Source organism: Carettochelys insculpta, chromosome 1 (genome assembly GCF_033958435.1).
Source record: "Carettochelys insculpta isolate YL-2023 chromosome 1, ASM3395843v1, whole genome shotgun sequence".
NCBI classification, from domain to species: domain Eukaryota; kingdom Metazoa; phylum Chordata; order Testudines; family Carettochelyidae; genus Carettochelys; species Carettochelys insculpta.
In genome coordinates, this window is record NC_134137.1 from 221,208,201 (window position 1) to 221,269,148 (window position 60,948).

At 44.8% G+C, this 60,948-nt stretch overlaps 1 protein-coding gene across 1 annotated transcript; it reads right to left on the minus strand.

The window, feature by feature from the left end:
• Positions 1 to 29,459: 29,459 nt before the first annotated feature.
• CD200R1 (CD200 receptor 1) lies at positions 29,460 to 59,939 on the minus strand. The gene is made up of 6 exons (XM_074983551.1): positions 59,752 to 59,939; positions 41,863 to 42,165; positions 39,308 to 39,541; positions 38,113 to 38,215; positions 35,999 to 36,050; positions 29,460 to 30,155 (listed from the first exon to the last, which is right to left on the minus strand). Exons 1-6 carry the CDS (start codon positions 59,840 to 59,842, stop codon positions 30,027 to 30,029), a joined length of 912 nt encoding a protein of 303 aa, XP_074839652.1. The 5' UTR covers positions 59,843 to 59,939; the 3' UTR covers positions 29,460 to 30,026.
• Between the last annotated feature and the right edge of the window lie 1,009 nt (positions 59,940 to 60,948).

The window sequence follows — 60,948 nt, forward strand, 5'->3', positions numbered from 1 at the left end:
CATAACTCTGCAAGCGTCTATACTAAAATGTAGCTCCCATTGAAGTAGATTGTTCAACACACAACTTCATCTCTGCAAGAGGTGGTGCTTAGGTCAATGTAGTTATGGTGACGTAGTGTCTGTGTAAATGCTGTATGGCCTACATTGACTGTGGCTGCCTTCCACAATGTCCCACGCTGACAGTGAGGCCATGCAAACACAGCTGGCGAAGATGCTTACTGCCAACACAAGGAAAGTAGTGTAGACATGCAAAAGCGCTTTAATTCGTGCATGTTGAATAGTAACAGAGAGAAAGCTGTGCTAGTCTATATACTATCAAAACAAAAAAGCACTTTAAAGACTAACAAAAGAATTTACTAGGTGATGAGCTTTCGTGGGACAGACCCACTTCTTCAGACCATAGCCAGACCAGAACAGACTCAATATTTGAGGCACAGAGAACCAAAAACGTAATCAAGGTTGACAAATCAGAAAAATATTAAGGTGAGCAGAGCAGAGGGGCGGGGGTGGGGGGGGGATTCAAGAATTAGATAAAGCCAAGTATGCAAAAGAGCCCCTATAATGAGCTAGAAAATTCCCATCCCAGTTCAAACCAGGGTTAGTGTGTTGAATTTGAATATAAAAGAGTTCAGCAGCCTGTCTTTCCAAACTACTGTGAAAATTCCCCTTCGGTAAAATGCAAACTTTCAGGCCATTTAACAGAATGGCCTACTCCATCAGAGTGCTGGCTGACAGGTTTGTGAATCAGTGTTTTTATGTCTGTTTTATGCCCATTAATTCTTTGTCTAAGAGTTTGAAGTCTGTCCAATATACAAAGCATCTGGGCATTGTTGGCACATGATGGCATATAGTCTCTCTTATCCTGGGGTCTTTCCTTCTGCCTCACTTCCTCCACGAACCTAATACGATTCTCTGGTGACCCTGAAGCCTTCTTTCGCTGCCTCTGTCTAAAGGAATTCTTCCAACAGACCTTTGAACAACAGTCTGACTTTCTCGACCCCCTTCCCCACCTCAACACCAAAAGAAGAAAAACTCTATATGGATTCCCACTGACAGTCGTAGTGAAAATCTGGATTTCTACGTACAATACTTCCACAACTGTGCTCAGACTGACATTATACAGAAACAATACCAAATGAGACACAATCTCAACTATGCTGAACGTTATGCTATCCAGAGTCTCAAAAATAACCCAGACGTTATAATCAAACCAGCTGACAAAGGGGGTGCTGTTGTCATGAATAAGACAGACTGAACAGGAGACAGCCAGACAACTCTCTCCAACACCACATTTTACAGACCTCTCTCCTCTGATCCCACTTTGGACTTCCAAAAGAAATTACAACTACTACTAAAGGAACTCCCTGTTGCTACATGGGACCTTAGTCACTCAGACACACCATCTGAATCCCAACCTGGATTATTCTATTTACTCTCCAAAATCCACAAACCTGGAAACCCCAGATGCCCTATCATTTCGGATATTGGCACCCTTACCACCAGACTATACAGTTATGTGGACTCCCTCCTCAAACCCTATGCCACCAACACTCCCAGCTATCTGAGATAACGCTGACTTCCTGAGGAAACTACAAAACATCGGAAAAGTTCCTGACAACACTGTCCTTGCCACCATGGATGTAGAGGCTCTGTACACCAATATTCCACATGAAGATGGATTACAAGCGATCAGGAATACCGTCCCCGATGTCACCACAGCCAATCTGGTGTCTGACCTCTAACTTCGTTCTCACCCACAATTATTTCCAATTTGGGGACAATTTATACCTACAGATTAGTGGAACTGCTATGGGCACCGCATGGCCCCATAATATGCTAATATATTTATGGCTGACCTGGAACAACAGTTCTTCAGCTCTCGTCCCCTATTACCCCTCCTCTACTTACAATACATCAATGATGTCTTTATGATTTGGATCCATAGTATAAAGACTCTAGAAGAATTCCACAGAGACCTTAACAATCTGTACCCCTCCATCAACTTATGTCTTGACTATTCCATGCAAGAGACACATTTCCTGGACACTACAGTACAAATCAAGGATGGCCTGATGGGTACCACACTCTACAAGAAACCCACTGATTGCTATACTTAGGCGCTTCTAGCTTCCATCCTGCACGTGCAACTAGATCCATTGTTTACAGTCAAGCCCTTAGGTACAGTCACATTTGCTCTGAGTCTACTGACAGAGACTGAAAACTACATGATCTCTACCAAATATTCATAAACCTGAATTACTCACCAGGAGAAACAAACAAATCGACAGGGCCAGACAAATACCCAGAGACCAGCTACTCCAAGATGGGCCCCAAAAAACCAATAACAAAACCCCACTGGTCATTACCTACAGACCCCAACTCAAACCACTGCAGTGCATTATTGAAGACCTACAACCTATCCTTAATTAGGATGCCACACTCCAGAAGGCCCTAGGTACCAGGCCTGTTATCTCCTACAGGCAACCTCCCAACCTTATGAGGATTCTCACCAACAACCACAGTCTATACCGCAGGAACACCGATCCTGGAACTTTTCCTTGCAGCAAGGCCCATTGCCAACTTTGTCCACATACCTATTCTGGAGATACCATCACTGGACCTAACCAGGTTATTCACAAAATCATGGGCACATTCTCATGTTCCTCAACTAACATCATATATGCCATTATGTGCCAACAATGCCCAGATGCTTTTATTATATTAGACAGACTTCAAACTCTTCTAGAGAAAATTATATTTATATTCAAATTTGACACATTTACACATGGTTTCAACTAGGTGGGAATTTTCTAGCTCATTATAGGGGCTCTTTTGGATACTTGGTTTTATCTAATTTCTGACCCCCCCCCCCCCCCCCGGCCTTCTGCCCCTCTGCTCTCTGATTTGCTCACCTTGATTATATTTTTCTGATTTGTCAACCTTGATTACAATGTTTGGTTCTCTGTGCCTTTAAATGTTGAGTCTTTTCTGGTATGGCTATGGTCTGAAGAAGTGGGTCTGTCCCATGAAAGCTCATCACCTAAAACTATTTTGTTGGTCTTTAAAGTGCTTCTGGATGGCTTTTTTTTGTTTTGTTTTTTATTTATTTATTTATTTATTACTGCAGTGGCTGTATGCTGATGTACCTTAGGACAAGTCTACACTACAAAATTAAGTCAACCTGAATCAATGGAATTGATTTCAGTGTAATGTTGCCTAAGAGGAGTTTGAAGTATTTGGCCTACAGTTAATAATGTGCAATGCTAGTAATCCAATGGTCCTTGGGTAAGCTTGACAGGAGACTTTCAAGCCTGCTGGGCTTGCTCCTACAGTTAGGCGCAGTTTATAGGACCGCTGGCTTGGCGGCTAAAACCTATTTCATGGGAAAGCTCCACCTGACTGAGCTGTGAGTTTTCTACTACTGTCGAGTTCCTAAACTCTGCAAAGCTAGAATTCTTGTCATGAAGCACACCCATCCTCCAGGTGCAGTTTATTCCTGTCACTTTTAAAACTCAACAGAATCAAGTGATACCTGAGAGTATATATCACCACCTGCATTTTGCTTCAAGGAATCTAGATAATCAAGGTTTGACTATTCAGAAGGGTGAATGTACTGATAGCTTTGGGAGATACTATATTTATTCTGCCACAGTTCTGATAAGGTCTCAGTGGGAATAATGTGCCTGTTCTGGGCACCACCACATTGCATATTCCTTGTCTGCTATTCTGTGTGGGGCCATATGCAAAATGACTGCCCGTGTCTTCAAGGGCAGAGCCCTGAGAGATTTAAAGGAGCAGTATACAAAAACAAAACACACAGGACTGCCGCTACATACACTGTGGTTTGCCTAGCTTGAATTCAGAATGATGAACTCGGAGCTCCCCTTTCCAAATAGCCCTGAATGTTGGGAAAAATTTGGAAACTTAGAAGCTCAGGCCAACCCCTGGAATTTAGCAGTAATACAAACAAATGTTTGTTTTTGTTACTGAATATTGCTTCTTTAATACCTGATGGTTCAAAAGCTGGCCGTAACACATTTTCCCTGCTCCTGCCAATTGAGTCTTGCTTAAAAGTAAAGCAGTTGATTTCTTGAAGGAGAGAAAGCAGTTGGCCCAGTGACAATTAGTAAATACCCCTGCGACTAAATCTTCTATCCTGGAACCTGGGCGGCCTGTGAAAATTAGGTCAGAAAACCTCCCACTTGCTGCTGACCTGATCAGACCCAGAAAACCAAAGGTAAATAAACCACAAACCTGTTTTAGCTTACAAGAAAATATTTTTAAATGGTGGTGCATGTGCTATAGGTTGGAAAATGCAAAATATATGAGGGCCATTCTGAAAAAAAGTGTACATTTAAAATGGCTTTGTTAGTGGTGGGGGCTGACCAAAAAGCCCAACTCATTGCATAAGTCTGCTCCACTCCCCAGAAAAGTTGTGGGGATGTTTATGTCTGGACTTTGCACACACTGGCTATCTCTGGTCCTGTGTATGTGTGAAATGCTCTCATACCATTGCAGTAGTCACTCTGCCTTCCTGACTATGGCAGGGTCAGAGCACAAGGGGATGCAGTTGCTGCTGACAGGTCATTGTAGAAGAGGGTAAATTATTGTTTTTACTTCTTAAAAAAAATAAGATATGCTAAAAAGTGTGACCATATTTTCTTATGCTGATTATAGGTCTGCTGGTAAAAGTATCATAGTCAAATGAGTTCAATGGTGGTCAGAACTCTGTAGTAGAAATATTCAAATTAACATCACGTTGACTGAAATCCTGTTAAAAAGAAATACTGCACCGCTGGAGTCTCTTTATTTACCTTCGGATGGCTAAGGTTTGCATGGGAAGAGGTCTCGCTCTCGCTCTCTCACACCCCGTGCACCTCGCTCACTTGTGGATGGGCTGGCGGCCTGACCTGACCCAACCCTCTCTGCCCAGTGCTCTCTATTCTCCATGTCTGGCTGGCCCCCCCAAGGACGGACCTGCCTGTCCTGGTACCTAGCACCACATCTTCTCAAGGCAACATGTAGGGGGCATGCAAGGTTACAGGCCCACCCTGCGTAGATCCCTGAGGGTTCACACCAGAACATGGCCAGCAGCAGCCTTTCAGCAATGTGTGGGAGGGAAGGCCTTCTGGCCCCAGGAGAGTGGAGGTGGGGGGTTGGGATAATGTGGCCCATGTCTTTGAATAGGTCATCTGTTCCCCTCCACTTCTACCCTCTGTACTCGCTCCTCTGTGGCTAGAACCAGTGTGTCTCTTCCTGCTCATAGAAAGGAAGATAAGGCCTACAAGTTGCTGCTGGCCACTGATGTAAACCAGCCACCTCTTGTCTCTAGGTGGCAGCGGGGGCAGGAATGGGTTAAGCCCTACGGATGCGGTGTGCACCAGGGCCGAGGGAACCTGACTTCAGGTTCTTCAGTGAACTCTGCCACAGAGATGGCTCACCAAGGAAGGGTGCCTAGGGGACAGAGCAGCCCCACCCTTCCCTTACAGGAGTGAGGGGGGCAGCGCCTATGATGTATGAGGAGGGAGCTAAGTTCTGCTGCTCAGGGGGCTGCTGTGGAGCCTGCAGGTTTGAGGTCTGAAAAGGCTGGAAATAGCTTCCTTCCCTCCACTCCAGAGCTTAGCTGAGGGGTGGAAACCCTCCTCTGTGTCAGCAGTGTATGGGGTTTGGGCACATAAGGGGCTTAGCTCATCCTCGCCAGCATCAAACCACGTGTTAATGTGTTGTTCAATTTTGACACATTAATACATGGTTTGAACCAAGATGCAAATTTTCTGGAACACTATAAGGGCTCTTCTGCTTACTTGGCTTAATCTTAATCTAATTCTCGACTCCTTTCCCCCCCTGCTCTCTGATTTGCTCACCTTGATAATTTTTTTTTCTGAGTTGTCAACCTGGATTACTATTTTTGGTTCTCTGTGCCTTAAATATTGAGCCTGTCCTGGTATGGCTATGATCTGAAGAAGTGGGTCTGTCCCCTGAAAGCTCATCACCCAATAAATTATTTTGTTAGTCTTTAAGTGCTACTTTACTGCTTTTTTGCTTTGACACACTTGTAAAGGGTGAGGAAAGAATATGTAAAAAGTTTGTGAACATCTTGCACTAAATGTGTGTCACATTACAAATCATTGTGTGTGCACTGCTCTTAAAATAGGGGTTACAAAAGTGTGGTTTGATGTGATGTATTAAGGACCGTCTTGTATTCAGGCGTATCATGGCTCTTGAATTATAGAGTTTTTACCAAATTCAAAAACAATGGCTGCTCTTGCTGTTTTGGTTGCCAACCAAGGGTCTTGAGCTTTCCCTGGGTATCAGCCAACCCAGAGGTGGTGGTGGAGGGACCCTGCCAGCCAGGGAATGAGCTGAGCAGGAGCTGGCTCTCTGTACAGTAGCAGGCGCAAGATGCACCTGCTGGGGGAGGGTAAAATTAAGGGGCCCAGCAGGAAGAGGACAGTGAAGGGGTGAGCATGTAAGGGGCTGACACATTACTGCCTGCCCACACTCACCAGCCACTGCAGCAAGCAGCCAGAGCTGGCTAGAAATGAGGTAGGGACGAGGGAGGCCTGCTGTCTAAGAGCTAGCACACAAGCAGGGACTGCACTCATAGACAAGCAGGGACAGTGGCCATCCCTGCACACTTCAGCTTTGCCCAACCCCAAGCTATGCCCACCCACCACCATCCTCAGCCCCTGGCACCTCCTGCTCAACGCTGGTGGGTGGCCGGTAAGCAAAGATCCAGCCAGGAACAGGCCCCACTGGTACTGATGGGAAGGAAAAGACAGAAAATATGTGACAATTTGTCTATATTTAAGGAAAAGTAGGGATGCCCGCAAGAGGATTTAAATACAGGATAATCCTTTTAAAAAGGGACATGTCATCACACTGATGCTAAATAATGTGGATTTTAAAAATTTGATGCTAAGAAATTTTTCTTCTTGCTTTGAAGATGCTCAGCTTCCTTATCCCAGTCTCTGCCAGATTTCACAGCACTTTCTGTAAATGCATCCATTAAGTTTTTGTTCAGGTTATACTCAGCTCATTACATCATCTGCCCATAGCAACAACAAACTGTCCATACTGGTGGTCCAATCTTGAGTTCTCTGCAGTCAACAGAAAGTCTTCCATTTAATTTCCATTTATTTTGGCTTAGACCCTGAGAGCTGACGGTAAACCAACAAATGTTACTTGGTTGAAAAGCAGCTGAAAACTCTCTCATTTGTACGCCTTGATTTGCTTTTTCTCAAAAGCAGAGAAAGACAAACGCATGCTTAAAATCAGCTCTAAACCAAATGTATTACTCTAAAAAGGTTAATACCAATAACACTGCAGTCTCTTTAACACACACATATTGATGCATTTTTATTATGCAAATCTCAGAGTCGGAAATACGATTCTCCTAGGAACTTGTGAAGTCACCATTTTAACTTTGTGGCGCATTAAAACATCCCATCAGTTAGGACAAGCCATCTACAGCTAGCTGGGCTGCTTTCATTCATTTCTCCCTAGGAAGGGAATGTATACCCTACCCTATACTATACTATACTATACTAGTTGTTTTTAAGGCAACTACTTGTGACATTTTATTATTCAGCTCCCTCAAATATTCACTGCATCATTTCTCAGAGATCCTTCTGCAAGGGAAGGTCTGAAACCAAATGTTTTTGGTGACCACTCTAAGGCATAATCAGAGAGCAAGGCATTAAGGGTAATTATATGTTTAGTCTGACAATGGCTGACAAGCTGACTTTAGCTAGACTGTATTTTCTTTTTAAGAACTTAACTTTTTGTGTGATACTGTCCCCCACAAAAATTATAACTTGGGTGTGGTTCTCTTTGACTGGAACTTCATGTGGTTTAACCCCCATCACTTCCAGACAAGGGACAACAACCTAATGAGTCGCACTCTGCCCTCTGAATGGAGTGATTAACAAATTGCCACCTGGTTAGAGGAGGTATTAGATCTTATAAGCAGATTGACCTCCCACAGTCTGGGTAGGAACTGCAGAGGAGACAGACCCCCACCCACTCCTTGGCAGAGAAGCCTTAGATTAGGGCAGGGGGCAGCAACCCCTGGCACTCATGCCAACCTGATTTTTTATCAGCACATGAGGCAGGATCTCAGACCCGCCTCTCTTTCCCCATGCAGCTGGGAGCTTGCTCAAGGCCTGCGGGTTAACAAAAGACCAGCTAATGCTACTAACCACCACCTAAATGGTAAAGCTCTGCGTCTTTATGTATTTATTTATTAATGAAGCTATTGTAAATAGGACTATTAGTGACTTTAAAAAGTATCACCGGATTGTACAGAGGTCAAAAGGCCACATTTCGACACTCTGCCTTGGAACATGCTGCTCACCCTGGGTTCCGATTTTAGAAAGAAGTAACAATAGAGGAAGAATTACTGCATGGAAGCCATGAGATAGGACTAATAGGAGACCTACACTGAAGATTGGGTGAAGAGCTATTCATTTGGGCTACATGTACACTAGCACTCCATTTTTGAAAGACATGCAAATGAAGGAAATAGAAAATGCAAATGAAGCACAGATTTACATATCTGGCATCTCATTTGCATATTATTTCAAAAGAGCTTCTTTCAAAAGAAGAAAAGCAGTGTAGCTGTGGGTCTTTTGAAGTAAACCCTGTCTTCGAAAGAACCTTTCTTCCTAAAACATTATATATATAATATGAGAGAGAGAGAGAAGGGTTCTTTTGAAAGTGGGGTTTACTTTCGAAAGAGCCACGGCTACACTTTTCTTCTTTTGAAAGAAATATGCAAATGCGGTGTCAGACATGTAAATCTATGCCCCATGTGCATTTTCAATTTCCTCCATTTGCATGCCTCTTTCAAAAGAGGAATGGTAGTGTAGATGTAGCCTTGAAGACTTGTTTGGGTTTTTATTATAACTTGTTTGTGCCACTCTGAAATGTCAATACTCAGACTTTTATGTGAACTTAGCAGAGAGCTAAGCCCTGAAATACCCCAAGTGGGAGATGAGAGAAGATGCAGGCTGAGAGAGGTCACTGAAGATCTGATGGAGAGATGAGGGCTCCCTGTGATGCACTGTCTACACCCAACAGGGTGCTCTAAAGAGCCCTTGAACTTCGCAAGAAGGTGTTAGTGACAGACACATGACAGTCTGGGCTTCATTATCTTAGCACAAGTTGAAAAACAGTTCACATGCCATTTACTCTCATGAGAGCATAAGACTGGGAATTTTTTAGTGCTGTATATTTTGTGGGATAGAGTGAATTAAAAATCTAAACAGTGACATGTTGTTAAGGGGTATTCTTTATAGACTGCTCAGTATAATGGTGGCATCTGCTAACATCTCAGCAAAGATTTAACAGCAGATGGCATTTTCCCTCGTCAGAAAAGCACTTGCACTAAGTGTGCTTTGAGCTAGGTACAAGCTTCCAGTGTACTCCTGATGAGCGATGCGCTTAAGGATATATGTAAGTTCATTGCTGAATCAAGGCAGAGTTTTGTAGTGAGGCCTCAGATTGCTGAGAGTTTTGACTTTTATGGACTTCAGAACATTTACTAGCATTTTCGGTTGTTTCTAAAGGATTTATATGGCTGCTATCTCTGAAGCATCTGAGCACCTTACAGGTTTTATCCTCAAAACTCCCCTACAAGGTAGGTTAATGCTATTGCCCCAGTTCACAGATGTGGAAGTAAGGCTCAAAGAAAGTAAACAACTTGCACAAGATTGCAAAGGAAGTCTGTTGCAGATCAGGGAATTGATCCTGGGTTATAGGCATATGCCTCAACCACTGGACCAAATTTCTGCTAATAAAGTAACTGCAATGGTGGAAGGACCAAAGTTTATTTTGTGAGGAATGATCCTTGCTTTTATTCTTTGTTCATTCATATATAGAATACTTTGAAAAATGTGGTCATTTACACTGAGTCAGCCATTCTGTATGAATTACTAAACTTCTACTGGTATTGCATTGGTTTTGTCATGGAATCTTTATTATAAATAGACAAGAAGTTAAATAACTTACATGGCACACTGGACTTCCACAGTCAGTTTCTGCCTCAAGGCCAAAGCTTTGCAGCAAATGGGTTATGCTCCAAAGATGCAGTTTCACATCCCTTACTGAAATGAAATTCATTCCCAATGTCTGTGGCTTTACTAGACCTGTCAGGTTCAGAATGAAAGCATGAGGGTGAAGTCATCTACACAGGGATTCTATCAATTCCATCCCACAGCAAGATCAGGCATTTTGGTTTTATTCAGTTTCTCAGGGGATTCTGGGTCCTTGCACAAATAGAGCACAATAGCATAAAGAGACAGATAAGGCATGCAGAACATTTGAATGATCTGCTGATTCTTTGGGCTCCACACATTGTATAAGAATGTGAACAAAAACATTTCTCATCTGTTAACATTGAAACAGCCAAATGATTATGCTCAAACTTTCCAAAGCAAAAAATTGCTTCTGAGATGAGGCCAAGAGTCAGAAGCTGCTGCCCAGAGTGGATTTCATTTCTCATAGGGAGAAAATTGTGGACTGTTGCTGTGAATGATTATTCCATCTCCCTTTATCTACAGCATCATGCTTCTGCAGCGCTGTCATGACCTCCATTCTTTTTCAAGTAGTAATACAGGAGGAACAAGAGGCAAAACTTTAACTCAGTGAGCTATTTAAACAAAAACATTTTGGACCCTATATTGAGAAAAACATAACCTAATAAAAAAGAGCTACTAAGCAGATGACCTTGGGGAAGGTTATGTGGTAAGCAAAAGTTCTCCAACCTACTCAATCCAAGGAATATGTATACTGGATTAAACTAGCAACTAGCTTGTTTTATTAGGTCTAAAAAACAGTGTGGCAGAACAAGATGTTCTGCCAGATGTGGCTGGTGGTTAACATCTATCAAATGAATATGAATATGTTGACTATCAACAGGTTTCTTTGGTTTTCTATTCATGGCCAAGTACGATGTAGTTTTCTGTGTTTCTATAGTTAAAGTTTCATCTTTTTAAATGTCATTTGTGGAAGCTGAGCTTGGACTTCCCTGGAGTTTTCATAATTTAAAAGAATGTGTACATAACTGAACTTTTTACAGAGATATGTCAGGAAAGAAGTTATATTCAAAACAGCTTAACACTGGAGTGAGAAGAGAGACTGCTTCTGAGTAAAGTTGTGGAGAGGTATAAATGGCAAGCATGGATGTCCCACTCTTGATCTTATTTTCTCTCTCTCTCTCTCTCTCTCACACACCCACCCACCCACCCAGCCGGCCGTCCCCCAGAATAACACTAGCAGCTAATTTAAAATGCACATCATGGCCTATCATGGGAGAAGGAATTCTTGGGGCAGACATGAGCTGCTAATACTTTGCACTTTCGTGATCCCTTTAATGTTTGTGTGGCTTGTGTTCCCTCTCTGACAGTGGGAGAACCTCTGGGAGAAAGTAGAGTTTGTTGGGAAAGGGTGGGAGTAGTGCTATCTAGATTGCAGACATCATTCTTCTCATGTTCTTTTAGGGTCTTTGTCTAAATACAGCTCTATGATCTTTCACTCTGTTTGATGGTGTAAGAACTGGTAAGAGCCCAGAGCCACTTTTCAAAACCCACCTGGAGTTTCCAGACCTGGCTATCAGAAAAGTCACATTTCGGGCTTATGGACTAAACAAATCTGATGTGGAATGACAGACACGGAATAAACATGGATCCTCCCAATGTCAAGTGTGCAAGTCTCTCTCCTTTCTGTAACTGCTGTTTAAATGCAAATAAACACTGTTCTCTCAGAAAGTGAATTCCTGTCCTGAGAACACTATTGGCGTCGGACTGGTATTACTCCATTGTGCATTCAGACATTATTAAAACAGATTACCCCATTGCAGCACAGCTAAATCCATTCATTCATTCATAATGGCGGAGGGCTCTGCAATGTCCCCGAGGGATGCTGAAAAGAATCAGTCTGTTGTAAGCTCCTGCGCTGTTGTTTAAAATTGATTTATTTTGCTAATATCACATAAATGCTCCCAGGAGGAGATAAAACTAAACAGATTGATGCCGATTTCGCCTTCAGGCTATTTCGTGAGATGACGCAGTAAATGTTGGGTGTAACACTGGCTGCTGTAGAAAGCAGTTCCAGTGTCCATGCAGCAGTCTCTCTTCTTCTGTACCTCCGAGAATTTGTGTGTCTAACAGCTTAAATGGTGTGATCTTGTGCTGCACAACTTGGCGCAGTTTTTCCAGCCTGACTGACCGGCTCGTAGCACAAGTTCTTAGGGGTGTGAGGGCGAAGCTTCAAGCTACTGTTGTAGTTCCTTGAGTAGCGCTGGCCTGGGGCTAGCCCACTGCATGCCTTAAGACAGAATCATCTGAAAACTCTGTCTTCCTTTGGCTGGCAACGATCCCCATGCCTGTAGCAACTGAGCCTCATCGCTGTGTAGAATAGCAGTGGGCAATCTAAGCTTGTGGGTGGACCGTGTGATTGGCCCTCCGTCATCTCAGCCCCGACTTGGCAAAGTCAGGACTGGGCTATACTAGATACTTTTGGGACTGGTCCTGTTTTGAGCCGGGAGTTGGACTTGACCTCGTGCGGCTTCTTCCAACCCTATAATTCTGTGATTCTAGTGGACCACCAGATTGCCGTAACCAAGATGGTTACCCCAAGAGGGTAGTTTTGTAAACTTCACTTTGTTTTGGTTGGATGCAGAGGGGTCACACAGCTCTCACTTTTGATAAGTAGTATTGATACTGGGTCATTACCACCTTGCTGAATAGACCTTGTCGGCTCTGGCCCTCCCTCTTACTGGGACCCCACTCTTTAAATACCCCTCTGAAACCACCCCCCCACTCATGCATCTGATGAAGTGGGTCTTTGCCCACAAAAGCTTATGCTCCAGAATATCTATAAGGTGCCACAAGACTTCTTGCTGTTCTCACAGCTCTCACTGTCAATGTTATGTGCAATCAGCACACACCTCACTTCATCTGCCCTTGCTTTATGTGCATGTGCCTTTAATAATATCAGTAGGAACAAAACTCTGGACAGACACCAGTGGATTCTAGCAAGCCTGTGCATGGGCAACTGTAAACAAAATGTCTTGTGGGCCATACATAGAACCCCAATGGGCAACAGGTTGCTCACTGCAAGTACAGAGGTAAATTGTGCCCTTTTTCCTCTGCCCAGTTCTCTACGCAGAGGACAAGAGCTCAAGCCCCCAACAGAAGGGTCTGGACTAGATTTTTGGTTAGACCCACTATAGAGATTAGTGCCAACTTTAACAGTCGAATTCATGTTCAGATTCTGAAACAGTGCCAGCTCTCCAAAGGTGTTTCAGATGCAAAGAGTTACCTTCTGGCTTGAGTCTGTTTTATGGTGCAAGGACTATACCGACAGCAGCGTATTTTAAGATTCTGTAGACTCTAAATTTCATCCCAGCTGCAATTGCATAGAAGAAATTTTACTTTCGAGAGAAGTGACATGTCATGTCAACATAGGAGTCTAGCTATATGGTTCAGAGAACTGGCAATCGAATGAAAGGCTCAGGAGCTCTTTTACCTTTTGGAAGGGCTTGGGAAGCTGGGAAGCACCGCACGCTAGAGCATTCTCACTGCTGCTCCAAAAGGGAAAGTCCTGCATCCTCCACAGTGCCTACTGTGAGTGCCCTCAAACCAGTCATGCTCCCATGCTATGCTCCGTTGGACATGTTTAACAGAGCAACCAGTCTAGCACTTTGGGGGCTGCTACACATATTAATATTGGCAATATTTGTACTGAAAGGGACCAAAGTGGAAGAATATTGTATGCACAGATCTAAGGGTGGAGGCGGAGTCCTCTTACGATGTTGTGACCCAGGGAGAGCAGCCTAGGTGCCCTATGCAATGCCTGATATGTAATTTAAGCAGTACATGAACAGGTAATGAAAATCCAGTGTAGTAACTGAATTTATAACATGACTCAACAAGTTAGGAAACCTGTAAAAACCACACTGCTGTGTAGCAAATTGGTCTTCTATGTTGGTCCATGTGCTGGTGCCACGTGACTTCCTTGGGACCATCTAAAGTCATTCTAGGGTCCCCAACTGCTGAAGGGATGTAAGATCAATGCTTCTTACCCTGTAGAACTGGGAAATTTACTTTTGGGGTGCTGATTGCCTCAAATGTTTTCTCAACTAGCCTTGATGTCAGGTGCCTTCTTGTCACTTGTGAACCTCGATCCTGTTTCCTGACCTACTTGGACAATACGTGCACTGTTGTAGTGCTTAACAGCCCCAGGTATGAACTGGAACCTCTTTGTGTTAGATACTGCTCCTTTCTTGCTTGAGTGTCAAGAAGAGGCTTTGGGCACACTCTTCTGTCTCCTTCCTACTGAATCAGTTGATGAGCAGTCTTAAGTTTGCTCTAAACCAAGGGCCAGCCACCTTTCTGAGAGGTAGTGCTGAAATTTGACATTTTGACCTCTGTGTATGAGCTGAGTGCCAGTGACACTTTTTTAAGGTCACTAGTAGTCCTGCTTACAACAGCTTCATCAATAAATTAAGATGCAGAGCTTCACCGTTTAGGTGGCGGTTGGTAGCACTAGCTCGTCTGTTGCTAATCTACAGGCAGCATGGCTTTGAGCAAGCTCCTAGCTCCATGGAGAAGGAGAGGTGGGGCTGAGCTCCTGCCTCATGTGCTGATGAAAATCAGTTTGTGTGCTGCTCTTAGCACCTATGCCGGGGTTGCTGACCCCCTGTTCTAAACAGTTAGTTCTCTGCCTGCCAGAGGCTCAGCTACTGATCCTAATACTGTCCCAGGGAATTAGATCCTTGAAATTCAGCTGCATGGCTCTGACTTATTCAAGACCTACATTCAGAGGGTTCAGGCAGCTGTTTGACTGGAGGCCAAGTGGGCAGACGGGTGAGAGCAGCTCAGAATTAAGTGATTCCCTAATAAATAAAATGAGTTGCCAGACTGTGTTTATATTCCTGGGACCTTGATGCTTTGTGAAAAAAGGAGTTTTTGTAAGCCCTACAGTGAAATGAGACATCCAGGGACTTTAACGCGCTGAAGCAGTTATTCTCTTGCTTCCCTCCCCCCACCCTAACATGCTAGAGGCTTTAGAGTTAGTTCTAACATAAGTTGCTAAGGGCTGTGCTTCATACGCACTGTTGTCACAGAGCTATGTTTTGTATAGGGTTGCCAGATTTTTGGAAAACTTACGCAGGACAGGCAGCCCCAGCCACAGGATCCCCATCTGGGGCTGCCTGTCCCACACAAGTTTTCCGAAAATGGAGAAGGAGGCCCTGCAGCTGTGAGCTGGCTGGGGAACTGAGCCCAGGCCAGCAGCCCCAGCTGCGGGAGCCCCAGCCAGGGGTGGGGGATTTGCCCAACAACTCCCGCATCCCCCATTTACGCAAAAATGTCCACTGGGACATTTTTGCGCAAATGCAATATGTGCAACTTCTCAGGGAAATTCAGGACTGTCCCACACACTGCGGAAAGTCTGGCAACCCTATGTCTTGATCATCTTGCACATTACTTTGAGCGGGTGCTCAGCCATCGGGACCGAGTTGGCTTGACTTTCACTCTGGAATGTAGTTGTCTAGACCTGGTGGCACCCTTGTTTTCTCTGCCATGCTGATGAAACTGGGTGCTTTGTGACTGCCAGGTGAGACTGAAATCATTGTTTTATTCACAGGCGAATAGCTGGGAAAGTTTTCCCTCAGGCTGTGTCCTGCCAATGTGTCTCAACTCTGACATAAAGGGATTGCCCACCTGGTAGGGTGAAAGTGGGGTGCTTTCTCAACTGTCTGCTTGTTTAGTCCATGACTCCTGAGACATGATTACCAACAAGGAGTCCAGTTAGCAGCAGTAATGACAGCGAGCCTGTGAGTTGGACCTCAGCCATCAGATGGTGACAGCTTTGGGGCTATGCTGGAAATCTGGTGATCCTGTTACTGGTCCAGAGAAGAACTGAATGCCAAAGAAGTTGCCAGTTTTTTGCAGGGAGAGCTACTTATTGTGACAGTCAACTTAGGGGCCCTGTTCTCCCACCAAGGCATAAGACAATTGACGTCAATGGAAGTTACTTGTATATCCTGTATATATACACTTGTATAATGAACCTTTAGTGCAAATTTAAGGGGAAACATCTTGAAAGGTGTTGGCATTGGATATGGGGGTGGCAAACTGCTACAGGAGCCTATTCTCGCAAAGTTTGGAGACCCAAGAGATTTGGATAATTCAGATGAGGCCTAGGTAAAATCTGAATATTTAAGGCAGTGATACTCAGCCTGAGGCTTAGAAACTGCAAGGAGCTTCTTAGGGTATGTCTATAATTGCGGGGGGGTGGGGGTGAGGCAGGCAGAGGCAGCGCACTGTGATTCATTGTCCAGGGATTGATTTTGCAGCATGTGTGAAGATGCAGCAAAGCCTCTGGGCTCGGCTGTCAACCCTGGTACTCCACATTCACATGTAGAGTAAGGAACATCGGCGCAAGCCTGAAGATCCCTGATCTACACCCAGGGAAAAAATTTGATCTTGACATGTCAATTCTAGCTACGCAAATGGCGTGGCTAGAATTGTGTATCTGGGACCAACTTTGATCCCTAGTGTAGACCAGGCCTTAATGTGTCTCCTGTGGTTCTTTGCAGCATGATTTTAAAATGCGGTATAAATTAATTCTTAATCCATTTAAGTTATTAACTGATCAGGATGCTTTTGCTATATTAACCAATTGTAGCTGATATAACACTTGGTCAGTGATTTGGCTGTGAGTATAATATACGTAAATCTAAGTATGAATATATACGGTAAATGAAACAATGAATCCACACTAGTATGGTTCTTTTGGGTAATATTGGTTGCTAATTTGTCTCTTGAACCACTGAGGCCTGAGTATCGGTCATTCAAAGGCTTATGTGGTCCCCGGGTTTGTTGGAGGTATGTCTGGTCCTCAGTAAGACTAAAGGGTTTAAGTTTGTTTAATACGATGGATTTTTGCTTCTCTGGTGCAATCACACCACTACAAAGCCCTTGTCCCTGTGCACTGCATCAGTGCTACACCATTGCAGACAATGTCTTTGAACTGCGCCCGTGCTAGAGTACTATGAATAACTGCCAGTGGGTGCAGCACCCAGCCGTATCACTCGGCTACTAATTCTCGGCAACAAATTGAGATTCTGCTTCTTTATCCAGAAGATGTTTCTTGCGTTGGTAGCAGTTAAAATCATGTAGGCTTTACAGTGTAATTCAAACTCTAGAGAAAGCAGCGGAGTGGGGGCACAGGCAGGAAAGGGAAGGATGACAAAATAAGAATGCTTACCCAAAGGGGACATAGCTAGCAAGAGAGAGGTTAGATTTCACAAGAAAATGGTAGGCCTGTAAGTGGAGCTGCAAGTATTACAAATTATAACCAGCTACAAATTTATGAGAAATCCTTGTGCTTTCAATTGCAACTATTTACATTGCTGAGTTTCCTCAATGAATTGCCAGATAAGATTCCTGAGGGAACTTTGTTTATTTTGTTTTAAATTTTAGCTAATCTGTCCTTGATTTATCCTCTGGCATTAAACTCTCTCACATTTCTCAGACATACGTGTTCCCTCAGACTATAGATCAGAGGGAGGAATGCAATATATACGTTCCTCTGTTAGCAGTGGCGCCAACAGGCCCCTGGGCAAGGTGGGAGGGGGGCCCGGCTCCGTGCACCAGAAGGGGCGGGGACAAGAACAGAAGGGGCGGGGACAAGAGTAGTCAGCCATCAGCACCATCCAGACTGTGGTGCTGCCTCTCCACAGCCACATGCAGCCAGAGTGGTATTGCCGTGACATTTCAAGGGGGACCAGAGCTCTCGGCTTCACCACTGCCAAAGTAGCAGCAGCAGTGGCCAGAGATCCAGGCTCCTTTGAAACACCAGGCCCAGGTGCAACTAAACAACCACCAAATGATAATTATCTTTTACCTCCCACGCTCCGTGTGCCCAGCCTGTCTGTCTATAATGGTGGTGTCCAAAAGGGATTTCAGGATCGCTACAGCCCACCCCCTGCAGAGCCAGGCAACCCCCCGCCCCAGCCAGGCATCCCCTCCCCCCTCACAGAGCAAGGCACTCTCCTCAACTGCTGGCACCTCACCAGAGCCACCACTGCCACTCTGGAACCGCTGGGCTCCACCAGCCATGCTGGGCCCCGTGACTGGAGTCATGCTAGCCAGGCTGGAGTTGCTGTTGCCACCACATGCTTGTGCCACCAAGTGGTGGGGTGCATGGGTGGAGAGTGCTCCATTTAGCCACACTGTGGCACCCCGTTTGCCGCATGTGGTGAACGGGAGGCATATTGGACACGGCAGATTTAGAGTATAAGCATTCTGAAGTGGGGATTGTCTGCTTTTCTGTTAGCACAGTTTTAGTTGGTCACTAGGTAATAAGCATCATTAGCTATAAAGTGACCAGCGACCTTCAATCGACTCCAATTTCCAGCTCCAAGTAACTCTGAGCCATAAGATAAGGATGAAAAGCCTCACCCACTGTTACCAGTGCCTTTGAGCCAAGCTTTCAGTCTGTTGAAAGGAAGCTCTTACAAACCCCACAACGGGGCTTCATATAATTCAGGGCTTCCCAGCTTATGGGTCAGGACCCAAACATGGGCTGCAATTAGATTTGTTAAGGGTCACCAGCAGCTCAGAGCTGCATGTAGCTCTTAAAGAAGCTGTTTGCAGCTCCTTAACGCTGCCACATCCAGCAGCTATCTCTAGCAATACAGAAGCAATTACTCATTACAAGGACAGCTTCTCCACCTTTGATATTTGTAGCCATCCTAGGCAAGCCACTTAATAGACTCTTGCAGTAAGTAACTTTTGTGTCCCTCCTTCCTCCCCCGCTTTTGCCCCCTTTCTGGTCTATGTAGCTGATTTGTTAGTTTTCATTTTTTGTTTGTGACCCCCCCCCCAGCTCCTGACTGTGACTTCCCCCATCCCCTAAGTGTGGGGTTTAAGCTGGAGGAGTGAAGGGGAGTGGTTTGGGGATGAGGGTCTTTCCCCCATCGCAACTCAGATCAACTATAATAAAAAAAAATAAACTATAATAAATGTAGTGTTGTTGTTTGTTGATGTATTTTCCATTTTTCTATGAAATAACTACTATGAATATATAAACATGAGGGGGCACAATTTTATATTTTTGCCTCAGGCACAAAATTAGCAAGTTATGGCACTGCTTCCCCCTATATTTGAATTGCCGGTGGTCCCCAAGTCTTCCTGAATTGTCAGAATGGGTCCACAGCTGGAAAAGGCTGAGAAATGCTGAATATAATTAAAATGTAAGTATCAGCAAAATAATAGCAAAAGCTCCCAGGAGGAATCTATTTGTGCAGCTCATTTATGGGCTGACAACAACCCAAAAGGAAAAAAATAAAAGCTTTTTTTTTTCCCCTCTCTAGTTTGGCAAAAGTTTGCATAAGAACAGCTGCTCACATTTGCTCTACTGTCCTGCAGAAGTAAGAATTGGACTACATATTTACTATGATTTCACAGTTCTCTGGCTGGGCTGCCAAAGTCAGCATGTTTTGGATGGAAATCTGAAAAAAAAAAATAGCTAAGCTTGGCACTGACATTAGGTTTCACATCCACCTACGACCTGGCTTGGTTTCTTTTAATCCCTACCCCTGCCATGATACAGGGAACGTGATCCTCTACCATTAAAAGCAATTAAGCAAGTGTATATGGGACTGTATGTGACTTGAGATTTGCTCCCCTAATGGGATGACTGAAACTAATGGAATCTGGTTGTAAATTCAAAGGCGACGATGGAAAATGTTGCAAACATTCTCTCTTCCCTTCAGCCCCGATAGGGCTTTTGTCCGTTTCTTGATATTTTTTTAAGGTGGGGAAGGAGGGAGCAAAAGCGGGGAAAATATTTCTCTCTGAATTGCTCGTTAAGAACTCTTCCTATTCTAATTTGTCTTCTTTATTGCAGCTTCTTAGAGCTCATATCTTGGCCTGTCTCCCTCCTTCTCCAATATAAGATCTTTAAGTGATTTTTGTGGTTTTCCTCTTCCAAGGTACACAATGAAGCTTTTCATAAGGCAAAATATTATTCTGCTGCCACCAGAGCCATATAGTTGAAGACCTTTGAGTAGCAAATGCTGACTCTGTGCAACAGAGTTCCTTAGTCAGTGTGTTGCTTTTATTTCTATCTTGAAAATTCATTTTTTTGCATTCTCATTGCATACACGTGGCAGTGCTTGTAGAATTTCAGCCTTGGAAAGGTTAGCAGCTCAGCTTCAGCATGTGACCTCAATGACTGGGCAGGGTCTGATCCGCTTTTGGATGGGAGACATTGAAAGAAAACCCTATGTGCTGCAGAAACTACTGTTGTTAAGTAGATGGTACATTCCCCTCACATCAGCGCAATGCAGGAAGTGACGTCTTTCATCAAATATGAATGGACACAAAACATATGCCCCTTAAAGACATGCCATTCTTTGTGTGGGCGTTTTCCCTGTTTCCCACCTCAGTGCAAACGAGGGGCTTAATGGCATTCTACACTTAAATACTCTGAAATTTCACATGTAGTCTTCCCTGGTCTCCCTGAAGGCCATTCCCGGCTTTACCATAGGTTCCCCATGCGAGTTCGTGCAAACCACACAACCTCTCTCGGCTTCATTTTTCCCTGATCTGTAAAACAGGGCAAATGAGTTTCTGCTTCACAAGTCTAAAGGTGAGGCTGTTCATTAAATGCTTTAACATCTTTCAATATGAAGTGTTATTGAAAGGCAAATGACTATTATTGCAATTACTAGATTCTTTCTTTTTATGGTGTAATAATAATAATACAGAAGAGCCATCTGGGTACCTCAGCTGGAAAATGCCAAGGATTTCTGAAGGCAAAGGTCCTGTTGAATGGAGGTGGGGGGAAGATGCAGCTTGGGGAGGATGCTGATTCTGGGGTGGGTAGAAATGAGAGAGGGGAGGGCCACTAGGTGAGTAACGTGAGAGGGGCTTAAGGTGTATGTATGGTTGTAGTAGAGGCATGGGATTGTTAGGGGACCATGGTCGTCATGGTCAGGGAAGAGGGGGAGGCAATGAAGTGGAGGAGTGTGTCAGGGAGGGCTTAGCTCCTGGAATGTTGTTTCTCTTTGTGCTAAGGAGCTTTGTGCTGTGTGGGGATTTCTCAATAGAGGAAACTCACCTGTTATGGGGTGATATTTCCCTGGCCCAGCTATTAAAAGCAGACTTGGAGGGGACAGCGGTGTTTGTCTGTAGCTTCACAAATAATGAGCAGACCTATGGCACCTTAGAGACTAACACATTTATGAGGCCACGAGCTTTTGTGGGCAAGACCCACTTCTCCAGATGAAAAAGAAGAGATGAAAAGCAGAGCCAGATTCAAGTCCCTTTGGTCTCGGGCAACCTTTTCTCCCTGACCCAAATATGAGACAGGGAGATATGGCGTGGGAGAGGCGGCCCCTCCCGACTCCACCAAGCCCGGGGGAGCTGGGAAGCAGGCAGCAGCTTCCAGTGCTCTACAGGAGCCCCTGGGAAGTGGGAGACCCCAGCCCTCCCCGAGGAAGCAGCAGCCACCAGCCCTCCCCAGGAGCCCCAGAAAAGCGGGGAAGCAGCAGGAATGTGGCAGCTGCCACCACTCCCCACAGAAGTGACCTAGTGCTCTCTGGAAAATGTCAGCTGGAGGGGAGGGTCCAAATATGGGACGGATGGTCACCCTACTTTGGTCTGCCAGCCTCTTCAGGCCTGTTTGACTGAGGAAAGGCTGTGGCGGGCAAGATTTTGGTGACTGCCCCCATGAACTGGGAGGCAGTGACCCTTTGGCATCTCCAGAAAAAAGAAGCGGGGGGGGGGGCGGGGGGCAGAGGTGGGTTTCTGGGGTTCGATGACTGGAAAGGAGGAGGGAACAACTACCCACAACATCCCTAAAGAAGACTCCAGGTCTGTGTCATATGGAAGCTCACATGGGAGTTATTGGAGTCCTATTAGCAGTGGGATATTCCTGTGGAGTAGGGGAATCTGGCTGTTAGGACAATTTCATTAGAATGACTTGATTTTTGTCCTTTCTCCTTAATATTGGCCTAATCTCCTGTTACGAAGTAACTAAATGCCCTGCAAAGCAAGCAGTCTGTAGTACCTTAAAAACTAATGATTTTATTTAAAGTGCCACCAGACTGTTTGCTTTGTTTTGCAAAGCTACAGGCTGACATGGCTACCCCTCAGAGAGGGGTACAACTACAGCCTAATGGCCCCTGGGAGACATAGGTTTGGGACAGGGAGGTTAGAAGGGGAGAGCATAAGATGAACCTTTAAGAAGTGGAGTACTGCTGTGGAGGGCGTTGGGGGAGTTCCAATGTAAATTTTTCTGTAGCATGAGTTTGTCTGTTTCCTTTAGTAAATGGCGTGAGATTGAAGCGCCATCTAGTGCCTCATGCTAGGTCTTAGCCCAGTGGGTCCTGACCTTTTCACTAGTGTGGACCCCCAACAACCCCCTGAAACCATTCACAGATCCCCAATCACCCCCCAAACTGTTTGCAGACCTCCATTAAAGCAAATTCTAGCCAATATATACGCTCCATTAAATGAGAGAGGAAACCATAACCTAGATTTTTGGACAGCAATTCATAACATTATTGGAAGATATTTAATTTAAAAATAATAATTGAATGCAACTTTGTAATTTATGTAAAACTTATTTGCTGTGATCATTTTTATTTATCTTTTCATTTTTTTCATGGGTCCCCTGAGAGACCCTCACAGACCCCCAGAAGTCCACAGACCCCAGTTTGGGAGCCCATGTTGTAGCCTATGGTGAAAGAACTATTTTGGAAGCTATTTGGGTAGGGAGCTCTCTGTTCCCAGGACACATCATCTACAAGTCAGAGGATAAAATGTGGAAAAAAAAAAGCCTAAAATCCATCTTTTCGGGGTGCCAAGGAAGAGATCTGAATCTGGAAGCATAGCCATTCTTCTCTGCCCTGTTCCCCAGAGGCAGGACCCTACCAAATTCACAATCCATGTTTGTCTATTTTGTGATCACAGGGTTTTAAAAAATAATAAATGTCAGTTTCAGATATTTAAATCTGAAATGTCACAGCACTGTAACTGCAGAAGGAAAGGATCCGGGGAGGGGCAAATCACAAGGCTGTTGTATGGGAGTGGAAATAATTGTGCTGCTGCCTTCTGAGCTGGCCCGCCAGGGGGCAACTCCTGGCCAGTCACCCAGGTCTGAAGATAGTGCCACTGCCTGCAGCAGTATGGACGAGCCACTCTCCCTTGTGCACTGCTGCTGGTGTCAGCACTGCTTTCAAGGCTGGGCTCACTCCCAGAAGCTGTGGAGCTTCTTGCAGTCAGGGGAGGTTCCCAGAGAAGGCTCTGACCTGGCCTTAGGGCAGAGGAAGTCCTGTCACTTCCCAGCCCCTCCAGGGCTAGCAGCTGGCCCTCAGTGCTTGGGAATCAAAGGGGCATCAGGCTCGCTGTTTATGCCTGGGGGAGGGGTGACCACACTTCCCTGGCTGGTCTTCCAGTTGCCCACCCATAAGACCAGTTCTGCCCTCTCCAGAGGTGAGGCCACCTCCCTTCTGTGCTGTTGCTGGAGGTGTTGCTGGGCTCCCAGCTAGCAGCCTCTGCTCTCTGGCTGCCCATCTCTGTGAAACCTGGTCTCCCCTACAACAGTTAGATTTCAGGGGGGAAAAAGATTTCATGGACCAAGATGTGTTTTTATGGCCATTAACTTGGTAGGAGCCTACCCATAGGCTGTGTTAGTCTTATCCATCCTTGCTGGTAACTGCGACTAAATAGCAGCAGCAAAGCTGTGAATTCTGTTTTCCGCTATCTTGCTTAGCACAGTGAGGTGTTAACTGCAAGGCTACTGAATTTCAGCTGACTGAGAAGTAGGCTAATATGTGATATCAAAAGAACAAGTATCTTTTTACATTTAAATAATGTGATGCACGTACTTTGAAAGCTGCTTCTGGTACGTATTTTCTTCAAGAGTGAGTTTACAGAAACTGGCGGCACTCAACTCTCAGGAGGTAAAATTTGCTCCAGGTTGTTCTCATGCAGTCCGACACTTCTGTTGTGCATGTGCAAAGTTAGTCATTTCAGGGAGTAAGCGTAAGGTGTAAGTGAAAGCAGTTTTCAGCATATAAGGTTCATGCTGGAATTTGTTTCATGTCTCTTGCAGATGTCTCTTCTTGTTCATTCAGGACTAGCCTACTTGTAATCAGTCACAGGGGCTTGTATATACACCATGAGAGGACTTGACACACACATCTTCTTCCTTTCCTGGGCTGTTTGTGGCCTAGGCTTCTGGATCTTGAAGTTCCGACACATTTTCTCCACTTTTTCTTTTTCTGGTGCACCCTTGCTTCTCACAGGAGACGGGAAGTTTTGTATGGACACTAGAATTGATGCCTGGGCATTTAAGATAGTAGGAGCTCCAAGGTGCCCAGGAAGTCAGTGAGGGTACAAAGTGAAGAAAGTGGGAGTGATACACGCAGCAATAGGAATACACTCAGAAGTGTCGCTTTGTTGGCATCGGCAAGTTGCTGCAGAACGAATTTTCTTGCTCAGTCGTTGTCACTGAATGTTTCTTTTTGTGCATGGAAAAATGTAACTTTTCAAGGTGTGTGAAATGATCCTGGTTCCATGCATGATGCCTGCTAGGCAGAGGCTGCTGCAGAATCTCAGTTTCCACAGTAATGTTGTTTGTTTTCAATAGACAATTAGGAACCTTTTAGGCAAGGGAGATTAGATTCAAAAAGGCAACTCTCTGCTGGAGCAGATGGAATAATTTGTAGCAAATAACATAATTGAGAAAGTTAACATCTTGTTCTGTTTGAGAATTGCATGTGAGCATCTTATTATTTGTTTTTTATTACTGCGGGACCAAGGAGCCCTAACAAGAGATCCGAAGGCCACTGTTGTAGGTCCTGTACAAACAGAACAAAAAGGCTATCCCTGTCCCAAAGAGCCTACAATCTCAGTGTAAGACAAGATAATAAATTAATATGGACAGAGGAGGCAGTATAGCAAAATAATGAGACAATACTGGTCATCATGATAGGCACACCAGCTGCCTACCCAACATCAAATTTTCTGTAGGTATGAAGGCCAAGGAGAATGTTACGGGTGGCTTTGAAGGAGGCTTTGAAGATGTTTGAGGATGTTCTTCCAAGTGTGAGGGATAGTAGGAGAAAAAGCACAAAGTGAAAATTTAACAAGCAGACAATAGAAGCTGGCGTCCTGGACCAAGTGGAGACAAGAAATGACCTCTCATAAATGAATGAGAGACAGTAGATAGGGGAGGTGTGGGCCATGATGGTCCTTGGAAGAGGTGGTTTGTGTTAAATTAATTCACTTTTCAAAATTCTATGCCAAATGCTTTCTGTGAATCTACGTTGCCTGGGTTGTTTATGTGAGCATTTAGCATTTAATCTTTCTGTTATGACAGAACACATCATATAGAGTTACTGCTCTTTCCTTCCTGAGTAAACATAACTTAGATTCATGTTCCTGCTGTTCAGAGTTTAAATATTCAAATGTTTTTATGCATGCTGTCTTGTCTTTGCTATTTCAGCTCACATTCCTGCCAATAGACTCATTTCCTAGAATATTTGTGCAAGTGAGACTACGGGGGCACCAAAGCCTCTGTAATAAACTTTGCTTTATTGAAGTGAATAGACATGGAACATTCCCCTGACTACACTCTCCATTCTAGTAATATAAATCTGAATGTTGGTGAGGGGAGGATTGGAATTATTTCAACTAGTCGCTGGAGACAGCTGGTCTGTGCTGCAGTGCAGCTAAACCAGACAATGTGGTCTGCTAGGGACAGCAGTGTGATTACAAATGAAAACTTGAGGACAAGGAGATAAGTGAACGGGTAACACAGGGAGGCAATCTAGGCATATTTGTCACTTCAGAAGGCTGATGGGATGAAATCACTGGGACCACTGTAATTCCAGAACACGACTCAATATAGGAAAAGTGGATTAAGTTGCTAGGAAAGCCAGCAGGGCTCTTAGTAAGCACTACGGAAATACAAATTTAGGGGAAAATTAGATCTAATAACAGCACACAACACTGAGAGCCAGGACTAGTGGCTGAAAACAAAGTTAATGGGACAATGAGAAACTTGGCCACATCTATGGTAAGTGGACATTCAGCTGACTAAAATCATGCTAGATTATGAATGTTGCCGGACTAGAGTGTCAGATTAGAGAGGTTCAACCTGTACTTAAAGTGAATGAATAATAATATGGCCTCTTGTGTCTTAGGTGCTGAGTGCTTTACCAAGCTAGAAACTATTCCTATTTTGCAAGCTGATGTGATGGGCGTTAAAGGGCTTGAACCTGTCCTGCTTCCCTGGTAATCAACATGAGTAATGCTCCTACTGAAATCAGTGGCACTTCAGCACAAAGATCAGATACTCTAACCCTTGAGCCTTGTTCAAGGTCACTCAGCAGGTCAATGATAGAGCTAGGAATAAAATACATGGGTGAAATCCTGGCTCCATTGAAGTCAATAGCAACATCTCCGTGGGAGGGCAAGACTTTACCCATATCTTGTCTCTTAGACTTGTGCTTTACGCTGCCTCATTGGAATACCAGATATGACAGGACTTCATATACTATTAAAAGAGATTTTCGGGTTGGAGACAGCCAAGAGGCAGTACATGTACAAAACCAATACTGGGGCACCAGACTAAATAAACTAGGGGCAGTGATGTCAGCCTTTGGATTAGAACTGGGATGAGGGGTGTGAAGAGCAGTCATGGAGGGGGCAATATCTAATGCAGTGGTTTTCACTCTGTGGTTCTTGGACCCCTGGGAGTCTACAGACTACATCAAAGGGTCTGTGAAGAGTGTCTCTTGAAAGCAGTTTCAGATTCCAGAAAAGGCATTCTGCTTTAATGAGCTGCCACAAGCATGTGTGTACCTCACCTACAGGTCAAACCCAGAACGCTTGTCATTACCATAGAAGTCCACAGTTCAGCACCTTTTCTCATGCTGCGTCAAATGCCATGCCAAGCGTGAGCAACGTTTGTAACTGAATTGTGTTCACTTATTTTTCAGTCTACAAATTAATTTCCGAAGGGGTCTGCCACGCCGTTTGAAAATTTTAGGGGTCCTTGAAAAACACTGATCTAATACAATAGTAACAGGTGTGACTCAAATGTAAATATTGCATTGAGAACTGCTTTGTAAACCATGAACTGTTGTTTCTTGGAGCATCTCCATTGTGGAACATATCAAGGGCAGCATCTCCTTTTGTGTCTCCACAACATCTGAGCTGATGTAGGAAGCCTGAAAGGCTGAACCACTAAGAACAGTAACTTGAGCAGAGTTAAATGTAAGATCTCTGTTTGGTGGGTGGCTTCAGCAGAGTGGCATGGAATTGTAAGGACAGGGATGTGCATGAGTGCACCAGTGACCGAGGAGGGCAGGGAGAGATTCTACTCCAAACTGGTGGTGATCTTCACATCAGGCAAAAAAGAGCTTAACTCACATGTCAAGCATCTTAGTGCCACAGGTTACAGAGTAAAGATGAGAGCCAGTGTGGTGCAATTTACCATACGGGCTCTGGCTAAATCCTAGCCTGGATTAAACAATCATGCAGCTACAGGGCTGCATTCCTCTCTAGCACTACAGAAGGATGACAAGTTGCTGTGCTGGCTCATGCAGTATGAAGCCCAGAGGGACATGGTTAGCCCCCAAGTCAGAAGGCAAAGCATTATCTATTGCAGAAGCAGCCTGTGGGATCCTTGGCCAAAGTGCCCTTGTGCTGTGTGAGACATGGCTAAGTAATCTAGAGCCACAAAGAGTGAAGAAAACCAGACTGTTTAATACTGGCAAGAGACTGGTCCTGGGGAAAAAATTAAATGGACATAGTCCAAGGACATGAAGGCTTCAGAATAACTCTAGAAAAGCCTGACAAAACTAGGTAACTAGGCGACAGGCTGCAGGTACAATCCAAGATAGATACGTGCAAGGGAGTGTAAATTCAAAGGGGCAAACTGGTATACACTGAGCTCCGGTCTACCACCACCATAGTGTCAAGGAGTCAAAATTGGTCTTGTTGACAATGCAGTGAGGGTGACTGCTCAACACCCAGTGGTTTACTAAAAGGGAATAAGATCCCTGGCTATGTCAAAACAGCAACAAAGAACATTATATTAGTCTAACATCTATGATGACCTGGACTTTTAAAGCATCCCAGAGCTGTAACCCATTAAGAGCTGGGTTCTAAACTCATTTGGATTCCTGGGAAATTCTGCATCCAAGGTACTTCCTAGAATACAGTGTCTAGCTCCATGTGAAAATGATGTATCAGAAATGGAGAAGGGCAACAGTTTTGTTTAGGAGATTGAGGGGTTCGGTAGCTTTTGCATAGGAGGAAAGATTTGAATCCAGGGCTATGTACAGGAGCTTGGAAAAGAGACCGTTAGAGAGCATTGTTTCTGTCAATCAGGAATCTCACAGAAGGGTATCAGGGTTTTGTGACATTGACAAATATATTCAGTCTAAAGCAATGAAAATTTCACTCCTCACAGGGCCTGTACACACATGCTCTTCAAGGTTAGGTGGCCTCTGTCAGCCTCTCAATAAGTACACATGAACAGACCACACAGTCTTAGCATGAATTCTTGTTTATTCTTTCTTTTACAGTAAAAGTAAGGAGGTCATGAAGATTTGTGACTTCAGCTTAGGGCTCATCAACCCAAAAAATTGAAAAATATAGGCAGAGAGGACAACTGCTTTGTCCTATTTACCTATGTTCATAGCACATGGACAAGAGCAACTTTGATGAAATCAGCACATTTGAAATGGATACATTCATTTTTATATGAAGTAAATTTAACTTTGTGCTGCCATTAGACAAAACAGCTAAATAAGATTCAGGGCAAGGTTTCTGCACCTTCTTGACACTACATTCTGCAGTTAAAATAAATATTACGAGGACCAGCAAACTTTATGCTTCAAACATAAAGGGGTGGGAGGAGAGGAGCGAAAGGGGCAGTTGTCCCAAGTCCTTTAGAATTGCCACCAGAATACTGGGTGGCACTCTCCAGAGCCCTGTGCTGCACACTGCCTGACTCTGAGGGCTAACGGAGAGCAACTCACACAGTCCAGGCGGCACTTTGGGCTAGCTGCTTCAGCCCCACATCTTCTGGGAGTGCAGACCGTTCTCTCTCTCTCTCTCACACACACTCTCACACACACACACACACAATATATATATATATATATATATATATATATATATATATATTATCCAGGGGCCTGGCTTCAAGACAAACTGAGTCCCTGCTGAGGTCAGGATGAAGTTGCCATGGCTTGGTCTGTTATTGAATGGTTGATGTTTTGCTGCTTTTCCTGAAACATTTGGCATTGGGCGCTGTTAGTAGGATGTTAATGCCTGTGCTCTCTAAAGGAGGAGATTCCACCACGGGAAGAGTCATGAGGCGGACTTTGTAAGTACATATGATTGAAAACATGTTGTGTTCAATGAGGGATCTGACAAGTTGTCCAGCATGTCTGTGCACCATCCTCCTATCCAATGGACCTCCTCAATAGATACTGCTTCTTCTCAAGGTTAGGTGGAAAAGGACATACTCTCTTGATGTCCCATCCCAGCTAATCTATCTTCTAAGAGACTTGCAGTTGGTCAGTGAGTGTTTCGCTCCCAAAGTGGCACAGAAGTAATGCCTAAAAGCAAATGTCCTAGTTTTGGATTGCTGAAGTCAGGGTGGCCATGGAGATCTGTGGGCACAAGAGCTTTCCATGGTGAAACCAATGGCAGTAGGTCACTCCATCCTTCATAGTGCTATTCAGTTTCCAGCATGGGGACTGGTAGGGACAAAAAGGGAAAGCAGAAACAAGAATTGATTGGCAAGCAGGTACATTTGGAGGCACTCAGTGGCTATGCGCATCCTTGCTTCCCAGAAGCCCACAAAGGAAAGTGTTGGGTGATGAAGATCCTCTTCTGGAAGGAATCCAGTATCATTAATCTTTCCTGCAACCTGTTCCCCTTCTTCACACCGTGAGTGAGGTGGGCCCCACTGGATTCTCAAGTTGCTGACTGGAGTCCTGGTGGGAGGTCTTCGCTCTCTTTTACTTCATACGCTGTGTTGTAGATGGTGTTTTCCTTCTGCACATAGCTGGCATAGGGCTCTAGCTCATGCGGCTCATTGCTCTCCTAGTAAATCAAAGGCAGAAACTGAGCACCATGTTTGCTTGGGTGTCAAGTCCTTTCTGGACTTTTTAAAGTATGAACTGAGCAACATGTTTTCCCTCCCCCAGTTTTAAGAAACACTATGTCTACACTAGCAAAAACTTTGAAATGGCCATGCAAATGGCCATTTCGAAGTTTACCAATGAAGCGCTGAAGTACATATTCAGCGCCTCATTAGCATGCGGGCATCCGCGGCACTTCAAAATTGATGCGGCTCGTGCAGATGGGGCTCGTTTTCAAAAGGACCCTGCCTACTTCGAAGTCCCCTTATTCCCATCTGCTCATAGGAATAAGGGGACGTTGAAGTAGCCGGGGTCCTTTCGAAAAGGAGCCCGGTCTGGACGAGCCACGTGGCGGCAAGCCGCGTCAATTTCGACGTGCTGCAGCCGCCCGCATGATAACGAGGCGCTGAATATGTATTTCAGCGCTTTATTAGTAAACTTCAAAATGGCCATTTGCATGGCAATTTCAAAGTTTTTGGCTAGTGTAGACACGGCCAGGGAGCAGTGCTTCAACTGTCCATGGGTGTGGATGTAGGAATGGTAACAAGCTGATGCTATGAGAACAACAAGAAGTCCTGTGGCACCTTATAGACTAACAGATATTTTGGGGCATAAGCTTTCGTGGGCAAAGACCCGCTTCGTCAGATGCATATGGAAATGGTTGATGGCATGCCTACCTTACTGGTCTAGCCATCATGAGGCAGTGTGGTCTAGTGCCCAACACAATGGAGTGGGGCTCAAGAAAACTGGGATCTATGCCTAGTTCTGTCAATGGCCTGCCGAGGGAACTGGAAACTTTTACTTTACCTCTGTTTTCTGATCAACGCTTTGTGTCGTTGGACTGTTCAGTCTTTGGGAATTCCTTCTCACTATCTCTTTCTACAGTCCGTAGGAAAATGAGGCCCTGATCACAGTTTGTGCCCAGAGGTTCTATTGTAAACCAGTAATAAATAATAATAAACTGGGCTAAATCTTCAAAATAACATGAAGTTCCAATTTATGTTGGTAAGGTTTCCTGATGTAGCAGCAAGAACAATCAATAGTATTTTGGCGCCTAAGTGTCTAACTGCTTTTTGAAAATGAGACTTAGGCTCCTCACTCAAATGTTGCAACACTGGGTGCAGAAATGCCTAACACCTTTAAAAATCTCACTTGCTCAAAGTCACCACAGGAAGTCTGTGGTAGACAAGCAAATTGACAAGAACCCTTGGCTAGCACTCTAACCACTGACCCATTTTCTTTCTCCTGTCCTTAGTCAGCTCACCCCTACTGTACCATGATTGGATTGTAGTGGAGTTAACTCATGTTAAATTGTGGGTCTGACTCTTATTTTAGATATTTACCTTTTGGGCTATTCTGGCCGTAAAGGAATCATAAAGTTACATAATTACATAAATTTACATAAGTATGTAATTTACATAAAGGAGTCTGTAAATTACAGCTCTGGCCATTCAAAAAGAATGGTTAGTTTCCATTGTAAGTGTTATTCTTCGAGATATGTTGCTCATATCCATTTCATGTAGGTAGGTGTGCGCGCACAGTGTGCATGTGTCGTTGGAAGTGTTTCTCCTAGAAACACCTGCTGACCCAGCAGGGTTCCCCCCAGACTGGCGCTGGTGTATCAGCCCGTATATACCCCTGTTGGCTCCATCCCTCCTCAGTTCCCTCTTACTGGACTACTCCAATGAAGGGAGGTGGGTGGGATTGGGAATAGACATCAGCAACACATCTCGAAGAACAACAGTTACAGTGGTAAGTAACCATTGTTTCTTCTTTGAGTGCTTGCTCATGTCTATTCCATGTAGGTGACTCTAAAGCAGACCTCCCAGGAGCTGGGATCAAAATACTACCCCTTGAGTGAGCAGAGGACTGCCCTACCCAAAGCAGCAGCCTCCCTAGCCTGATGGGTCAGTGTATAATGGTTGGTAAAAGTACGGACAGATAACTAGGTGGCAGCTCTACAGAGGTTCAAAATGGGGTCCTGGGCCACAAAGACTGCTGAAGAAGCTTGTGCCCTTGTAGAGTGGGCCATGAGTGCAGGGGCTGGAACCCCTGCCAGGCTGTAACGTTCCTTACAGCCCCAGGAAGAAGGCCTCTGTGCTGATACCAGCTGACCCTTCATCTGCTCTGTGATGGCTACAAACAGCTGAGGGGACTTGTGAAAGGGCTTAGTTCTATCTAGATAAAAGGCCAAAGCCCTCCCTACAGCCATGGAATGGAGGGCCTGTTCCTTGCCTGACACATGAGGCTTTGGGTAAAAGACCAGCAAAAAATGTCTTGGGACATATGAAAATTCAGCACTACTTTAGGCAGGAAGTTTGGATCAGGGTGTAGCCTGACTTTGTCCCTGAAGAAAACAGTATATGGAGGATCTGTGGGAGGGCCCAAAGTTCAGAGACGTGCCTGGCCGAAGTAGTGGCCACCAAAAGGGAGACCTTGTGGGACAGGTAGAGTAATAAACATATCGCCAGGTGTTCAAAGGGTGGACCCATGATGTTCGAGAGGACCAGTTTAAGATCCCGCTGCAGGACAGGCTGATGCAGGTAAAGCTTGACAAGACCCCTGAAGAACCTATTGACCAGAGGGTCTGCAAAGAAGGGTTTCATCCCCTCCTCTCAGGTGGAAAGTGGAAATAGCCACCAGGTGGATCTTGACGGAGGAAGTGGACAACCCCTTAACTATAAGGTCCAAAAGGTCCTTTTGGCATCCCTATTCTTGGGGCTGCACCCGATTGCAACCTGCCTCTGCCTGTGATTAATGGCCTGAATGACCAGGGAACTGGAGGTGGGTTGGCGGAAAAAGCACTCATTTCTGTCCTGGGGGACAAAGTACCAGTGCTCAACCCTTTTGTCTGTTGCGGGGATAGAGGCCAGTGTCTGCCAGAGGGACTTGGACTGCTTGGCAGTTGTTTTGTTTATAGGGAGGGCCACCCAAAGGGGGCATCTGACGGTAGGACACCCTTGTTAGGTTGAATCCACTGACACCCTTTCATTTTGCGCACCCAGGCTTTGGGCTAACTGCTGTAGGAGGTCCTGATGTGTCCTTAAGTCCATGGACAGCATGGCAGGGAGGGTGTTGCCCAGAGCTTCATTGGGGGAAGAAGATGAGGACCTCTTCTGCCCTAAATCCCCCAGTGCCTCAGCCTGCAATAGGGCTTGAGAGACCATCAGAGAAGGATCCACCAGGGAGTGGGCCTCCTGACTTTCAGTCTCCACAGGGCAAGGAGAAAGCTGACCCAAAGGCAGCGAGTGGCTTGACATGGGCGAACGTGTCAGCAGGGTTGCCGACGGTGGTGCCCTTGACCCTGAAAAAACAGACTGATCTAGAAGGCCCCATGCCCTCGCTCTGGTACTAGGCCTAGGGGGTCCAGAAAAGCCACTGGGTGGGCCTCAAAGGCTGCAAAGGCCAAGTTGGCTGAAAATCCAGCTTGAGGTCGGATTGAGGCCCCCAATGGCATCACCCTGCCAAAGGGCTTCAGTGCCAAGAGCAATGGGAATGGTGCCGAAGAGTGCAACTGGTGCCGGGATCTTGACTTGGACCAACAGGGCCAGGTAGATTCTGCCTCAGAGTCCAATGAATAATCGGATGCCGCCCGTGGCGGCAGAGCACAGGTAGGGGCAGGCTGCGTTGTGATGGGTGCATGCCGAGCAATCGACTCTGGTTTCCCCCCGTGCTGATGGGGGAGCCAGAGGAGGCATCGCTCCACTGGACCTGGCTCAGCCAGGACTGGTCTTGGCATCAGAAAAGCTCTATGTGTAAAAGATGGGGCTGGTGCAGGGCACGAGCTGGGATGGAGGCAGCTGCCAGTGCTGACGCCGCCACCAAATGTGCGTGCTGACAGTGCTGTGAAAGCTGGTGCCAAGGAGGTCACCGATGCCTCCGGTGCTATTGGTGATGGACTCCTCTCAGCAGCATGGTGCCTCTTTGGGGTTGGTGCTGACATGTGCGCTGACCTGCAACTTGACCAGTGCCAACTTCATCATGGTCTTTTCCTGAGGCCGGACCTGTCAGGGAAGGCGGGGACAATAAAATGAAGTCCCTGGCAGCCCAAAGGGCCTTGGGAGTTGAAGGGTCTGGGAGAGTCCCTACTGGGCTGGGCAGCCCACCCAGGCTTAGGCTTTCCACTGGCTGACTGGGTCCAGGCTCGGCACCCAACCTGCTGCTACTCGATCTTCTCTTTTGCAGCACTGGAGACTGAGAGCAGTGCCGGGATCTGCGCAGCGCCAGGGAGGCGCGAGCAAGGCCTGGCGACCCATGTTGAGGCCAGCGCACTCTGCGGCAATGGTTCCAGGTCTGACACCATGTCAGGCGCAGGGCAGACTCCTTGAGGAGGATCTTAAGGTGTGACTGTTGTTCGTGCATTCTCCGTGGCTTAAAGGACTTACAAATTTTGCAGGCTTTGGACAGATGGGTCTCATCCAGGCACTTAAGACAAGTAGTGTGATGGTCACTACAGGGCATTGGTCTCTGGCAACTCCTACAGGGTTTGAAGCCCTGAGGGCCGGGCATGCCCCACCGTAAGCATAAAATGCCTGGCACAAGGACCTTCCCAGCCTTAACTACAACTGTTAACACTTAACAGATATCTACAGGTACTTAACAACTAAATAGCAAAGATGAGAGCTAGGTACACAGCTGCTGGAGAACACTTGCTGAGATCAAGAGCACGTTCCAATGTCCCTCAAGTCAGTAAGAAGAAACCGGAGGGGGTGGAGCCGGCAGGGGTATATATGGGTTGATACACTGGCATCGCTCCAGGGGCGCACCCTGCCCTCTCAACGGGTATTGCTAGGGGAAAAACTTCCAATGACACACGCACGCTGTGTGTACAACTACATGAAATGGACATGAGCAAGTGTTCAAAGAAGAACTTAGTGTCTTTTTCAGATTCACAATCTGTTTTCTTACATGACATCTTTCCTTTTATAGAATTTAGAAAAGAGTTGCTTCTCATTTAGAAAATAATAAGTTTGAAAACAACCCTACCCCCACCCAATCACTTTGCTGTAAAATCATTAGGTGTATCACAGCTGTGCTCAGCATAGCTCTTCCTGGCAAGATCAGGGAGAATTGTCAGAGTTGCAGCTTTCTGAATCACACAAATGCTAACAGAGAGAGAGCCATGCTAGTCTATATACTATCAAAACAAAAAAGCAGTCAAGTAGCACTTTAAAGACTAGCAAAATAATTTATTAGGTGAGCTTTCGGGGGACAGACCTACTTCTTCAGACCATAGCCATACCAGAACAGATTCAATATTTAAGGCACAGAGAACCAAAAGTAGTAATCAAGGTTGACAAATCAGAAAAAGAATGATCAAGATGAGCAAATCAGAAAGTAGAGGGGCAGAAGTGGGGGGGGAGGAGTCAAGAATTAGATTAAGCCAATTATGCAAAAGAGCCCCTATAATGACCCAGAAAATTCCCATCTCGGTTCAAACCACATGTTAATGTGTTGAATTTAAATATAAAAGAGAGCTCAGCAGCCACTCTTTCAAGACTGTTGTGAAAATTCCTCTTCAGTAAGATGCAAACTTTTAAGTTATTAACAGAATGGCCCACACAAATGCTAGTTTGAGTCCTGACTGTGGCAGTGTGCTACAGAGATGTGTTACTAGGCTGAATTTTGGTCTTTGGAATGCAGCTGGACTCTGTCCTGATTGTGTCAAACGACAGTTTGTGGAACACAACTGAGCTTGGAACAGTCAAAATCTGGCAATGTACCCTAATATAGAAAACTTTTCCAATTTACTTTGGAAGCACATTTCTCATTTAGTGACACCTTCACTTACGTCCTCTTCCTTACCTGCATGCTGTGTGTGGGAGTAGTCTCAGGGCGTTTGGATTTACAACAAATTCTGTGGAAGGGGAAAGAGGAAAAAAAGACAGTGTGTGTCAGGTTGGGCCCCTGAGACCACGCATCTTGCTTTTGAGAGAGTTATAATCCACAACTAGTTAACCACTTCTTCCTCAAGCCATCAGGAAAGAGGCAAAAGATCATCCCTCAGATCTTTCAGTAGGTGGCTTTGACTCTCATAGTTTGATCTTCTGACCTGACCTTTGTGAAGCCTCTACTTCTGCCTGTGGGAGCCCCGAGACCATCAGGAAGCAGACTAGTGGAGACAAGGTCCTCTAGATCGTGACTTCTCAAACTGGGAGGGTGTGAAGAAATTCCGGGGGGGGGGGGGGGGAGTGTGAGGTGACCCAGCCCCCCCCACATCATTCTTCTCACCCAAAGAAAGAGCTGGCCTTTGCTTCTGCCTCTCAGCCCCTGCCAGTTTACGTGGATGACCTGGCACAGCTGCTATAAGAACCAGGCAGCTGGACAAGACCCATGTGGAGCTAGCTGCCTCCTGAAAAGGTGATTGAATGTGGGTTGGAGGAGGGGGAGGAAGATGGGGTTAGATGGGGACCTGGGGATGGGGTAAGAGCAGGGGCTAGTGGTGCCTGGCTTTGTAGGAGAGGAGGGGTTCAGGCGGGTGGCTTGGGGAGGCAGTTGTGCGGCTGGCCCTGGCAGCATGGCATGGCTTGGGCTGGTGGGCAGGCAGCTGGCGCATGGCTGGGATGAGTGGCTGGTGGGCAGGCAGATGGTCCCGACAGTGTGGGGTTCGGATGTGGGGCAGGTGGGTAGCTGAGGTGGGTGGCTCTGGCAGCGCAGATCTCAGGTGGGTGGGTGGCTTGCGTGAGCAGCTCTGGAGGCTGGTATGCAGCTCAGGCACCCACAAGAGACCAAGAAAAGCTATTTGTGCTTAATTTTAATTTTAAATAACATTTTATGTCAAATTTTTGTGTTTATTTTAAATTATGATTTGAATATTTTGTTAAAGGGGGGTTGGATAATGGTAAAAGAAGATGTGGCAAGGTGTGAGGGTTTCTCAAAAATCAAAAGGGGGGATGTGATGCCAAAAAGTCTGGGAACCACTGCTCTAGATGGATGAAAGCTTTGCCCTGAGTCAGCTATATTCTACATGAACTAATCCACATGGGGGGGAGAAAGACAACCTGGGTAGGTCTACACAGCAAAGTTATTTCTAAAGAACAGCTGTTGTTTCAAAATAACTATCCTAGAGTCTACACAATGCAAACACTATTTTGAAATAATTTCAAAAATGCCAAGCCTGATTCTACAAGGAATAACTCCTATTTCTAAATCAGCCATAGTGCGTCCAATGGCTCTATTTCAAAATAGGCTCCATTGTGTGTAGACAGTGCGATTTTGAAATGGATTTTTGTGTGCAGCTGTTTTATTTTGAAATAAGCTCTTCCAGAATATCTTATTTTGAAATAAGGCTGCTGCGTAGACATACCCCTCAGGCTAAGCAGCTGGATCTTGGACTAGTGGAGAAGAGGACCTAAATGAGATGTTCTCCTTGGATACAAAGAACGCCCCTGTTACAATTGGCTATATAGTAGTTCCATACAGTGCTCTCTGTTGTTTTACCCCATAGATGCATCTCTCTGACTTGTTTAAGCGATGGCTGATGGAACTGAAATGCAGCACCAGCCAGCAGTGTTCCTCACCCAACAAGGATTCTGCTGCTTGATGCAGCTTTTCTAACACGACTGGACAATCCTGCTCCATCCTCTGGAGCTGGGTAACATCTCATTGGTAGGGAAACTAATCCTCCAAAGTGCTGGCTTAGAGATCAGACTGAGACGTTCTGTAGTATGCAGAAACAACTTTTACTCTGCTGGCTGTCTATATCGACAGAACAGTGTTCTCTGGGCAGAGGAGGTTTCTTTTGGGTCCCCTACTTTCCCCCTCCACCATTGTATCATTCACTGATACACATTTTGTCTCTGTGCTGCATTATGCCACATCCTGCGTGAATGTGACAGAATCAAAGAGGCTTAGATGTCATCTGATCTCTTCCGCTCCACTCTTGATAAACTGATTCCTTAACGTCATATTATACATACCTGCCAGGGTGGAGCTTATACAGGAAAATGAAAGCCAGAATGAAGACGATGCCCAGGAGACCAGCAGAGATGCTAGCATACACAAGAATCTTGATTCCACTTCCTAATAAGAAAGAGTGACAATTTTCTAGAGAAAATCACTACTTCAGTTATATTTCTTCACTGTTCAGTTCCTTTATTGTGCTCCCGAGGCTCACAACGTGCTTTGAACATTCACTAAACCGCACAGCCTGTCTCTAAAATAAATATTGTCCTCACTTGACAAAAGAGAAACTGAGGTAAAGAGGACAATAGCTTGTCGAGGGTCATGCCTGGAGATTTCAGTCTGGAAATGGAACTCGTACCACTCAGTGGCCAATCATGCATGCTAACCACGGGATCACATTGCTCTGGAGGATTCTGCGTGTCTCACCATTCATGTTATCTTTTTTATCACTTCAGAGCAACAGAGCCAGGCAGATGAATAAAACAATTCAGATAACAGCCATTTACCATTCAGATTATAAGACTGTTAGTCGTTTTCTGGTGGCCAGACACTAGACTGTGATTCCCTCCCCTCCTCCTTTCTCAGTCCTGGTGGCGGGATTCATATTTGCATCCAAGCACATTTTATTTATGTTCCTCTTTCAGTTGAACATCTCGTCAATACAAACGTGAGGACTGTGACACAGGTCCCATCAAGGCCTTTCCACTCCCAATATAATACCACAACCCTGACCTAGAGGGCCCACCTCCAGGGAGGGAGTCAGGTAACTGAGCATTCATGGCACAAGTCATGATATCACATATATCACTGACTCTTGGTCACTGGAGGGCCAAATGTGACCTGGTGACTGTGATAGGCTCCATAGCCATTGAACAGTCCTCCAATGGACCCAGTCCCCCTGGTTAGACATTTGTATGGAAAGGAGATGAGGAAAGAGAACCGCTTCAGTCTTAAACAGTAGAGAGTATTTCTGTCGCTGTTACGGATTTCCCTCTCTGGGCATGTTATGAAGCACAGTGGAATGGTTAGCTGGTGGGCAGGCAGCTGGTCCCGACAGTGTGGGGTTCAGGTGTGGTTATCTGAACTTGTCAGGTCTCTGCCACACTCTCACCAGTTGCACTAATGTTTGTGGGAGCTAGAGAACAGAGGAGCACGTTGATTTATCAGTTACGAATGAGGATGAAACAGGGAAAAGAGATGCGTAGTTACCTGATAGGCATGACTGGCTGGTGTTCCCAGTCGGATGAGAGACCAAGCACGTTGCACTAATCTCTTTAGGGCTATACGTACTGAGCACAGTCACTGTCCCATTTGTGTGATTTTCAGTCTCAGCCCTGGGATCTCCGCTGGGGTCCCAAGAGACTTGTGCAGCTGGTTTCCCAGCAGCTGCCTTGCATATAGCACTCCCATTATTGCCACATGTCAAGGTCACTTCAGGAGCGACTGCAGGACAAGAGAAAGGGAAAAGAATTGAAGTTAGTTTGCTGCATGTGGGATGGCAACTTCCTCATTGCTATATCAGAAGAACAGAAGAAATAGGCAAATGGGAGTGAAGATAGTATTGCAATAAATAGCAAACTCCTGCTACAGCAAAATATATTTAAGGTGGACTCCTCAAGGATCTTGAAAAAGGGGTTACCCTTAGATGAGAGAGTGAGTGAAAACTGTAGGTGTACCATTTGGACTATCATCAATAATACTCTGAGACTTGGCTTTGGGGAAATGAAATACCTTCTCCTCACATCCCGATTTATCAGTTTGAGGCACATATGTTCTCATACTCCATTTGTTGTCAAGTTGGAACATGACCAAAGAAAAGAACCTAATTTCACTTCAGAACTAGAGAATGTTGAGGGATTAAAGTGGCAACTAGGCAAATAACGGAGAGGAGGAATGCTGGGGAGCACAATAAGCAAAGCTGCATTCCTGTAGGCCCTTTCCTTAAACTGTTTTGACTGACTCTGTTTCCCAGTTCCACCCCATCAACTGAATGGCTGGGACCCGGAGCTCATGTGTTACCCAGGTTCCACTGTATTGTCTCAGCATCATCATGACTCCTAATCCTAACAATCTCATATCTCACCCATTCACATCAGTTTTCTCAGGGATGATGCACAGAGATGGGCCTGAATCTAAAACCCCATATCCAAAACATTCAGCTCTGGATCCTGACCTACATTTTGTCATCATCTGCTGATTTCCCGGAGTAGTTAGCACAGAGGTTTGCACATATTTCCTACCTGTGGCGTGTCTTTGTCTCTCTCTTCCCCTCTAACATTGTTTATGTTTAAGGGACCATCAGAATCTTTGTTGTTTTTGCTGAAACAGAATAGCATGCCTACATTTTTGAAACCTGTCTTCCCCTCTGCTTTAATTGATTTTTGCAGTCATAAATTCTTGTGGTTATAAGATTTAATATAGTCATTCCAAAATTATTGGGCAGCTTTCAGTATTCTGATTTAGTTATTGCCCTAATCTCAGATGGGTCACCACGGTCATCCTCCATTGTGCACAAGATAATGCACTATTGATATTCCTAGCAAATAGCCTCTTTACCCTTGTGGCAGCGACACTGCAGGGATAGGGAAGGAGGAACTGAATGTCCTCCTGAATGGAGGTTGGTAATAGGCTCTGTTAGCCTTTTACTTGTAGCTCATTAATTCTAAACCAGATCAGGTTTGCAGTAATTGAAAGTCATAGCTATTTGCTATATATGAATTGAACTGACCACTATCCTCTTGTAACAGACTTGATTTACACTTGCCACTGGTTATCCAGTCTCAGGAGAGAGACAAAGGAACAATAGGAACAGGACTGTACTTATCCTTATTCCTAAAAATGGGCTTCAGTCTCAGTAAGTAGGATTTAAGGTGCATCAACTTGTTTGTTATGCATGTTCTGTGGAGAGAGGATTTCGGCCTCCAAAGCTGTCACGCTGGAATTTCTCACAAGCACTAAGGCCCAGATCTTCAAAGGTACTTAGGCTCCTAAAATCCATTGACATCAGTAGAAGTTGGGAGTGTAAATTATTTCAGGGTCTGGGCCCCAATAAGCTTTCTGAAAGTAATTTCATGGAGGAATGACTTGGGCTGGGAGTGTTTTGTAAAGAAGCCCCTCTGCCAAAGAGCCAAAGGTTGAAGTTATCATTCAGCAGAAAAATAGCTCCTGGGCAACTGTTCCAGCAGTAAAAGCCGGGGGAAGGTTTGTAGACAGAAAGGAGGAACAGAATTTAAAGAAACTGGGCTGGAGGAGAAACCAGAATGAATTCATCTTAGGGCATTAACTTAGCAGGCGTCTTAAACTCAAGTTTTTTGAGTTCTCTGGGCCTGTGTCCTCTGATCCTGTAGACCGGCAGTTTGCAAACAGCGGGCCACAGCTCCCTTTTAATGGTGCCAGCAGGGCTGGCTTAGACTTGCTGGGCCCGAGGCTGATGGCTGGGCCCCACTGCCCAGAGCCAAAGCCAAAGCCTGAGGGCTTCAGTCCCGGGTGGCAGAACTGAGGTTGCAAAACCCTTGCCTGGGGATAAAGCTCTTGAGCTTCAGCTTTTCCCTCCCTGCCCAGAGTGGTGGGGCTCAGACTTTGGCCCCACCTCCACCTGGAGTGGTGGGGGCTGTGCAGGCTTAGGCTTCAGTTCCCTCTCCTTGGGGCTGTGAAGCAATTTTTGTTGTCAGAAGTGGGTCACGGCTCATTGAAGTGGTTTGTGGTACAAGGACGTTGGAGAACCCCACTGAAAACAATTGAGCATGTTACAGCCTGTTACTTACCTAATACAGTCAGGGTGTAGTTTTGATAGAAAGTTCCATCAATGTTTGCAGTTTCACAGGTATAACTTCCCTCATGTGTGAGATTCACTTCCGGTATCTGAAGTGCATAGGTCTTATTAGGGTTAAATTTCAAATCAATTCTCTCACTGCAGTTTTTGTATCTCCGATTCCAATCAGTTCTGTATGCCAATGTACAGTGATTGCCAGTCCTTAATCTTATCTTCCATATTACTGATACAAGATTCTCACTTGAAGTGTTAAAACAGTTCAGACTGATGCTGAGACCAGCTCTTCCATGGATGTCTGGAAAAAGATGCAGGAAGAGAATACTTGAAAAGGTCACCTAGACTGTCATTACTGTATAAGCTTAGAGCCCTGTTTCAATAAGGGGTAAGGACCCTAGTATTATATGATATTCCGTTGTAAAATCCCACTTCTGCAGATACTAGACTCGTCTCATTAACAGTGACAGATAACCAGACATTTGGCTTTGTCACCAATCCATAGGATTAACGTCTCTACTCCCACACTCCACAGAACTCCTCCCTCTTGGAGTCACTGCCAAGGTTCAGTATAAAGACAATATTTTGAACTGGAGCCTGACTCAGGGCACAGCTATTCTGGAGATGTTCCTGCAGTCATTTTTCTTTTTTTCTTCTTGATTTGTCCGCAATCATGAGGAAAATGAATGGTGGGGAGGGAGTAACATTACCAGTATCTCTGTTCTGTAGTGCCTTTAAGGGAAGCACAAATCAGGAAAAGTTGACATTTCTTAGCCACTTCCTGATGCTTCATTCACAAAGGGAGTTCCATTCCATCTTGGAATAGCTGGAACTCATCAGGATCAGAAATCCTTGCAGGAACTACATGCTAAGGCTTGGTCTGCGTGTAAATCGTGTGTGGGGTACCTACATCAAGTAAGGGTGGGATTTTTTTTTTTACCAACATAGCTATGCCAGTATCAGCCCTAGTATAGGTGCAGTTATCCTGGAGAAGCAGTCCAACTTTGAAAGCGGGATCTGTTTGACATATCTTTCTTCCTCTGCCCTCCTGTGACCAAATTCTGCCCTATGACACTGAAGTAAAACTGAACAAGCACCTTTGATTTTAGTGGCATTAAGTCAGATTTACATTGATGTTACTGAGAGACAAATTTGAATGTGTGTATTGGATATTTATGTGGTCACAGCTGTGACAGGAATGTGTTTCTATTCCTGTTTTACCTAGAGGGCCCAGACACATACTGGAGGCTGAATTGGAGCCTATTCTGCCTTGCTGAGCATTGACTCCTAATTAAGTTCCAATGAAATACCATCACGGGTGGAGTAAGAGGAACAAAGAACCCAGCTGCATTTTCAGATCCTGGGTAAAGTTTGTAGAGCTGACAGTTAGAAAAATCTTTTGACTAATAAATTAAGCAATTTGTCCTGCAATTGCTGAGAACCAGTAGGAAACTCACCTCCCCCATCTCCTGTTAGTTACTATTCTGGATACCAAATCCACATGAAGTTAGTACAACTAATTCTCATGACTAAATCCTCCACATCAGTATTAAATAACATAGGATGTATTAGACTATAAATATTATGTCCACATGAGTCCAACACAAAAACTTCTGCTGATTAAAAAGACAATTCCAACTTGTTTAGGTCCCTAAAATTACCCCCTTTTGCTGTATTTACTGCGTCACAGAAATTGAAACTTTTATTCTGGATCCTCCATGAGCTACATAATATTTAGGCCTTATTTACATTTATTTCTTGGTAAATTTCATTCTTGTGCACTACCACCAAAAGTAACAGCATGTGAGCGCTAGTACAAATGGGCACTAGGCATATGTTTTCCACTTTGTCATTTAATCCTGATCAGAGCAGGAATAAGAGCTGGGCAAAATTCATTTGGTAAATACTAAATTTGTTGAAAAATGTGGTTGCCAAGCAACCAACCCACACTATTTGCGAATGGAGTCAAATAGTTTTGGCCAAGTTAAAAAAAAATGGTTTTCTTTCACAAATAGACAAAATGTTTTGCTTTGACGTTTCAGTTAGAATTGACCTATTTAATTTTGAAATGCCCTTTCATTGGATCCATGCACCTTTTTTTTCTCAATTTTTTAATTTTGATGAGGGGGAAAAAGTTTGCTTTTGAAACAAACAGAATTTGACTTTTTGTTTTTCAGTAAAGCCCATAAACTGAAAAATCATTTAGTCACTCAGCTCAAGTCTGGACTGTATGGAGTCAAAATACCAGTGGCTGATCTATACCGACACTCTTGCCGTTGCTGTCTCTGGTAGAACTGCAATGTTGGCAATGTGACACTGGGAAATTTCCTGGAAAATGCCCGTGATGTGGACAAGGCAAGCACTTAGCGATGGTATAGGGAAATTAATTCCACTTGCCTGTCTCCCTGGTGACCATGCCATGTGCTTTTGTGTTCAGGCTCATAACCACATGGTATCTTCTGCTTGGGGAATGGGGGAGCCTCTGATTAGCAAGCTGCTCCACGGAGAGTCAGGGAATGAGGTGTGTGTTTGCAGTGCAGTATAACTGCTTGTTTGAACTCACCTGGGGATGATTAATTGCACTTGCTGTTTGCACTTCACTCCTTGCTACAGATGGTACACACAGAACAGTGATGCATAACATGTGGGTGCTGTTCTTCCACAATGGCCCTGATTCAACTAAGCCTTTAAGCACATGCTTAGCTTTAAACTGGAGTGGTCCTAATGAACTTCAGTGAAGCCATCCACATTCTTAAAATTAAGTACATGTGCAAGACCCGAGCCGGTCATGGAAACTCCTTCACTGGAGGTTTTCCAAAGGAGGCTGGATAACCAGCTATCTTGGATGGTTTACACACAATAAATCCTGCATCTTAGCTTGGGGGGGAAAGCTAAATGACCCATGATGTCCTTTTAACTCTATGGGTCTATGATTTTTTGCTGATTGGAGGCTAATGTGAAGACACTGAGTTGACGACCTACTCTGCCTACAGGAATGAGGAAAATGTCTTCAGCTGGGACTTGTGACAAAGGGGTACTAATTCTCAAGGTTAAACCATGGCCACTTCTTTTTAGCCTTCAGGGACCCAGCAATCACTATCATTTGTGACATTCCCAATTTAACTAGCACCTGGTAGTATGGGGCAGTGGCATGTTTCACTCTCCCCAGTGTTCTGGGTTTCCATATAGCTGTACATTGTGCAGGTGACCTACTCTGGATAGAAGGGGATCCTTGTAAGCTCAGCACTTGGGCGGTCACTCAGGAATGGTTCTAGTGATGCCCAGCTGGCTAGCAGAGTGCCCACAGCACTGCAGCGGGCAGCATGTGTTTCTCCTGGTGGTGTACGTCCACACAGCTTGTTGCATGCAGCAAAATTTATTCTGCACATGGATGGGAAAAATTAGTGGAAACATTGGTTAACGCAAGCTGGAGGAAGCCCTTACAGAGCTGTAGCCAATGAGGAAAGGGGCTCTAGGGGAGCCAGTCAGACGGTGCTTGATGGGGCAACCCTGTCTATAAGAAGCTGCTTAGCAGAGCAGAGAGGAGTTGGGGCCTGACCAGGGAGAGTGCAGGACTGGCTCCCAGTGAGAGAGAAGCACCTTAGGGAGAGCAGTGCTGGGCAACCTCAGGGGAGCAGGAGAGATGCTTCAGCCTGATACCTGCCAGGTTGGAGGCCTAGATATAAGGGCCAGGCGGGTGCAAGTGTCACAGGGGAAGTGGCCCATGAAACAGGAGGCAGTTGAGGGAAGTGTAAAGGAGGCCAGGAAGAGGCTGTGGCCAGAGGGTTTCTGGCCTAGGACACAGAGTAGTGGGTGGGCCTGAGTCCCCCCCTTACTCATTACCTCACACCTTGCCACCAAAGACAGTGGCTGGTGCAACTTGCAGCATGCCCCTGAGGTAAGGGGCTAGACTGTGGCTGCAGTTGGCCATAGTGGCAGGTGCAAATGTGAGGACTGCAGATACTCTGGAAGGGGCAAGAAACTATGTGCTGGGCATTGCCGGAGGGCAATATCTCCAAGAGGATGCCTTGATCCCAAGAGCAGCACCGGTCTAAAGAAAGACAATGGAGAAAGCCAATGGGCAAGACACTGGCTGAGGGAGTGCCCTGTTAATTCCTAGTGTGACCAGCAGGAGGCGCCGGAGCAGTGAGTGTACACCGTTACAAGCAACCAGAAGCAAAATTTTCCATTGATGGATGCATAACCCCTGAGAGGCAGAGGAGCTTGTGCAGTTCTGTGGTGCCATGGTGAGCCTGCATTGGGAGGGTATCTGCAGCATACTAAGCCATGTGCCAAGGGAGTTTTTGGTGTGAGTTAGTGGCAAACCCATCACTTGTATAGCAGGCCTCGATGCAGCTGCAGCTTATAGGCTGTAGTCCTACCCTCAGAGCATTAAAGCCTGCAGATCCCATTCTCTCACCCCATGAAACTTCTCTGTGCAAAACTATGCACTTCAGTTTTAAATTTATTGGTGACTGAGAGCATTTCTTTGTTCTGTGTTTGTTCAGTGCCTAACAAGATGAGACTCTGATCCATGCCAGGGGCACCTCAGTTCTATCTTAGTGCAGGTTGAACCTCTCTAGTCTGGCATCCTCAGGGCCTGGCTGATGGCAGAAAGAATTTGCCAAACAATGGGAGGTCAATGTTATTTAGCACATTACGAACACTTCCACTGCTTACTGGGCTCTTAAGAGGACATTTAGGTGGAAATTAGAGCCCAATAACAGCACAGAACACTGAGAGCCAGGGGTGGTGGCTGGAAACAAACTTTATGGGACCACAGGAAACTTGACCACACCCATGATAAGTGGTCATCTGGCTACCTAAACTCATGCGGGATTACAGATGTTGCGAGATGAGAGAGTTCCAGATTAGAGAGGTTCAACCTGTACAAATAAATAATAATAACGAGACTTTGGCAGGATACGAGGATTCAGCCCCAAATACAGGATTAACTTCTCCTTCCCAGTCTCTCACAGGGTGAGGGATGTTGCAGTGCTCTGGGTTATGCCAGAACTACATGGCACCAGGCCACCCACTCTTTCCTAACCACTCAGTGAGGATCATTTGATGATCCATGGTTGGGGTATCTTCCTTCTTGCTGGTGCTTGAATTGTTTCCTTGACTGCAGTTAGTATTAGCTCCAGTGGAATTTCTTGCTTGAGAACCTTTGTATAAGGAAAACTAGGAGTGTAACTTCAAATCAGCTCACTGATTCAGAGGGGAAAACAAAAACAGTCTCTGCCCAGTTGGTTGCTGATAATCCACCTTATTATGATTTCTTCAACATGGCTGAAAGATGCTTCACGCACAGCGAGTATTGTTGCAGTGGAAAACTGAGTGGGAGTGTGATATCATGCAAAGGACTAGGAGACATGACTTGGGGGATTTTTCTAAACTGTGCAGAAGACTTCCTCTGTGACTCTGGGCACATCACTTAGTCCTTTTATGTATCTCTTTCTCTATCTCTTAGACTTGAGCAACACTCTTGAGTGATGTGGCAATGTCAAACTAACCTATGCGAGTACAGCTATGGCACTCTAGCTGTATCACTATCAGGTCCTTAATGGCCTGAAAATGGAGATAATATCTCCACAGGAGATTGTGTGACTTAATTAATCAATGGTCATGAAGGGCTGTTGGTATTTTTTTTTAAGTACAAAAGCATAAATCAACGTGAAGTATTATTCATTGCTCATTATATTAAACCATTATTATCAGACTGTGGGAAAACTTTAGCTGACTTTCCCTTTACTATGGGCTATGTCTACACTAAAGCAATCTGTTGATAGAAGTTACTGAAAAAACTTCTGTCGACAGATCGCGACCAGGTTGCAAGGTGGATTGAAAATGCGATCCACTCTGCTGACAGAACAGCCGAACTGCGTGGCCGCTTTCTCAACAAACTGCCAAGCAGAAACACAGCAGACAAGGCTGCCCAGTGTCCTGGAAGCCCAGTCTGTCAACAGAAGGTCCCACCGGAATGTCCATCCTGGCTTTCTGTCCACAAATCTCTGTTGACAGAGGTATTCTGGCTCATGGGGGAACAGCAAAACGCTGCCAACAAAAGTGCTGAGTTCTGTTGCTTTACTGTCGACAGAACGCATTTGTAATGTGGATGCTCCACGAGTTTTGGCAACAAAATGCCAGGTTTGTCGACAAAATTCTCTAGTGTAGATATAGCCATGATATCTAAACTCTTGCCGTTATCCTGTGTAATGCTGTACAAAGCTGAGCTTTTTTTGTGGTTAAAGAATCAGAAAAATAAACTAATTAGGACCATTTCTTTCCTTTTTTAAGTAAAATACTTTGGGAATGATTTCAACTTGCAAAATGAATACAATTCATTTCATATTTACATGACTATACCCCCTATGTGTTGTGTCTTCTCTCAGTGTTTGGAGAAGTCATTATATAGAACCTGAAGATGCAGAAATTTCCAAAATAAAACCATATCCTACCACTCCTGGGGACAGATACAGCTGCAGCTGTGCCCTGCTTACAACATAATTTTGTTACTTCAGCTCAGACAATGACAAACAAATATGTAACTGTCACAAGTTTTATTGGTGGCAGTGGGGAATATAGAAGGTGAAGTATTTCTCTGGGACTACCCATGTCCCACCTTTACTGACAAAAGAGGATAATATTTACCTTCCCTGTAGGGAGAGCTGTTAGGATTAATTAGTTCACGATTAAAAGTATTTTGAAGATGAAAATCCCAAGTATAACTTTATTTTCTGGTATCTGTTGTGTGTTGATTTTAAAATGCATACAAATAATCCCTCCTACAAATCTTTGCCCATGTTATGAAATTGTCTAGAGCATTCTGACTACCCAACACTGCACTAGAAATGAGGGAAACGGGGTGGGGGCTGTTGTTTTTTGTTTCATTTTATTTTTAAATATATACTCATTGTTCTGAGTAAGTGCATTTCAATGAAAGACTCTTCTGGAGTGGTTGTTTCTAATTCAGACAAAGTCTTCCGAAGAGGAAACAAGAGATTGAATGTCTCATGATGGGTTCTGTGGAAGTCTCTTTTAAAATAAAATGGAGAACAAAGAACTTCCTTGCCTGACTTAGCTTTATCAGATGCAGAGTCAGGCCTCGTCATCAATTCCACTCGTCTCACCTAAACCTGACTAAGCAACTCTAAGAGGGCAGGGGGATTGTGGTGCCTGGCCTGCTTTGCACTGCACAACAGTGACAACTGTGTGCACATTTTTTGACAAATAAGTGTGATACTAGTTTACTGGCATTTGGACCCTTCTTTCCTAAGTAATCTTCCTCGGAAATAGGTAGTTTCCTCAACAAAATGACTGTCCTTTGCCAGCAGCAAGAAAGGAAGAAGTAAAAGTGGTGCTTTTTGGTACACCTTTCCATCAGCTTCTATCACAAACGGCGAGGAATGAGTCAGGTACAAGTCACTCACAATTCACAAGCCACATCAGTTAGCTTGAAAGCTGCTGAACTGTGTTTGTGTAAAATCTTCTTTTTAGAGTTACAGTGAAGCTGTAGGATGGCTGTGTATTTCCCTTACCATGTTCTAGTGAGAAGGCTTTTAGCTGGGCATGGTAGTTTAAGCAGGCATCTAAAATACTCAAGGCCTGTACCTTACATAGGCAACATCAGTTTACACAACTCTAGTAGGGACCTTAAATTGGCTGTAAATATGATAATGGGCTGTGCCTTAAAGGCCCCGTTAGCTGTCAGAGAGGAATAAAAAAAGCCTTTGGATAAATAAGAATCAAGGTCCTTATTCTGGTCTCTGACACTGATGAAATGTACGAGGCTTCTCTCCTGACTTTTCTGCCTGCGTTTCTCGATCCATAAAATTGAGGGAATGCCTACCTCAGAGCTATATTATGAAGTTCCATTAATTAATGGTAATAAAATGGTTTGCAGGCCACTGATTTAGAGTTGCTGTAGAGCAGCCAAGTGTTATTATTAGTGCCAGCTGTTATATAATGTCAGAGCCCTATTAACCTTTTCCCCGGAAACAGCTAACGTAGGGCTTGTTTTGGCTGTGATGGTTGTGTTCTGTCACTGAGGTGGGGAGAGCCTGAAGACTGATCTACGCAGTGAACTAAATCCCATGTGAAAAAATTCACACCTGAGAGACATAGCTATGCCGACCTGACGTGCTTCCCTGACCTAAGTACCACATCTTGGGGACATGGATTAACTACAGTTACAAGAAAATCCCTCCTATCCCTGTAATGAGCATCGGCATTGAAGTGTTTCAGCGGTGCTGCTCAAGCATTTTAAGTGTGGACATATCCTGGGGAAGAAGGTAAGGTTTGGTGAAGGATGTGGTTACTTTTGTCCAGAATGCAGCCATCTTTGCTCTCTGCCAGATCATCACAGTGTGGAAATGGTGTGGCTCCAACACCAGAAAGAAGTGCTGAATGGTGATTTCTCCTTCCCCATATCACAGAACGGAGCACAGCTATTGCCTAATACTGAGACCAAAGGCTGTAGATTGCAATACTTAAAACAGGATGGGCTGAACCTTCTCCCTCTCAAGCTAAGTAGGGCTAGGCCTGCTCGACATTTAGATAAGAGGCTTACAAAAAAGACGCAGGACACAATAGCCTATGAAGGAGTGATATTGGCCAAATTCCAGTTCTGCATCCCTAAATTCTCCCCACAGTTTCAGTTGAACATGGGATTCTTCTCCACTTTCTGTCCCAAATCATAGGGAAGTGGCATTGGCTATTGCTAACCATTTGCTATTTTTGCCTCAAAAATAGCTTCTGTGTGCTGTGAAGTGATTCTTGTGCTTATGTAGCGTATAAAATGTTTTGGGATCCTGTAGGATAAATGGTTGTTTCTAAATGGAAATTACCCTCAGCCTTCTCTTTCTCCTTATTTAGCAGTCATGAACTTTTCCCAGATTTGGAGATGTTCAGATCTGAGATGGTTTTCCTTCAGCTGCTGGACCAGATATGCTAAAGCCCCTTTGCACTGCCAGGACCTTAAAGCAGCTCTAACGAGGCCATTGAGGATTCTGGTAAGCCAGCAGTTCTCAAACTTTAGCAAGCCAAGAACCCTCATTTTGATTAAAAAATTATGGGGACCGCCCCCCCCCCAAGCCCTGCCCCGGTAAGCCCTTGCCATGCCCTCTTCTCCAAGCCATGCACCCCTCCCTCTGTCACTCACTCACCCTCACCCTCTTTCACTTTGATCAGGCTGGGGCAGAGGGTTGAGGTGAAGAAGGGAGTGTGGGATTCAGGCTCTGGGAGGGATTTTGGGTGTAGGAGGGGGCATGGGGTGGGCTCAAGGAGGGATTTGGAGCGAGAGGGTTTGGGTACAGGTTCTGGGAGGGAGTTCGGATGCAGGGTGCCAGCTCTGGGTGGGGACCATGGGTGAGGGAGTGGGGAGAAGGGAGTATGGGTGTAGGCTCTGACCAGGCAAAGCTTACCTCCACCAGCTCCTGGAAGTGACCAGCATATCCCTCTGGCAGCACCTCCTAGGCAGTGAAGTTAGGAAGTTTCCTCATGCTGCCACTCCCCACAAGCACTGCCCCCACAGCTCCCATTGACCACACTTCCTGGTCAGTGAGAGCTGTGGAGTCAGTGCTCAGGGCAGCATGCGAAGACTCCCTTCTTCCCAGGGGCTGCAGGCATTTGTCATCTACTTCTGGGAGTGGCACAGAGCCAGGGCAGGTTGAAAGCCTGCTTAGCCCACTGAACTGCTGGACTTTTAGAGAGCAGTAGGCACTTGTTGCGGGGGGGAGGTGGGGAGTTGATCAGTAGGGCTTGTGGACTCTTGGGGGTCTGCTCAGGGATACCCATGAGGTGCTCAGACCCCATTTTGAGAAATGCTGCTCTAAGCAGTTGTTATTTCACAACCTGATGCAGGAGAACTTATGTCCGTAAACATTTTTATCCTTAGATAAAAGCTAGAAACAGCCAGTGCATAGCACATGCCCTGTTGTCATCTCTCTGAAGCTGGTATCTTGTCTTTCCAGCTTTCGTTTGAAAAAAAAAGTAAGTCTATAGCTGTTATGATTGCAAAGAAAACCTTAAACAAAATGAGAACTTAAGTCTTACCTGCAAGGGGAAATTGCTTAGTAAAATTATATGTACGCTGCTATTACTCCCTGTATAGACACTTTTATTCAAGAATAAATGTGATTTCTTTCCAGTTTACTTTATATCATTTTGGAAATGTTTTACTTTGTACCAGAAAAAAAGCCTATTCTTATTCCAGAATAAGAGTGCCCAAATGGGGAGCTATTCTGCTACAATTATTGTGGTGTAATTTCACACGTTACCTCTTACCGGCTTAGCTTCCTGTGTATAATCAATGCCAAGATGTCTGCAGAGAGCCTTGAATACCAGGTCTGAGAGGTGTGAAATGTCCCATCACTCAGGGATGATAATTTAAATATCAACTATTTTATTCCCTTAGGAGGAAGGGAGACCACGGGTCATAATTTACTGTGACTCCTCATTTTTGTGTCATGTGTCAGTGACACTTGGGGGAGAGCACCACTTTTTCTTTTTTGGGGCTCAGTCAGGACAAGTCCAGCCCTGGGAACTTAGCACGGTCTGTGGGCTCCACTGAGGACAGACAAGCTCAAGGACCCCAGTTTAGTGCAGGTCAGAGAGATGCACTATCATATTTTGATCTGCACAAAATCTAGTTTGAGAAGTATCAAAGGGGTAGCTGTGTTAGTCTGTGTGAACAAAAACAATGAAATGTCCTGCGGCACCTTAGAGACAAACAGACATATTGGAGCATAAGCCTTCATGGGCAAAGACCCGCTTTGGCAGAAGCATCTGACCAAGTGGGTCTTTGCCCATGAAAGCTTATGCTCCAGTATGTCTGCTGGTCTCTACGGTGCCACAGGATTTCTTGTTCTAGTGTGAGAATTGTTTCCTTATGGAGATTAATGCGGGTGGAGCTTGTGTTATGGGCAGTGCTTGGAAGAGTGTTGCTTCTTTCCCTCCCCTGGCTCCGTGCTGAGTCCTGATCTCCAAATCTCTCAAATTCCTCAATATTCTCCCCGCTTTGATTTACTGGAATAATTCTGTCCCATCTTTAAATGCTGCCACTTCCCCATTCAACCGTATGCTGGTCATTAATAACGGTGAACAGTGACAGTAAAATGTTTAGCAAGGTCGGTAGCTTTGATCATAGCATAGGTCTTTGGGGAACGTTTACACCTCTTCTTGTTTAAAATGGGCCATTTTTCCTCCTTTTTTTCCCCAAAGAGCGACAGTCAATTTAGAAGTTGTACATATATCTTGCAATTTTGTCAGCTAACACATGCAAAGCCTAAGATTACTGTAACTGAAAGTGACTGGGGAAAAAATGTCTCCTTTTTGTCTCCTTTTTCTCCTTTTATTTGTTTATGTTATTCATTTGGCAATACTTTGGTCATAGTCAGTTTCACTGGTTCCCATATATAACTAGTAACTTAGTCATCGTCTCCTATTTCTTTGAATCTTTCACACAGCAAAAGGAGAGAAACACTTTTAAAAACAGGAAAATATGATTGTAAAATCACAGGGGGTCTTGGTGACAGGTGTAGAATCTGAGTAGATTTCAAGTTGGTGAAGCTGAGTTTCACATCCATGACTAGACTGTCTTGTACCCAGAGACAATTTGCTTAATGGCCTCTTAAAGAAACTGCAGCTTGTTAAGAGATTTTGTCCTCTAAAGAGATTGATTTTGCTCAGATATGGTCCTGTGGTACACTCATTTCCTGCAGCAACAACCTTCCTTATCTTATCAGTACATGGCCCCACACGCGAGTGATTATTACATATTAAAGTTAGTGGTATAACAAACTCGTAATTCATATACCACAAGCAGATGACTGACTGATTGCATCCTGGAATAAATGTTCTGTGAGTCACAGTGTGTTGCAATTCAAAGGGACAATGCTTGCTGCTTGAAAGAGGTCAGATGTAATATGCTGAATATGCATAGTCTTTTATCTCTCTCTACTCTGTTGCTGTGCATCTGTGACATTAAGCAAGGTTGGGGTAGGAAACATAAAAGTCAAACAATTTAATGGATCCCCAGTGTGATTCAATGCCAATGAATGGAGTTACGCCAGGAATAACCACAGCTCAGAGGCTGAGGTTACACTGGCGAGTTTTGCTGACAAAACCCCAATTTTTTCAACAAAACTGGTGGAACGTCCACACACAAAATGCTTTTTGTTGAGAATTTGTCAACAAAACTCAGCACTTTTGCGACCTGTGTTCTGCCTCTCAGCCATGAGGCATAACACTGCTGTTAACAAAAAAGTTGTGTGTGGATGCTCGGGGTTGGGGGGGGTGGGGCTTCTCTCGACAGGGCATCCAGAACAAAGGGCAGCCCTGTCTGCTGTGCTTCTTCATGCCTGTTTTTTTGAGACAGTGGCCAGGCAGTCTGGCTGCTCTGTCGACAGTTCAGAGCACTCATCTGATTGGCTGTTGTGTGTGGACACCCTCTGTCGTCAGAAGTTTTGTCAGGAAATCTCTTCCAACAGTGACTTCTGTCGACAGAGCGCTGTAGTGTAACTGTAGCCACAGTGTTTGTGAAACACACTTTTCTTCTGAACCCCAGTCTGTTCTTTTCAGTTGTAAGGATAAGTATGTAGCTAGTAGAAAAAAAGAAGTTAGTCTGCTGGGTAGGTCTCCCTGCTTCTATAAGATAGAGGTGATAAGGGATCAGCTGCTTGCTGAAGGGATCACACACAAACAAGGACAGTCTGCATATACCTTGGTGCTACCCCTTCCCAGCCTCATCCAGCCTCTTGTGTCTCCAAACCCACGCTTCCCTCACCATCGCTGTCGTCTTCGCCCTTGTCCATTTAGGCATCTTTTGCTTCTATGACATGAGCTTCCTGCTTGCTCATTTCCCAGCTTCTTCTGTTCCCTTACAATCATCTTCCGCTTCTGCCTCTATTTCCATGGCACTCCTCTGTGTCACCCCAGAGGGTGTCTTCTCATCATTACTGATAAATCATTCTGTCATTCTGCACAAAGTCATTCCCACTTCTGCTTTCCCCGTTGTGGCCTGCCTGCGATGTGTGTTCTTGTTATACCGTAAGCTCCTCAGGTGAACGACTGACTTTACTTGTCAGCATTCTACAGTGCTGAGTACACTGATCAAAGTTAAATAATACATCCAAACTTCTGTCCATTTTCAAGGCTAAACACAGCTCTGCACCAGCCCAGCTCTCTGCTCTTATTTCTTCCCAATGGCGTCTCATTTCCTTTAACCTGCCCATGCCTCGCTCTGCTTGTCTTTACACCTTCTGATGTGCCATCCCAGATGCCTGGAATTCCCCCTTTTTACTTAGGCACCACAGAATGTCTCTCTTCTCCTTCACATCCTTCCTGAAAACTCACTTACTAGGTGGAGTGATACTTCAGCAATAGGCAAAGCACAAAACTCAACGCTCAGGCCATATCCAGGCTTGGGAAGATAGGCTATGTTTTACTCGAGACATAGCCTGAAAGAAGGCAGGATCGGTGCCGATGTTCTCTGAAATGTTTACCATCTAGGGATAGAATAAATTTTGCTATGTACACCAAGGCATGTGTGGATGTGCACTGCCAGTAGAAACAACTGGTGCCCATTGCGGGTGGCTGTGTGTGCTCAGCTAATCAGCTGGGGGCACCTAAATCTCTTTTGGATGGCTGCCCGAGTGCTCAGCTTGCAGGGAGTTGGTGCTCCACTCTAAAATGAGTCTGTCATCCAGACAGCCAGTATATAGTGTCACAGGTTGGATCGTTCATTCAGCGTAACACTTAAGACTGGTCCTCAAGGGGTGTAAATTATTGTCGCTGAATTGAAGTCAGTGGAGTTAAAAGAGTGTGTAGCGGGTGTGGATCTGGCCCCTAAACCGTAAACTGTATAAGGCACGGTCTGCACCTCCATGTTTTGAACATCACCAAAACAAGCTGACAGAACACAAGAAGAAATCTGAAGTTTGCATAGTAGTTTCCCTCTCTGTATTCCGCCCACTTCAGGCTTTTGCAAATTGAACCTGCACTTTTATTGTGGCACTTAAGCTGATTCTAATCAGGCGTTGTTCAGATGAAGTGTGCAAGGACTAATGGAGGTGGGAACCCCAGCCACCTCGAGTGAGCAATCTCCTTTGTAGCTGTCACTCCAGCCTGTCTCATGAATTTCACCCATCTCTATTCCTTTTGATCTCCGAGTGTCTCTCTGTTTGCTTTCAGTCCAGAGAGAAAATCCATTTTCAACTTTTGAAGAAAAGTGTATCCCTTCTATTTCGAGGTTTGGCCATTCATACAAAAGCAGCATGGCCTGTGTGTGTGTGTGTTTCACATATTTTATTTTTTATTTTAAATTATTTTTGTTTTTTTACATCACAGGAAAACAAATGTTAAAAAATCCATGGAGGCTGCCATTTTTATAAGACAAAGTCAAGAAAGTCAGAATTATAGGGCAAGATCACCAGTCCTTATGAAGTGCCATTCCAAGTGATACAGTGAGCACTAAAGCAAAGAAGTGAGTATGTGCTCAACCAGAGGGGAATCCTAACATGGTTTAAATATGACATATTGCCTAGCAAATAACTACAAAGAGCCTTCCATTTTTCTCATTGACAAAATGGGCATGGAACATTTTATATGATGCTTCATAGGCTTGGTCTAAATTTCAATTCTACTCCTCCAGGGAGAAGAAGGACTCAAATGAATTTTGTTCGGTTCATTTATATGAAAGGTGTACCTTTTCTTGGGAAAGTAGATGCAAATATGCAGGATTCTGTATGTCTGACTATATACTGTGTTGTAATTTATATGTACAGATCGGCTGAGTTAAGGTGATTGTGCTGTCCTTAATGCTTAACATCCTCACTTGTGTGTACTTAAAAATCTCAGTCATAATTGTTTTGGAATTGGGTTTTTTGCATAATAATTTCTTTGTATTTTTCTAATGATGAAGCTGCTGTATGAAAAACATAAAAAGGGCTCTGATTTTACTGCCCCTAGTGAACATGTGAATGATCACCTCTTCAGAAGAACAACAAGCAAACAAATGACAGCACGCAACAAATAACAGCTAAGAGTTTTCAACACTGTGTACATATATCAGAGTTAAACAAAATATACTGTTGTCTGTGGTCAGGATGCTATTTGCAGACCTCCTTATTGCTAGAATTTCAAACAGACTCATTCAAGTACAACAGTCCTGGATCAGAGAAATGCAAATGTCAGCTCAGAAATTCTAAAATAGTATCTGTCTGTGAAGAAATTGTAGCGTGGGGGGACAGCATCTGAAAAAGTCAAAACTAATTAAAAAATACAGAACACCATTTAAATGGTTAGATTAAGAAAAACAATCAAATGGTTCTTCCCACCTTTCAATGCGTATGTTGCCAGTGTTAAAATAAACAGCAGGGTATCAGAACAACAAAGAAAGGGGACACTCATGCAAGAGTGTGATGAAGACAAAGGCAGCTTATCAAGATATTTTCCCTCATCCTATGAAGTCTTAGGCTAGGGCTACACTGTAGTCCTATGTTGAAATAACTTATGCAATTTACATTGTGCAAAGAGTGTAAGTTATTTCAAAGCAACTTATTTTGAACTTGGTGCCAGCTACACGGCACCAGAGTTCGAAATAAGTGCCTATTTCTAACTACTCCCTATCCCTGTCACAACAAGGGGTAGCGGGAACAAAATGCCGCACTTGAAATAGCCTGGGTAAAATTGTATCTGGTTTTAATAATAGAAAATATATACCATCAGTGTATGATATCAAAAAGTGTCAGATGCTTGCAGCACACCTGCAAGTTGTTCACCGAACACCAATGTTCTGCAGAACATAGTTTAAGAAACACGGGTCTAAATAGTGCTTGGTCCTGCGATGAGTGCAAGGAACTGGGCTCGATGACCTCTCGAGGTTCCTTCCAGTTCTGTGATTCTATTGCTCGGAACAAGGGGCTCTGGAGAGTTGCCACATCCCCTTGCTTGAAATGGTTTCTGTTATATATAAGGTTTACAGTTTGCTTTAGTGGCTCTCAGCCCTGCTACTGTACAAATTGTTCCAGCATCTCTGGCCATCAGCACTTTAAATTATATGTCCTCTAGCATGCCTCAGAGCAGGACTAGACACATAGCGTTAAACCACGTGTATCTTTTCTATGCTGGTGTTTCCGTTGTCGCTAAAATTAGGGGAGCCACAGAGCTGATAGTGCAGCTGTTGCAAATTTTAAGAAAAAAGCTAATGAAGTTAGGGTCTAGATGAGCATGTAAAATACATGATTTTTCAGATGTCTTCGTTTTATTTTTGCAGCCACTCCTGTCCTCCAGAAGCTGTCTGGGCTCCCAATAACCTTGGTTCTCTGTGGGGAAAAATGTGCTCATGATGGGTGTACCTTCACTGGGTCCATACACACCACTAGGTCTGTGGCCTCTGGGAGAATGGAGGAATTAGAGAGCAGTTTCCTTGATCTTATTGTGTACTCTGAGGCACCCTCCTGCCTTCAGCCTAATGCAGGGAGGGAAGCAGTCATGCGTGGGGGACAGGGCATTCAAGGGTAGGTAGTGGTGGAAAATTTTCTGTCTCCTTTTTCTATGAAAACTGGGCTTTTAATTGAGCAATGGGGTGGGAGGTGAAAAAATCTCTGCTGTCAATGGAAAATTTCATTTTTTGTCAAAATTTTCTGAGGAAGACAATCCTACTTTTCTGACCAACTATATTTAAGACCCTGAGATTTCATCCCTTACTCTGTCATGCGATCATTGTTCTACTTTGAGTGAGTCAGTTAACACTTTTTTTTGTCTCAGTATTTCCATCTGTAAAATGGTGACAAGATACTAACCCATCTCTCGAGGGGCTGAGGCTGGATTAAACAATGGTTGTAGCATGTTTTGGACTCCTCTGGTGGAAGGCACTAGAGATGTGAGACCTATCTTTGGAGCCTATATTTGAATAACTCAGTACATTAGAGCAGCTTGTTGACGGTACATAGGTAAGCGTTTTCACTTCAGTCTTTTGTGACTGATGCATGAGGCTGTCTCTCCCTGCTTTAGTCATGAGTTTCTGTGGTATATCCCAGGGATGCTCTTGCAGTCATGGAGTTCAGAAGACCATGAGTGCTACAAATACAGATGAATGGAAGCTGGTAGACAGAAGCTGGCACAGCTGAAAGGCTAATAAAACAGCTGCCCTAAAAGCTTAGGAAGCATAGCCTTAGATGACAGCATTTTTATCACAGAAGCTGTTTTTGATCTTTGTCATCCATGTGCAGAATAAATGTTTATGTGCTCAAAGGCATGTGCGAAAGTGCACCACCTGTAGAAACAAAAACCTAGCTGGGACACTCTGTTAATCAGCTGGGTGGCATCTAAATCTCTCCTTAGCGGTCGCACAAGCACACAGCTTACAGATCACGCTGTTTAGGGATGTTCACCACTACCTAAAAAGGACCTCCCAGCAGCACTCAGAATGCCCACCTTACCTATGGGAACTACCCCCAGCCTTCCCAACGAAACCCAGAAGAGACACCCTGGCTAAGGCTATGGGCCTGCAGATGGGGCTGCACACCCCATTCTCTGTGTGATTTAGAATTTCTTAAAATAAAAATCAGTTGCTCAGATGACAGAAATGTAAAGATAGAGGTGAAAAGTCTTCTGGCAGTTGGTGATGTTAACTGCGAATCTGTCTTGGTTGCAGAGTAAACCAGATACATGGTACCTGCCTAGTGACGACAGGCCGGGTGATCACGGGCAGATGTGGTGGATGAAGAGCAGGTTCAAGGTGCCAATAATACATAACTGTCAGTGTCCTTCAATTAAAGCAGCACAGATAGATACAGCATTTATGTGACTGAAACATCCTAGCACACGCCCCTTGCTTCTGTCCCTAGGAGCTGCCTGATTCCCAAAGAGAGGTCGGACTTACCCATCGTTGCCGTGGCCACTGCGATGATCAACAGAATGAAGACACGAAAAGTCTTCCCAACACAACTCATGTCAGTTTTTGCTTTCATCATTCACACAGCTCACTTGCTCCATCCATCCCGTTGTAAGCCCAGCTGCAGAGCCTCCTTCTGTGACAGCATGTCCTTGCTTGCTTGCGTCTTTGTTCCCTCTTCCACTTCCCCAGCTCGCCAGCCCTGCTCTGCCTGCTCCTGACTGATTAGCTCCTTGGAGGAGGAGAGATTCCTTCTTATGTCTTTGCATAGCACTAGGCTTCCTGTACTGAGAGCCAAAGTGAACAGTGAGGAAACAGATTGAACAGCTATGCCTTCCGTTCATTGGCTCTCCTTGCAGTGCTGATGTGTGAAGATAAAACTCCACAGCAGAGCTCAGAATGGAGTGAAAATGAAGCATGGCGGGCATACTGTCACAGAGGGACTATGAATCATATTAATCACCGTAGCTGGAGCAAACCTCCTGTTCATACAGTCATAACAGTGCACTCCGGGCTTCATAGAGAAGGAAAGTTCAGTCGCTGGATGACTTCCATTTGAAGATCTAACAGAAAGGCCTCTTTTTAACAATTGCCTCGCAGGAGGTGATCTGTCCCTGTTTGGATCTGGGACTTAATCCTGCTCTTAAACAAAGAGGGAAGAATGTACAGTGGGCAAGGAAGAAGGGAAGGCTTCTGCTATTTTTTTTTTTCACTTAGCTTTTGACACAAAATCACCAGCCTTCCAAACTTTCCCTGCAAGCGCAGTTTCTGGCCCATCTCACAAGTTGAAAGATTTTTGATTTTTTCACAAGACCAATGGTCCCATATCTCTTCTTCCTCATTTACCATCCCAGGTCACATTCAGGGTTGGCTACTTCTCTTTTAAACCAACAGCATCCCACATGCAGAAATCTCTGGTGCTGTAGAATTGTCGGAGCTTCTAGCTGGCCAAATGCAGAGCCCAAAATAATCAAAATCAAGAATCATAAGAAGTCTTGTGGCACCTTATAGACTAACAGATATTTTGGAGCATAAGCTTTCGTGGGCAAAGACCCACTTTGTCAGATGCATGGGACATAATGCATGACTCATGAGGCATGACTAATGCGGCTGATGAAGCGGGTCTTTGCCTATGAAAGCTTATGCTCCAAAGTATCTGTTACTCTGTAAGGTGCCACAGGACTT

Coding starts and splice junctions, on each gene's coding strand:
- CD200R1 (XM_074983551.1), bottom strand. CDS start 59,842: ATGATGAAAGCAAAAACTGACATGAGTTGTGTTGGGAAGACTTTTCGT. Junction 42,166..59,751: donor AGTGGCCACGGCAACGATGG/GTAAGTCCGACC, acceptor ATCTTTTTCCAG/ACATCCATGGAAGAGCTGGT. Junction 39,542..41,862: donor CTACACCCTGACTGTATTAG/GTAAGTAACAGG, acceptor CTTGTCCTGCAG/TCGCTCCTGAAGTGACCTTG.